The 72,089-nt window shown below is 46.5% G+C and overlaps 1 protein-coding gene across 1 annotated transcript; it reads right to left on the bottom strand.

Moving 5' to 3' along the window:
- Positions 1-14,320: 14,320 nt before the first annotated feature.
- Positions 14,321-69,635, bottom strand: RYK (receptor like tyrosine kinase). Its single transcript, XM_053951429.1, has 15 exons — positions 69,341-69,635; positions 51,697-51,818; positions 49,902-50,001; positions 49,451-49,585; positions 47,187-47,243; positions 46,385-46,529; positions 42,411-42,511; positions 39,460-39,585; positions 36,873-36,959; positions 24,382-24,451; positions 22,813-22,945; positions 21,917-22,026; positions 19,818-19,977; positions 16,275-16,411; positions 14,321-15,353 (listed from the first exon to the last, which is right to left on the bottom strand). Exons 1-15 carry the CDS (start codon positions 69,618-69,620, stop codon positions 15,242-15,244), a joined length of 1,875 nt encoding a protein of 624 aa, XP_053807404.1. The 5' UTR covers positions 69,621-69,635; the 3' UTR covers positions 14,321-15,241.
- Positions 69,636-72,089: the final 2,454 nt, after the last annotated feature.

Genomic DNA, 72,089 nt, shown 5'->3' with positions numbered 1-72,089 from the left:
ACAGAAACATCCTTGTGAGCAGAGCAGAACCTGAGCCGCCGGCAGGGCACCAGCCTCCCTCCCAACCTTCACTCCTCACCAAACAAGCAGAGCCAGGAGGGCACCTGAGGCCAGAGAAACATCATCTACAACACCCAGAGATAGGAACCCCAAGGATGTGACAGCTCCAGCACAAGCTACAAACCCTGTGGAGCTCGTGCCCTGCTTCCTGGGAAGATCTCCAGCTTGGTGTGTCTCCTGCTCCAACTGCAGGATCCCGCTGGCAGACTGGGTCTCGCCAGGTGCAGGAGGGAAGCGCGTGGCTCGCCCAGGTGGGACAGACAGCGCTGCCTGGGGACAAGGGCACAGCACAGCCACGGACATGGACAGTGTCCAGGCCCTGCCCACTCCCTCCACACCAGGCTGGGAACGCCAGACCCCAGGCGCCAACAGGAGAGCCTGGCCTTGGCATCTCCTTGTGCAAGGGCTCCTGTAACTCACCCTCACCCAGGGAATACCTGTTGGTGAGGTCCTGCCTCTAACCAGGCCATCAGGAGATGCTCCCTCTCCCGGGCTTCCCTTCTCCAGCTCCAAAGACCAGGTCAGGCCCAATCCAAGCTGTGTTTGCTGGAGTCCCTGCTCTACAGCCCAGCCAGGGTTCAGAGCAGAAGACAGAGGTGCCCAGGGGAAGAGCTGCTCCAGCTGCAGCAGGCTGGCAGGGACAGCACTTTCTCATGAGCTCTGTTGACTTCTCCTCCCGAGTGGTCCCTGCTGCGGTGGGATTCAAGGGCCCCTGTGTGCTGCCCCCTCTCAGGCCCTTCACACCAACCCTCCTGGCAAACCTCACCTTTCATCCACCCTTATCAGGGGCCTGGCGTGCCCGGATGGGAGGGGAGCAGATATCCCGTTTGAGTCCTTCCCATTTGTTCTCCCTCAGGACACTCTCAAAGGAAAACCCTGGAAGTCATTGTTCTATTTTGGTCCAAGGAGGGCATCCAGCACGGCTCCCGTCAGGAGGGGCTGTGCTGGAGGAAACGGCTCCAGGAGAACGGTCTGACCGGAGCGGCCCAGGGGCAACATCCAACACGAAGTCCACACAACCACAACCACATCGTGCCCACCCTCCTGGAGCACCTGCCCAGGGCTGACAAGTCACTTTAAACATTTCACATCACCCCCACAAACAAGGTTCCCCCCCGGAGCTGGGATGGCAAGAGGGATGAACAGTGTCATGACTCAACGTGAGCCAGGCCTCCTCCTCTCTGCAGGAACATCACCAGCACTGCTGGACACCAACGCCTGGAGGGGACAAGAGCAGAGGAACGGAGCACTGGGAAGAGCAGCAGCTGCCACCAACAGGCTGAGAGAGCCAGGGGTGTTTACCTGGAGAAGAAAAAGTTTGGGGAGACCTTTTTGCAGCCTTTTGATTCTTATAGGGGTTTATAAAAGAGAGAGAATGAATTTCTACACAAGAAAACAGTGATAGGATAAGGGAAAAGGGTTTTAAACTAAAAGAGAAGAGATTTAGATTTCATAGTGGGAAAAAACTGCTCCCTGTGAGGGAGGTGAGGCCCTGGCACAGGGTACCCAAAGAAGCTGTGGCTGTCCCTGGATCCCTGGAAGTGTCCAAGGCCAAGCTGGACAGGGCTTGGAGCAACCTGGGCTAGTGGAAGGTGCCCCTGCCCCTGGCAGAGGGTGGAATGAGATGGGACTTCAAGCTCTCTTTCAAAGCAAACCATTCTGTGATTCTACAAAAAGCCCAGGGTGAGATTTTTCACAGAAAGCTGCACTGAACACCCCACCCAACCAAGGCACCCTCCAAGTAACACCCACTGTGCCCACAGAGCCACAGTGTGACAGCCAGCTCTGCCCTTCTGGCTGGGCTCTGGGGCACTGCAAGATCCTCACAGCCCAGGAGGCCCTTTTCCAGCACCTCCTCTGCTGCTGAGGCCCTTTTCCTGCTCCCATGGCTCCCTGGATGGAGATCCCTCACTGTAAGGACACAGTCCAGGGCAGGACACGCTGACCCATCCTGACACAGCAGCTCAGCAAACACCTGACTCCATCCTGGGGCGTGGTGGGGACAGGTGACAGGCAGCCACCCCACCCTGGCCCTGTGTCACTCAGCTCTGACATTTGCTGCTCCTCAGCTCTCCCTGCATATCCTCAGTGGTATCTGAGTTTCTCCCAGGTCCAACTCCCCACTCACGCCAGGAGGATTGGTCTGGATGACCCTTAAAGGTCCCTTACAACCCAAACCATTCCACGATTCCCTCGTGTGTTCCCCACTGGGTTTGTGATCTTCAAAATATTCAAGTGTTTTGGTCTCATCCAAGTTTTCCTCCATCTTCCAGGCTGAAGTTTTCCTGCTGGCCCCAGGAGATGGCCCCGTTTCAGCCCTGCTCAGTATCTCCCCTGAAGCACCTGCACAGAGCCCCAAGTCTTCTCTGGGCACTCCTCTTCCATGGCAGAGCTTTCCAGGAAAAAGCCTAACCAAAAATCTCTGGCAACATGGACTTCAGACAGAAAGAAAACAACAAGCAAACATAAAAATACCAATCAGGCCCATCAGCATTTCCACTAAATGCCAGGGTGAAGGAAAGAGGAAGGACTAGGGTTTGTTTTCCTTCTCACGGGGTTGCGCAAGAGCCGCAGCCCCACGTGCGGCCGAGCCCTCGCCAGCCTTTATCTCCCTCAGCAAACAAAGCACGGAGCCACTGCACGGGGAGGATGCTCCACAGCTCGGCCTTATCCTGGAACCCATCACACGGAACCGCCCCGCCGAGCCACCCCGCCTGGAGCCAGGGATGCCAGCAGGCCACGGCCTCGCGAGGCTCTGCGGCACCAGGGAGCTCCCCAGGGACGGCCCGGCCGTGCCGGTGACACCTGCCTGCTCTTCCCAGCCCAGGTGTGACTGTCCTTGGTGCTGCTGGGCTGGAGGATCCCTCTGCCAGAGGCAAGCTCTGCGTGGTGGGGGAGCATCCTTACTGCCCTGCTCCAAACAGTCATGGAATCCTCAGGGCTGGGAAAGTCCCTTGAGGTCATCAAGTCCAACCATCAACCAGCACCAGAGAGTTCACCACTAACCCGTGGCCTCAAGTGCCACATCCACATGTTTTGGGAACACTTCCAGGGATGGTGACTCCACCATTTCCCTGGGCAGGAAGAATTTTTTTCCTATTACCTAGTCTACTATCTTCTTTTGGAACAGCCCTGGACACAGCAGCAGGGACAGGTGACCCAGTGCTGTGCTGGAATCCTGGGGGACATTCAGGAAGCAAAGCCAGCTCGTTCCTGGGGATTCCACAGCTTGCTGGGGTCAGAGGGTAATGCAGACATGTTTTGCTCCGGGTTCTGACATTCCTGAGAGCTTAGAAAGGGTGCCTTAGAAGCCTGCGAGCCCTCCTGACCCCTTGCTGCCTCCTGCCAGTGTTGGCTCAGGTGCTGCCATGCAGGTGCTGCTTTGTTTGCCCAGGGCACGTGAAGGAGCTGCCCCGCGGTTGTTGGAGCTGTGCCAGCTGCTCCCACCTCTCTCCAGGCCCTGCCCAGGTCCCTGCCCTGCCCAACAACTTTGTTCTTTCTGGAGGCCTCCCCACGAAGGGTACAGCTCCCTCCCGTTTGTTTCCTTCAGGCTGAGCTCAGAGCATCGCTCCCGCTTCCCTCTCCGAGCACATCAGCCACCTGCCTTTGTTTGGACAAGCCAAGGAATGAGGCTCTCAGGGCTGCAGCATGCCAGGCTGGAACGTGCCACCCACAGGGACAGCTTGGCACAAAGCTGCAACGGGGAAGCACATTTTGAACGTGTCAAGCAAGTTCATGAGCCTTTGGTGGCATCAAACCCTCTGCAGTGGAACACTACGTAAGGACTTGAGCATTCCCTCCCCGAAGTGCGGCCAAAGGGCCTGGGGAATTTTGGATCTCTTTGGAGCAGGGGGGCCCACACACAGATATTGGGCTTACAGCTCATTTGACAGCTTTGCATGGCTCAGTTACAGAGGAATTTACCTTAAAGATCGTTGATGAAGGAAGTCCTGGGGTGGGTGGGATGGCCACAGCCACGTTTTGCAGAGGATTCACGGGGCAGGGAGAAGAGAGGCCACTTTGCACCACATCCCACCAGGGTTCACCCATGGGGGCTGCACATTCCAGGTCTTCCTGTGCCAGGAGAAAGGGGTTCTCTGCCAGCCTTTTCACCCTCATTTACCTTTAAGGACCACCTGGAGCAGCCCCTGCCAGCAGTCCCAGGGCATGTGGGTTTTATTCTCCAAAAGCATCCCTTTTCCATGGCATGTGCTCACCTCACTGCTGGTGGAGGCAGAACAAGCCTGAAGCATCCAGGGATGGAATTCCCAAAGAAGGAACTCATGGTAGCCCCAAATATGTCCTGACAGCAGAGTTCACTTGAAGGGAGAGCTCAGGACAAGCAGCCCCTCACAGGACACATTCCCCTTATCCTTACAAGTACCATCTGCTCCAAGCAAAGAGACTTGGGCCAGCTTCTCCTGTGATTTCTGAGTTCCCTTTGCAGCTCCTGGGAAGGTTGTGGAGGCCTGCAACAAGAGACACAGCAGCTGAGCAAAGTGAGTGACTTGACTTCATGCAGTCATGGAATGGTTCGGGTGGGAAGGGACCTTAACGCTCATCCAGTCCCACCCCTGCCATGGGCAGGGACACCTTCCACTATCCCAGGGTGCTCCAAGCTCTGTCCAACCTTGGCCTTGAATATTCCAGGGATGGGGCTGCCACAGCTCCTCTGGGCAACCTGTGCCAGGGCCCCACCTCCCTCATGGGGAAGAATTGCTTTCTGACATTTGATCTAAACCCACTTTCTTTCAGTTTGAAGCCATTTTCCATTGCCCTGTCACTCCAACCCTTGTCCAAAGGCCTTCTCTGGCTTTCAGATACTGAAAGACCACAATCACCTTCTCTCCTCCAGGTGAACAATCCCAGCTCTCCCAGCCTTTCCTCCCAGCAGAGCTGCTCCATCCCTCTGCTCACCCTGGTGCCTCCTCTGGACTCTCTCCAGCAGCTCCAGCTCCTTCCTGTGCTGGGCCCAGGGCTGGGGCAGCTCTGCAGGTGGGGTCTCACCTGAGCAGGGCAGAGGGGCAGAATCCCAATCCCCTTCCTGCTGCCCACGCTGGGATCAGCCCAGCACAGAGGGGTTTCTGGGTTGCACAGGGAAAGAATGAAAACTTGAGATTGGGAAATTAAAAACAAACCCTCAGTAATTAATCGACACTTAGAGCTGCTTCCTCCACCATATGGCCTCCCAGATTACCGTAGTTTTGCAGTCAAACACAAACAATTTCCTTCTTTCCTGTGCTGGGGGTGCCCAAGCTCCGGGTGATGCTCAAGGATTGACGCGTTACCGGCATCTGCACCATGCACGAAGGAAAACAATTTTCCTCCAACATGAAAAAAACCCCAAAACTAATTAAGTCTTTTTTTATAGAATGACATTAATGAAGACATTTTCCCTGTTAGAGGCCATTTGTTTTCCAGGTTTTGGTTCTTCAGCGCTGGGAACTTGCTGCAGTACCTTGATGAGGTGTTCATATAAGGACAGGATTCCAGACTGACATTTTTAAGGGAGTAAATTAAAGCAATGCCAAAAAAGCCCCATTTGGCAGTTTTATGCGGCTCTGACATCCAATCTGTGGTGGCTGCCACAGGCAGCAACATCAGCTCACCAACATCAGCTCTGGCCCTGCAGCCACCTGGGACAGGAAAACCAAGAAATCGTCAGGTTTTGGAACCCCAAGGACCTCCCCAGCACCAAAGTCAGGTGAAAGAAGCCCAAATGAACTTTGGAAGTGGTACAAGATGTTATTCCTGGAAGAGGAATGTATATGGGAGGGGCAACAAGCTCCACACAGGGGTCTGACCACCAAGGCCCTTGGAAACAAGACTTTGCCACCAGCAGCCAAGGGAACTGGAGGAAAACAAACCTGTCACCAATTACTGTCAGATGAACTCTGCCAGGACACAGGAAGGAGATAAAAAGAAGTGGCAGCACTCAAGCTTCCTGAGCATCTCATCAAGGACTCGCTAGGAGGAAATATATTCGTGGGAGTGGTGGCTGCTTAATGTGCTCTCCCACCCACCTCTCCTTCCTATGGCTCCCAATTTCCCCCCTGGGATTCGGCATCTATTGAGCACACATGTTGAGAAATAGGATATTAATTCCCTAAACACCAGAGTTTCAAACTGCTCTGGTCCAAATTAGGCAGATTTTGGGAGGGGATAATGGTAAGAGATTCCTGTGTTTCAGTGATCGTGGATCCAGGCAGTCTGGTCCCACACTCAGAAGCACCACCTGACAATACATGTAAAAACTGTTTTAATTAACTTAATTTTTTCCTTAAAGCTCATAGATTTCAAGATTAGAGACACACACCCAGAATGGCTCGGGCTACCCAAAGGAACAAAGGAGCTTTAAGAGAATTATGTTTTTCTATAGACTCAGAGACAATATCCACAAGTCCCTTCTTGCAGCAAAACCCTGTGTGTACAACTTAGGGCATTAAGCTTTTCGTTATTAAAGTCTTTTTTTCCTTGTTTGGGAGTCATGCTGAACTTTTCCAGTATGGATAATTGTCCACAGTGTGGGGCACTCCTCATTACACCAGTGTTACACAAAGGAAAAGGACAAATCTAACACCTGGGTTAGGAGCTGCATTAATTTTAATTTATCCCTAAAGACTTACTGTAATTCCAATGCTCCATGACCACATCACTCGTTCCTCAGCAAGGAACTGAATGTGAGAGGTGTTGTGTGGAATGCATCAGAGAGGGGAAAAGAGGACAAATTTCATGGCAGTGATAGGTAAATCCAGAGTTTACCCACACCAGGAGTTGTTTGGGTGTTTATGGTCCCCTGGCCCTTTCTGTGAAGAAATGTTTTCCTAATATCTGACCTTAACATCCCTCAGTGCAACCTGAGGCCATTTCCACTTGTTCCCTGGGAGCAGAGACCAAACTCCCCCAGCCCCACCCTCCTGTCAGGGAGTTGGACAGAGTGAGAAGGACCCCCCTGAACCTTCTTTTCTCCAGGCTGAGCCGCCTCCAGCTGCTCTTCATCAGACTTTTGCTCCAAAAATTACTTGGACACTAATTTTTAACATCCAAGGGAACGGGGTTGTATCTGGTAAGTAAAGTTAGAACAAGGAGCACAAGAGCAGCATCTCCTCTGCGGGTCCAGGAACCACACCAGGGTTAGGGAGGAGAAGCCACTCCAGAGGTGGCTCCAGCCTGGGTGACCACACATCTTCAGACCTGCGGCAGCAGCGCAAGGGTGGCTGGTTCTGTCCCAGGAGGACCTCCTGTTTCTTGGAAGCAGCATTCCTGTTGCTGCCAGGTACAGCTTTCTGGCTGAGAGTCTTTGGAGGACGAATTCCAAAAGCCAAGACACTGACGTTCCGCAGCGCTGGCACCACGGCGGGACTGGGGAGCAGCCAACACCATCCCAGGGCACCGGCACCGAGGATCCAGCACGGATCCCCCAGGGCACAACAACTCCCTGCAGACACCCAAACCTCGCTCTGACGTGCGATCCTGTTTTCCCAAAAGTTGAGTAGAGCTGAAACTCACAGCTCTTCCCAGAATCCACGTTCTTTGTTACATCCCAGCGGTGCCAAAACAAAGCTAGGAATGGCCTCTGCAGGTAGGACCAAGATATCCTGAGGTAATGTGACATCGGAGAAGGAAGGACTGACAAGACATCACCTGAAGCTTCACTTGTCTTCCAAGAGCAACAGCTGGGGTTTCTGCTGGATGCTGGCAGTGAGAACACCTTTTTTATGCAGATAGCCCTGGTTCCCACACGAGCTGCTGGCATCACCCAGACTACAAAGGGCATTTGTAGACCAGCTGGGCCCACAACTCAGCTGCCAGCACCATCCTGCTGGAGAAAGGCTCAAAGCAGCAAACCTTTCAGTGGATTTTCACCATCCCTTCATGGTTTTGTAAGAGCTCAAGGCCAATGGTCTCCTCAGCCCCCAGCAAACCACTCCTTTGCTTCAGAAGTAAGATTTGGTAGTTAATCTACAATGGCACCCTACAGAAGGGTCCCTTGGAGATGCAGCACAAGTTTCCCACTCCCATGAATCCCACAGAAGCTGCCAGCAACTCCCTCTTCCCATGTTTAATTTCCCCTGTGCTATTTCCAGTTAACTGACAACTAACATGATGGAAAAGCCCTCCAGGATCATCGAGTCCAACCCCACCCAAACACTGCCATGCCCACCTCTAACAGCGTTGTCCCCAAGTGCCACATCCACACAGCTTTTAAATCCCTCCAGGGACAGGAATTCCACTACTACCCTGGGTAGCCTGTTCCAATGTCTCACCATCCTTTTGGCCAAGAAATTTTCCCTACTACCCAATCTAAGTCTCCCCTGGCCTTGCTTCCCCCACCATTTCTTGATGCTCCTAGAAATCCTTCAGCAAGGCAGCCTCAGCCACCATTTCTTTCAAGATTAAAAACAAATTTAGTTGTGGGATTTGTGTGGTTTTTTTTTTTTTTTTTTTCCCTGTTTCTCACCCACCTTGCTCTTTTTCTTTCTCTACCCAGCAGGACTACAGATCCAACCCCAGTTTGGTCACTGGTACAGAGCAGCTCTCCACTAATTCCACACCTGGTCCTGTGCATCAGCCAGAACAAAAGCTGGGTTCTTCCTGAGGGGTGTCCTGTCCAGCTGCTCCATGAAACACTGTTTATACATAAAAAGAGATGCTCCAAACACGACATTTACCCAATACAGAGCCTGAAGCCTCCTGTCAGGCCAACACAGCTGTTCTTCCCTGGTATTTGACATCTCCCTGCTTGGCTCATCCTTTCATCATACCCATGGTATCAATATCCTCTTTCCACAGCAGCTTCCTGTCTCCTCACCTCCTAAGACTTCGACATGTCTGCAAAGACAAGTTTAGTCATTCCACTTCCCTATTCCTTCAAGCCTTTTTCGTCAAACGCTACTTTCACTGTCCTTCAGAATTTCCTAGAGAGCTGTTCCCAACCTCTGTCCCATTTTCATCACTGCAGACAGACAATGCATTTGTTTTTCCTTGTAGAGCATGAATCACCCCCAGCATGGCACTTCCCCTGCATGGAATCCCAGAATGTTGAGTTGGATGGGACCTTAAAGCTCATCCCATTCCAGCCTCTGCCATGGGCAGGGACACCTTCCACTAGCCCAGGTTGCTCCAAGCCCTGTCCAACCTGGCCTGGAACACTTCCAGGGATCCAGGGGCAGCCACAGCTTCTCTGGGCACCCTCTGCCAGGGCCTCACCTCCCTCACAGGGAGTAATTCCTTCCCAAGATTCCATCTAAACCTACTCTCAGCTTGAATCAATTCCCTCTTATCCTGTCACTCCAGTTCCTGACAAAGAGTCCCTCTCCAGCTTCCCTGTAGCCCCCTCAGATCCTGGAAGGTTGTTCTAAGATCTCCACACAACCTTCTTTTCTCCAGGCTGAAGCCCGAATCTCCTCAGCCTGATCTCAGAGGAGAGGTTTCCACAGAGGTTTATCCACCCCTGGGTTTCTCCTAGCTCAGAGACAAGGCTTGGAGGGCAGCTCTATTTACAAGTCCCACCAGCTCTGCTCCATTTGGAAAGGAAAGATTGAGAACAGCTGGATTCTCTGTGGGCAAAGGGGCTTCAAGAACCAAGACGTGCTCGCAGCAGTGTTGACCCAAGGCTGCCTGGAATGAGGTGGGACACAGAGGGTGTGGGCTGAGCAGTAACAGGACCAGATAAGCTGGGAAACAGCTTTTACATGTTGGCTGCAGCACTTGATTTGCATCCTGCACAGGCTGTCACATCTCAGGCACATCCAAAGGAGATTCTGATTGGATTTCATCCAAGTTTTGCAGCAGAAATGCACACAGCACTCACAGTTTCAGCTTCCAGTCTTCTCCAGGTCTATTCCAGAGGCTGAAGCATCACAAATATATTGGAGCCACCTCCCCTAACTTCCACCCTTAGAACAACTGGCTTTTACAGTGCAGGCAAGCCTGGGATCTGCACAGAACTGGGATTTCAAATCCATCCCAACAGTGAAAATGCCTCGTTTGAAGGTGTTGGACAGCTCCAAGAGCAAGCCTCAAGTGCCAGCCTCTGCTCTGCATCTCTCCCACATCAGGACAGGCCCCAGACATCTTGTCATCTCCAGGGTGATGTGAGCAGAACCACACAGATCTTTCTCTTACCAGCTGGTTCCAGTCTGATCCCATGAGCCAAATTCCTTGGGCTGGGGGACTCCTTGCAGCCCAGCCAGTGCCAGGGTTTCTGGTTGCTTGCTCTGTGTTTTGGCTCCACAATGGATGCAAGGCAAGAGTTCTTGGATCCTGGAGGGTTTCTCCCACACATAACCCAGCTCACCAGGTCCAAAACTATGGGATGTTCCTTAAACACCCTGTTTAAGAAACCCAGGTGGAAGCTGGGAGTATGGAGCTACAGAAGGGGCTGGGGGCAGAAAGGAGAGGAGGAGACAGGATGATGACTGAGCCTCTCCCACTCTAGGAATGCACAGAAGCTGGCATATGAATAAAAAACACACTTGGGGATGTTCTTTTGTTTAACTTTGTCTAATTCTTGGATTTTTTAGTGGAAGAATGTTTTCATTGGAAGCTTCTGCAAAGCCACCATGTCTGGCAGCAGGACATCAAGCTCAGCCATGTGAGAACACGCCAAGCTCTGCTGAGTATAACACTCAGCACCAAATCAGGCCAAAAACTGACCCAAAACACCCCCCCCCAAATCTTCCAGCCAAACCTTGCCTCCTGCTCAGAGCTCCTGCACAGCAACAGAAACCCTTCTCAGCAGCACTTAGATGTTGCTCCAAGCAAGACCCAGCCTAAGGTTGGGACAGGCACAGCACACTTCCTTGCAGGAACGAGGTGAGCCATCAAGAATAAAGCACATTCCCTCCACCCCAAAGCACTCCCTCTCTGCAATGCCACTTCCATCTGGTATTTGCAAGGCACTCCCAAGAGGTAGGTTCTACACATGCTCACCCGTGAGGAAGCAGCAATTACCAGGAGCATCGCTGTGTGAAACCCATGGATGGCTGCAGGAGTGTCCTTGTCTGGTTGGAAGAACCTGGATGTGCCAGGGCATTACGTGCCTGACACCTCCAGCAGCAGCTCCCCAGATTCCAGCTGCCAGGCTGACTCCTTATCAGGCATTCTGTGGTGCCAGTGGAGCTACTTGGATCCCTCACATCAGTTCTCAGAGCTCTTTTGTTTTAAACACATTTCTTTTAAACACATTTCTTTAATTTCTTCCAATGGCTCCTCACTGAAATTCCTGTGCTGAGATCAAACAGCATCCTGTGATAATCCACTGGCACCAGCAGGAATTCAACTGACAGGCATTTCTCAAGCTGAGTTGCCACAGCCTCAAGCACTCAAAATCCATGGGTCTTTTGCACATGTGTTGTGCTGAAAAAATATGTGAGGCACAAAACACTCCAAAGGCGCTGCTTCCCAATGGGATTGCATGGACACCCTTCACATGCCACACTGGCATTTGGATTGGTGACTTCTCCTTATTGATTTTCATCTTCCTTTTCTTCAAAATGATTCCCATCCATCAGCTACCACAAAAAAATGCTTAAACTCAATGCCCTGAGAGGAATTCCACCGTTTTGGCAGTATTTCCACCTGCCTCTGACAAGCACCAGCTGACTTTTCCACGCTGTAGTTTAGAGCACACAACACATGAGTCTTTCCAGGCAGAAGAGCTGGAAGCCTTCTCAGATCCCAGCGCAAAGGTTGTTGAACACGCTGGGGTGCTGATTGCAAGTGTCAAACTCCAGGGAAAAAAATAAATTAAATAAAGTCACCTCCTCATTCCCATCTTCTTTTGCCATGTCAGCCTTGCCCTTTGCTGCCAATCTAGACACAGCTACAGTGGGAAACAAAGGACTTGAGGCTGAACAAGGAAAGTGTTTTGATCCTCCAAGGTGTCTTGAGATACATGGAGAAACCACAGAGAAGCCGTTCTCGAGTGTTGTTTTCCAGGTGCCCTTCATCTCCCTGAACACCTCCACAGCTCTCAACCCATCACTTAGGAAGCCCTGTCTGCTCTCAGCCTTCTCCTCTCCCCATGATCCTTCTCTTCACTCCAGAGTGATCACTCCTCCGTCTGAGTCCACCCAAGAACTCTGCCCTTGGTCCTCAAAGAGAAACCAGCTGTCCTTCAGCTGGCTTCCCACCTAAGCCACCAACTTAATGCTCATCACTTCTTGCCTTTTACTCCTTCTTGCCTCATTTTGACTTCTGGCATTACCCTCCCAAGGAAAAAAAAAACCTGGGAGCCACAATCTTCCTCATTTCTTCTTTTGTGTAACTACAGATTTATGTTCTTCATCTTCACCATCATTTCTGTTCTCCTTGCCTCACCTCCCAGCCATGCTCCATCCAGCTCTCCCCAGGGTCACACTGAGACTCTTACACATAATTTAAGACTAGAAGTTACCAACAATGTTCTCCTTCCAGGAAGTTTGTCTTTTCAATCTTCTACCGAAGTGATCTGCTCCTCAAGAGTTTCCCCCAAAGCCCATGGAGCTAGGGTACAGCACATGCAGCAAAATCCCTGCAGTAAAGCTATTTGCAGTCTCAGGTACAACAAATTCCTGCAAGGAATCTACTCGAGGTAGCTCTGCTATCAGCAGAATGCCTGTGGTTGAAGCATTGAATCATTAAGGTTGAACAAGACCTCCAGGATCACCGAGTCCGACCTTTGACCAAAGCCCACCATGCCCAAGAAACTGCACCATCAAGTGCCACATCCACCTGCTTTCTGAACACTTCCAGGGATGGGAACTCCACCACTGCCTGGGGTGGAGCAGCTGGCAGCCTCATCCTGTAGATGAACCCTGATTAAATGAAAGCAAATTTCCAAAATGAAGAGTTGTATCTGTAGCCTAACCCATGGTGAACCACTTCCCAGCCTCTGTGGATGAAGGCTGGGGAGAAGCAGCCTAGGGAAGGGAAAGCTGACGTGCTTCCCGCTCCCACAGCTCCGAGTCGAGCAGGTTCAGGTGCAGCACATCCCTGAGCCATGTCCAGCCCACCGTGGTCAGATGTCACCTGTGACAGCCCTGGGGTGTGAGCAGAACTTGCACAATGCACATCCTGTGGGCATGTGACTCTGCCCTGGGCACACAGAAGAGGTGGATCATTTTCACCCTGGGCTGTTCTCCAACCTCACTTTCAGAGCTGTGATCTCTGCAGATCCTGTTGGAACACCGACCTGGATGTCAGGAACTGCCACTGCTGACTTCAACACCCACGTCACCACCAAGTCCTGCCACTGGTACCAGTTCCCCAGGTCAGAATGGAGAGACCACACACCCAAGGCCCTGCTGCTATCCCCAGACTCAGCCACTCCAAACTCAACCAAACAAAACCAGTTCCAATTCTGTCAGGCAAGCACAGCCCATCACAACATGCCCAAACTTGAGCCAGCAGGAGAATTTCCTTCCAGGATAAAGCAAGACTTGGGTCAGTGGCCACAGGTAACAAACCCTGGAGTACAGACAGGAAAGCTCTGGCGTTTTGAGGGGCACAGACCACACAAGGCTCTGCCTCATGTGACACTAATTAGAGAAGATTAATCTTCTTCAGCAAGGCTCACAACTCTGGAAAGAACAGAAGCTGCACATCTGCATGACCCAGCCAAATCCAGCTGCTCGTACTTGCACAGCAGTCTCCTAAAATGCTCCGATGGCTCTGGAGCCTGTCAGGGCAGTATCCCACCCCTGCAGCTGCACAAACACTCAAGGCAGCGGGTGCTCAGCTGTAGATGGTGAGAGACAGAAGGCAACTTTTCATGTCCCACACTGTGCTGAAGCACAACTTTCCTTGGGGTACCACCAGGCAGAGGATGCAGCCTACAGTTCACCACGAGAACCAGGAGCTACCCTGCAAGTAACTTTGTTACATATAGAGAAAGCCTGAATCTGTCGCCCTGGTTATCAAGAGTTTTCTAAAGCCTTCTGAGTTTACATTCTTGTAGAGAACTTTCTCACACAACTTTCTGTAAACTCAGAAGGCTTTAGAAAACTCTTGATAACCAGGGCGACATGAATCTATCACACATTTTGCTGAAAAAACACGTTCAGTCCTCTTAAGCAATGTTCAACTCAAAACAGCCCGGGGTTGGAATGGATCTCTGGGTTAAGGAAGGCAGCAGGATAATACTTGGAGTCTCAGGGACCAGTTCCACTGGAAGGCAGGTAATCCCCCTTCTCTTCCTGCCAATTCCAACCTAACCACCACCAACCTGCACAATCCACACACAGGGCAAGGTGAGGGACCAAGCTTTCACGTTAGGTGTAATAGAAAAACATTCTTTACTCTGCAAGTGTCTTTACAAATATATATTTATATATTTAAGCCCATTTCAGGCCATAAAAGCCCATAAAAAACAACTAGTACCTTTTTGAACAAGAGAAACTGTGGGGCAGAAGCCTGAGGTGACAGACTCCCACACAAGGACTGCTCTGGCGCTTCTCTGAAGGCCTTTAGTTAGCACATAAAACCATCTCAAAAATCCTTTGATGTGAAAGGAGGGGCACCATTCTTACCCCACTTTCACCACTCTGTATGAGGTAAACTGGGATCACTTTTACATCATCGCTTTAGAAAGGAGATGTTGTATCCTGAAGACCAGCTTTTCCAAAGAATATTTGTGAATGGGTTAAAAAGGTAAGATGTGTGGATCCAACCATAATGTGCTGTTGTCTCAAAATAGAAGAAGTTGATACTAAAAAGCTATTCCAGATACATACAAGTACAAACACTAGAGCTGGTCAGAAAGATTCAGTTTCAACATTTTGTTAAAAGCAGGGAAAATTTTCTGCAGTGCGTTTTTTTCATTTCCCCTCTCCTCACTTTTCTACCAGTTCCATAAACCCTTCTGAAAAAAATCATGTGTCTGCTGTCAGAGTGCAAAGTCCATCCAAATCTCATGTTTCAGTTCACTATCTCTACACTTTACAAATCCTGATGGCAAACCAAAAAGTCTCAATTTAACTTAGCAAAAGTGATATCTAGAAAATATTCAACACCAAGAGGTCTTACAAAAAAACTTGAGACTACTAAGGCATTCTAAGGCACAGTGTTTTGGAAGAAGTGCTTTCTCCCTGTAGTGTTGCTTTATACACATCACGTGTGCGAGTCCGAGGGATGCGTGGAGCTGCAGATGGATGCCATGGCTTCTCCCAAGCAGGGAATTCCATCTTCTGCTGCTGTTTCAGACGTAGGCTCCCAACGCTGCATGAAATTCAGTGAGACATTGCACCAGCTGCTGAAACTTGGGTCTCTCCTCAGGATCTAGGGCCCAACAGCAGGCCATCACAGCAAACCTGCAACACAGAGGCACATGGAGCACAGGGAAGCCCCGTCAGGCAGGCAAACACAGCCCCAGCCTGAAAAGCAAAACAGCATCTGGCACTGGGAAACTGCCTGAGCAACCAGAGAGAGACAAGGAGCTCTGGACCTTATGGTTCATAATGCTGAACAGCTCCTTCCAAGGATGGACACCTGGAATGATGAGCAAAGGGGCTGTCACCAGAGGTCCTGGCTCAATTTAGGACATAACCCATGGCAATCCAGGAAGGAGCAATACACAGCTCACTGGAAATTGCTCAACTGCTATAAAAGCATGGAATGGTTTGGGATGGAAGGGACCTTGAAGATTATCCAGTCCCACCCCCTGCCAGGGGCAGGGACACTATCTCAGGGTGCTCCAAGCCTGTCTAACCTGGCCTGGAACACTTCCAGGGATCCAGGGGCAGCCACAGCCTCTCTGGGCAACCTGTGCCAGGGCCTGACCTCCCTCACAGGGAGGAATTCCTTCCCAATATCCCATCTAACCCTGCCCCCTGGCAGTGGGGATTCCCCCTTGTCCTGTCACTCTACCCCTTGTCCCAAGTCCCTCTCCAGCTCTCCTGGAGCCTGTTTAGGCACTGGAAGTGGCTCTAAGGTCTCCCTGGAGCCTTCTCTGGTCCAGGCTGAACACGCCCAGACTGTCTCCAGAGCAGAGGGGGCTCCAGTCATCAGAGTATCTCCATGGCCTCCTCTGGACTCGCTCCATCAGCTCCACTTCCTTCTGATGCTGGGGACCCCAGAGCCAGAGTTCCATGAGCAATGTTTACCCCAGGGTTTGTCTGACAGGCAGAACAAACAGGCAAGGAAAGGCAGCCCTGGCTCTCTCTTTGGGCAGCCTGGCTTAACACCCCAAGCACAAAGCAGCACCTTTCTCCTTCCCCAGCAGAGGCACTCACAGTTCATCGGGGCAGTTGATGGGCTGAGCTATTCGATAGCCATCCTTTAAATAAGCTGCCATCTCAAAGGGGTCGATGTCCACGTAGGGGGTCTGTCCCAGGGTCATCAGCTCCCACAGCGTCACCCCAAAGGCCCACTGCAAAGGAACAGTGCAGGCATTAACACAACATCCTGAACCCCCAGAGCTCCTCCAGCCAGGGCACAACATCAGCTGTAAGGAAGATCACACACAGTAAGGAAGCTTTACATAAACGCTCTTATATAACCAAATTCAACATGTCTTGAATTGGGCTAATGAAAAATCACAGAACTGGTGATAAATTGTCCAGAGAAGCTGTGGCTGCCCCTGGATCCCTGGAAGTGTCCAAGGCCAGGCTGGACAGGGCTTGGAGCAACCTGGGATAATGGAAGGTGTCCCTGCCCATGGCTGGGAGTAGGATCCAGATGGTCTTAAGGTTCCTCCCAACACAAACCAACATGTGATTCTACAAAGTCGAACTAAACTTAAAATCTTACTGCACTAAGATATCAGTGCTTAAAAATCATGCATTTTTAAACATGAAATTACAGAACACCTACATCTAAACAATCCTGAACACTGAATGATTGTCTCATAGAAAACTGTCATTTACTTTTTTACATTTTTTTACTTCTTTAAAATGCCTCAAAATCCTCAAAAAAGTCTGCAAAATTCAAAGGATCAGAAATGAAATTATAATTTTTTTTTATTCCAAATCCTCTGCATATTTGGAGAGTATGCTCAGGAATAGGACTCAGGAAAAAAAAAAGAGATTTCATCTCAGTAAACCTGACAGCTTGATCAGCATTCAACACATTCAGCTGGCAACCCTTGCCAGAAGGAGCTTAAAGTGATGAAAAATCCATCTATGAATCCAAACACAAGCTGAGTACAAGGAAAATTATTTATTATCTGGTATCCAGAGACCCAGGAGACCAGAGATGGGGCTGATACTGCACGCTCGTGAATCACTACTCAAGTTACACATCATCATTCCTTAAAAAGGGGCAGAATCATGCAAGACTCACAGGATTCTTGTTTTAATTAAGAGAAATCCCACCACTGCCTTAGGGAAGGGGTATTTTCAGGTGGGAAGGGCAGAGAAGGGCAGGGGCACAGATGTGGCCCCGCTCCAAACAGCCACCGAAGGAAAATAAAGTCCCTTTTTAGCTGCAGTGGAGAAGAGTGCTGAGGCACAAGGGTGGTCAGGAAGATGAGCTAGAGAGTGATTCAAGCAAAACCACTCTGGGAATACAGCTGTTCTAATTCCATAGGTAGCTGCATAAAAATGGCATGAAGAGATGCAGAGTTTCATGTCCAACAGCACGAAAAGCACGGAATTAAGATTCAGCAGGAATCGTGGTTTGTTTTCCTACACTCTGGCTGACTGATAGAGCTGTTGGCAGGGGAGCAACATATTATTGGGAAAGTTTCAAACCAGCGAACACATTTGAAAGAAAGTCATCCAAAAAGCAAGCCTGGAACACATCCCATGGCATCTCTGCACACACAGGCACTGTTTGTACCAGACCTCATCACCAGTTCCCTGTTACACGCAATGGATCACTGGGTTTGTTCCCACCAAACCCACAAAAACATCTGACATCAGCTTTTTGTGAAAGGAGTCCAGGTAGATGCAAAGCTGATATTTAGGGCACATGGTGTTTTCTACACCCAGAAAAACTGTTCACTTTTGAACTCTACAAAACTCAGATGGCCACGTGTCTGCAGTTAGGATTGTGTGTTAAAAGGTGGGTGGCGTTTGTCCCTAAGCAATGAAAAAAGGACTTCTAGTTGAAATGGGCTGGCAGAGATGCTGAATTGCACTGGAGTTTTCAAAAATGGTTACAATAATGAGATTTATTCATCCTAATAAAAATCCACATCTCATTGCTGCTGTTACATAAGCTTTGATTTCTCAGTTCTTATGAACAGTAATTGCTTTCATGTCCCAGATTTTTTTTTTAAAGTAAAAATAAAAAAAACCACCATTTGATTAAGTTCATTTAGCTCTCTAAAAACATGCTTTTATAGGCAACTTCCATTTCCTCTTCTGTCTTCAAGTTTGGTATAACACAAACCCCCATGTGTTTTCCAATGAATACACATGTGGAGCACAACTGGTACCTTCCCTTCCTTCCTTCTTTTTCTTGTTCACATGGCTGCAGCACTAGTACAGAGACCACGGAGGAAAATAACCAACCAGAACTTCTCTAAAGTTTCCCAAAGTGGCACCAGACCACTATCCTGGATGGGATGCATCTGAGGGAACAGGCTGAGGTCACTGCAACAGTGTGCTTATCTCTGAAAGGTCACCTCAGCTGGGAGAGGTTCCTGGCCACTGGAACGAGGGCATCCTCTGGAACAGCTGGGATTTGGGGGACTATGGGCCACACAGTCAAACACCAGCTCCTGCTAATGTTAGGGAGCTCATTATCCTGGAGCTCACTCCCATGTCAGTGAAGCACAGGGATGTCTGGGAACAGCCAATGTGGATTTATCATTTATCTGTGCCTGACCAGATCTGTGCTGAGCAGACAGAGCACAAGGTGAATAATGGTTGTCCACCTTGACTTCTAGAGGGTGCTGGGGCACTGAACAGGATCCCCAAGGAATGGGTACGGCCCCAAGGCTGCCAGAGCTCCAGGAGCATTTGGGATTGTTCAGGTGTCCTGCGCAGGGCCAGGAGCTGGATTGGATGATCCTGTGGGTCCCTTCCAAGTTGGGATATTTTATGAAAAGCAGACTCGTCCCAGTGCAGCTGCCTGAACTTGACTATGTTCCCTGCCAGTGCTCCCAAGGGAACAGGGAGCAAGGGACACTTCTGCTGTGCACGAAGGGCCTGACTGACCCCTGAACCATTTACCACGAGCAGCTGATGCAGGAGTGGGAGTAGAGATGCTGCTCTGAACAAGCCACTGTTATCTATCCAGTGCCATGATCCCCTGCCTCCAGCTCTGGGGTCCCCAACACCAGAAGGATGTTGGAGCTGCTGGAGCGAGTCCAGAGGAGGCCACAGAAATGCTCCAAGGGCTGAAGCATCTCTGCTCTGGAGCCAGGCTGGGAGAACTCAGGGGTTTACCTGCAGAAGAGAAGGCTCCAGGGAGACATCACAGCACCTTCTGATGCATAAAGGGGCTCCAGGAGAGCTGGAGAGGAACTGTGAACAAGGGATGGAAGGACAAGACAAGGGGGAATGGCTGCACACTGACAGAGGGCAGCATTAGATGGGATATTTGGAAGAAACTCTTCCCTGTGAGGGTAGTGAGGGCCTGGCACAGGTTGCCCAGAGAAGCTGTGGCTGCCCCTGGATGTGTTCCAGGCCAGGCTGGACAGGTCTTGGAGCAAGCTGGGACAGTGGAAAGTGTCCCTGTCCATGGCAGGGGGTGGAATTAAATGGGCTTTAAAGGTCCCTTTCAATCCAAATTATTCTGGGATTCTGTGATTCTCCAACAGCTGAGAAAAGAGAAAAATGTCAACAAAACACATTTCTAAAATGTAAGAGGGGGGAAAAAAACCTCACCACATCACTAGCACTGGAAAATTCGTTGTTCACCAGGCTTTCCAGAGCCATCCAGCGGACTGGTCTGTTCTCGTTGTCCCCCAGGCAGTGGTAGTCCATGGGGAACAGGTCCCGCGACAGCGCGTTGTCAGTGATCTTCACCTGCAGGCCGTCGTCGATGCTGGGGCACAGAGAACAGCAGGTTCAGCAAGCCCACAGCAAACAGCTCTGCCCAGCCCTAAGGTCCACACTCAGCATCTAACTGGGCACTGCTACTCCACATCTCAAGCACTGGCACTCTCCTGCATCAAGACACACTTGTTCTGTGATTAGCAAATATTATCACAGCACCAATTTATTCTGTGCCAACTGATAAGTGCTAGAAAAATCAGCAGGCTTGATTAAACAAAACCAAACACAAGTGCAAAAAAAATACTGTTAAAGCAAACAAGTAACTGCCTCAAGTTACTCCTGCTCTTTTGGAGATCCACTACCAGAGCAAATAAGCACTTTGTAGCTCTAGTACCTGTGTGGCAATAATGAGGCAAAGATCTAAGCAAAGAGCCAGTAATTCCTTTAAAGCAACCAGTACCCTTTGTGGTCCAGAAGCATGTCTCTAATTGAGCCATCTGAAAAACTGTTTATTCCCTCCACAACAGATACTGATGCTTGTCAGAAGTAGGGTACTAAGGGAAACTTCCTTTAATCAAGAAAAGATGACTCCAAACACCACAGAGAATTTGCTCCCTCTGGGATGTGATTCAAACTCTTGAACGTAAAACTGTGTGTAATAAAGTTCAGTGTTCTCATAAACAGCTGATTTCAGACTATGGCAAAGATGTTGGCTTCAACATTGTATGACAAAAATACAGAAGGAACACTGGGGTGGGGGTGTTGCAACAAACTGGTTTTTGTTGTCTTCTCATCTTGCCAATTATTTACTCAATTGGTTTTTGTTGTCTTCTCATCTTGCCAATTATTTACTCATTTTGATGAGAAAAATGAAATATAAATGCTCTGTTTCCCTCTTTACTATCTCAGATACCTATTTATTTATTTTATTTCTATGCACTTTCAGGCCAGTTCATTATCCTCAAAATTTACACAACAGGAAATTTCCTATCTAGTAATTTTAAGAGTTCAGAGAAATTCCTAGAAAACATCTTTGAAAACAAATTCAATGCAAAGCACAATTCCCCAGCAATTTGACAGTCCTGACTTGTGTAATTCTCATGTCCACTGTAATTGGACTGGCTGTGCCATGAGCACATGAGACCACAAGCATTTCCTCCCTTAAACCTGCCAAGATCACTGGAATCTTGGCTCCCTTCCCAAAATTAGGACATGGGTCTGATGCACTTCCCAGCTTTTCACCACCCAGAGCAAACCTGGGGAACAAAGAGGGGCTGGTGGAACAAGGTCCTTCAGGGGACCTTGGTTACTGGCACCTCTTTCTCTTTCCAGACATAAAGCTCCAGGTGATGTCCCTGATGTTTGTGATCTCTGTCTCCTGTGGTCCCACTTCCTCCTCAGTGTGCTCAGCAGTGAGGAAAAGCAATAGAAATTAGGAACAGGATCTGTCAGGAACCCCATCACACTGAGCATCCTTACGGGGCACAAGAGCAGAGATGGCGGTCACTGAGTGATTGGGCTCCTAGAAGGCCACCAAACACCTCCACCTCTACATTTTGGAGTGTGTTCCAGCCTGAAGATGGTCTCAACCCCCACTCTGGCATTCCTGCCATTCCATTTGTATCTATCCATCATTTGGCAACTAAGAAATCTACCAATGAACAAAGTCTTTAACTCCGTTTTTAAGGAGAAAAAATGAAGAAAACCAACTTCAAACAGAAATCTGTCTATAGATAAACTGTCCAAGATATTCCAAGTTTTTATTAAAGTTGAAGGGAAGTTTTAATTCTTTTCAAGCCTTTGAAAAAGTGACAGAGAAACCCAGCTGAAGCATTCACAGAGAGGATGTTCTGCATTCTTTAGAACCGTGATTCCTGGTTCCCCTTGCTTTGCAGAAAAACAACTTCACTGACTAAACCAGTGACCCCAACCCTGCATTCTGAAGGAGAGCTCAGGCTGAGTGCAGCTGCAGAGGGGACAGTACTTACACACAGTTCCTCGCAGCCAGGTCTTTGTGGATGACCTCCCTCCTGGCCAGGTAGCTCATCCCACAGGCGATCTGGATGGCCATATGTACCAGATCCTGCTGGGAAATCGCCTGCAAGAGCCCAGAGCAGCAGCCATCAGCCCCTTCAGCCCAGTACCTGCAGGGTTACTGGGTTTGCTGTATCCCAGTGCCCCCTCCCCTTCCAGTCCCCACAGACACAACCACCTATGGGCACTCATCATGGTGCCCTACTCTAAATTTTAACTTCTTTTTTTGACGTGTCAAGGGAAAATACTTACATCTTGCAAGTGCCTCACTCTTTGTACCTACTTTTCCTTTGACTGGAAGTGGACATAGGCAAAAATGGTCCATTTTGCCCCTTCCCATACCTTTTTCACTTTGTTTCCCTGGAATCCAGCTAAATTCCAGGCAGCAGCACAGTCAAAATCCTTGTTGCTTTCCAAAACCAGTATCAAAGGCTGTTGCTTCAGCTCCTTTTGCAACTTCACAGTCCCATCATAATTAAAATCTTGCCTGTATTTATAGCTTGGCATACCAAAAGTAATATTAGTAAATCTGAAATTCCTCCATACAAGATTTCCCTTAATTTCATCCACAATTTTCTCTATTTGTGGATATAATTTTAGGATGCATTGATTGAGCTCGTGCCATAATGAGAGGTGACAGCTTCCTGCCCTCTGAACACCCAGAATAAACAGCCAGGAATGCTTTCCTAGTGGGAAACAAGGCAAACACTTGCTGGGCAGGCACCTCTGCAGCTCTCCTGCCATCACACTGAACAGGAGAGTGCCACAACCATTCCTCTGGTGGCACAGACTCAGGTGCCAGAGCAAAAGGAGGTTTAATGGGCACAAAGTCCCACATGCCCGAGGGTACCTGAGGATTGTTGGCCTCCACCAATTTGCACTGTCGCAGGAAGAGTTTAAGGTTCCCCCAGTTCATGTAGGGCAGCAGCACCATTGGTTTCTCTCCCTCCTCTATACAGACATGAGTGATAGGCAGCAGATTCCTGGAAGACAGAGAAATTCCTAATGTTATGGAACTGAAATTTGATAAAAATACTTTTGATTCCTAAACACAGCAATAAAATTAATTCATCATGGAAGAAAAGCATTTGATCTTGTGTTAGGAGTTGCAGAGGATGAGGTGTCCAAATAACTGAAGCCCTAGACAGTACTACTTTTAATGAATGAAATATTTGACTATTTTCCTGTTATGAAGAACCCTCCAAATGTTTTCACTTGGTCCAAGAAGGCTGACATAAATTGTTGTGAATACAAGTGATACACAGAAGTGCTACATCCTAAACTGGGAGGTGCAGCATTCTAAATCAACTACAGCTATAAAATACATACTTCCATTACAGCAGTTTAAAAAAAAAAAAAAAAAAAAGTCAGAACAACATGTTTGATCTGCTGCAAAGTGACAGAACAGAAAATTTTAGCTCTGAATCAGCCTCTTTAAGGGTCTTTCCAAGCCTTTTGTGGCTCAGGTAACCCCCATGCTGCAGTGTCTCTGCACATCTTCCTTAGAAGAAATATAATATATAATATTATATATATCAATATGTAAATTCACAGAAACTTAAAACCAAACTGGACACAGCTTCATTAGTCTTTCCATTAGCCACTTTTTAAAATATCTGTATTTTCCATTGAAAACCATTAGCAAAGTCACCAAAGACTTACAATTGTTTTTAATTTTGAATTTTCTTACTCTTTCCTGAAAATTTCTCCCAGTCAGATTTCACATCCATGAGCTCTGGAGACCCATGAAGGTCCCAGCCTCAGAAGCAGTGTAGGGAAAAAAAGCATTTTGGACTTTTTAAAAAAAGTTTGACTTATAATAGGGAGGACAACAGCTCATTTGGAATGATGAGAGCAGGGCAGGCTCATTTTGTTTCTATTTTACGTATGTTTCACCAAAAACCTGCTACTCCTGTATTTTAAGGTCTTTATTATATAAGGCTGGGAACATCCTGGAGAAGGCTCCAGGGAGACCTCAGAGCCTTTTCCAGCGCCTAAAGTGCTCCAGGAGAGCTGGAGAGGGACTTGGGACAAGGGCCTGGAGTGACAGCACAAGGGGGAATGGCTTCCCACTGCCGGAGGACAGAGATGGATGGGATATTGGGAAGGAATTGTTCACTGTGAGCGTGGTGAGGCCCTGGCACAGGGTGCCCAGAGAAGCTGTGGCTGCCCCATTGCTACAAGTGCTCCAGGCCAGGTTGGATGGGGCTTGGAGCAGCCTGGGATAGTGGAAGGTGTTCCTGCCCCTGGCAGAGATGAGCTTTAAGGTCCCTTCCCACCCAAACCACCCTGGCATTCCGTGATTCTACAGAAGTGTTGCTGAATTCCCAACAAAGAGCTCCCTCTCCGCTGGGAGCTTTAGCTCAGGTACTTCCACCTCACAGTGACATGGATTTGTCACCAGCCCTGTGTGCCCTACCTGTGGTGAAGCCCTCTGAGTTTACAGCTTTCCGTCAGCATCATTGTCACCTGCACCTCTGAGGCTTGATCTGAGGGAAAAAGGAACCACAGATAAACTTTGGAAACAAACCAACATATTAATTAAAATTCAGTCCAGATCTGCAAGTTATTTAAGGTCACTTGAGCACGAAAAGAACTTGGTTGCCTCCTTTCTTAAAATGGCACTTACAAAAAGCCCTGAAATTCAAGGCCAAGTTCTGAGGCTCATTTCTGCTTAAAGGAGTGGGGTGAAGCCCAGAAAGGAAATCAAGCACATTCCAGGGGCTGACAGACTGTGGTTCTGCACTTCCTGACAGCTTCTGGGCAGGCACAAGCCAGCTGCACTGGGCAGTGTGGTCCCATCCTACACAGGACTGGTGCCCACGGAAGAAGTGGGATGTGCCAAATGCTTCCCAAGCACGAATGTGCTCCAAGGACACCGCTTTGCTGCTGAGTTACCACTCCAGGTACAGTGGTGTTTACTGCCACATGGCTGAAGGCTGTTTATGTCTAGCTTTACTTATTTCCTTACTCTCTGCTTGACACACTTGACTCTTGGTAACCTTAGAACTGTTTGCTGTTCTCTCCCCCGCTTTTCAAAATAAATAAATAAATAAATACAACCACTGCTGCCAGCTAAAATTCAGGCACCTGAAGTCCAACCATTCCAGTAACCCAAAGCAATCAGAGTGTCCACTGGGCAGAAGCACAGGTGGTGCCTGGAACCCCTTTCCCACCACTCTTTGTGTATTTGGGGGTTTCCCCCCCCCCCTTGGTGGCAAGAACCTCCAGGGAATTTTAAGGAGACATCAACGAGAGCACTCCCAATCCCACCCTCCTCGCACCTGGGAGCATTTTCTGTGTCTCCCTCGTGCTGGGACTAGTTCTGGCAGGGAGCTGGCACAGGAGAGCTGAGCACAGCCCAAGGAGCTCTCCTTGCTGCACTAGAGGGAATTTACACGTCATGGATGAGTCAAGTCAAGGTTTTACTGCCCTGGGAGGAAGAATGGGCAAGAAATCCTCTGCTCTCTTCCCTCCTCCAAGGTCTGATCCTGCTCCTGTACAGCCCTGACACCCTTTCCTAACTGAGTCTGAGCCCTGCAAAAGAAAACGTGACTCTGGCTGAGTGAAGAGTGATGGGAGCACTCTGGAGAAGATCAGAGGTGCCACTAAATTAGTGACAATTATGGCTGTGGTATATTACAGGATATATATATATATATATATAAAAATAAAATAAGTCAGTGCTTTTGGGCCCATCACTACAAGGACATCGAGGGGCTGGAGCGTGTCCAGGGAAGGGAATGGAGCTGGATTAGGGGCTGGAGCACCAGGAGAGGCTGAGGAAGCTGGGAAAGGGGCTCAGCCTGGAGAAAAGGAGGCTCAGGGGGAACCTTCTGGCTCTGCACAACTCCCTGAGAGGAGGGAGCAGCTGGGGGAATCGGGCTCTGCTCCCAGGGAACAGGGACGGGATGAGAGGGAACAGCTTTAAATAGCACCAGAGGAGGTTCAAACTGGATATTGGGGAATATTTATTGATAGAAAGGATGGGCAGACATTGGAACAGGCTGCCTGGGGCAGTGGTTGAAGATTTAAATCTGGAGGGGTTTAAATCTGTGTGGGTGAGGCACTTTGAGTGGTGGTCTTGACAGCACTGGGGGAATGGTTGGACTCGATGGTCTTGGAGGGTTTTTCCAACAAAATCAAATCTATGATTCCCTTCTATTTGATAACAACTCTGTATGTGGGGATGGTAGGAACAGGTTCTTGCAGTGCAGGAGACACTGAAGCCATGGCCAGCTGAAGTCTCTGGTCTGCACTCCAACAGAAGCATGAGAAAGAGAAGGTCCTACCCCTGTGGGCTGGACACTTGATAAATTTGCTTGTGTACAACACAGATGAAAAAGGCTTGGAAAGAGGAAAGAAAAACCAAGATCCTACATTAAAACAAAGTTACACAGCCTTGAATGACTGAATCAGGCAGTTCTAAAAGCCAGCATTAAAAAGGGAGGTGGAAAAGCAGATTCTGAGAAGTCAGAGGAGCAGGTTACCTGTACAGAGCTTCAGGTGTAACAGCAGTAATTACAGGGCCCAAAGACCTCAACCTCTTCACCCAGCACATGATGAAGGGAGGAAAGAAATTCCTGGGTGTGAGTTTAAGCTGATTAACTCCTCACACACTCTCTGGCCCTGTGCTTGCTGAACTGGTTTGCTTTTAATTATAAGAGCCACCAAGCAATAATTTGAAGCTTTAAATCAGAGACTGTTTAAGAGTGGATTTCAGATCTACAGAACGAGTCAGGCTGGTTTGGACAATGCACCCATTCATCTCCTCATGGTGACTCTTCTGCCAAAGCCTTTCCCTTTCCAGCACTCAGGGAAGTTTCCAGCAGGTCACTGTGACGTTCTGTTGTTTTCTCTCCACGTTATAGTGGTTGATCCAAAAGGATGATTGACTCCCAGGCAAGTATATACGGAAACTGAAATCTTATCTTGTGAAACAGTCCCACCATCCATATTGTGTTTGCTTATCAATATTATTTCCTTGTTTTCTGCATGGCAAAAAACTTACCCAACACCAACAAATTCAACAGACTCAGAACAAACAATAGTGTTCATGGCTAATCCTCCCCTAAGTTGAGACCAGTGCCAATTTAGAACCACCACACAATTTGATTATTGTGGGTTTGTACTAGATATAATTCAAAACACAATATTAATCACCACTTCTTGGAGTGATTCTTGTCAAAAGGGAGAAAAGAACACCAAAATACTGCTACTGCAACAGTCCCCACTGGAATCAAGCTTCCTTTTAAGGCCATTTTCATCAGTTACAAAGGAAAAAGTTCAGTTAAACAAACTCTGTCACATTTAGTAGACTATAACCACTTTTGAGCAAGCAACACACACATCTTCACAGACCAGGACGAAGGTGATTTTGGCATTATTACATTTTTTTTGTTGTGAGGGCTCGGTGAATCTGAGCATCCTGTACTAAAAACCCTTGAAACCAATCCAGCAAACCCACCATTTCTAGTTTTGATAAGAGAAACAAATCTTGCTGAGATCTTTTCCAAGCACATAGTGAGATGAATTCTACAGATTTCATCTTCCTGCGTGGGCCAGTGTGTAATCCCAAATTCCCCAAACTGTGTCAATCCCCGAGTGCTACACGTAAGCACACACACCTTGTTTTCTTCTCAGAGCTGTTTGTGCAGCCACTCAAACGAAACAGGGGGAGGATCCTGTCAAACCCACGGGATGCCCACGGGCTTTTGTGGCTCCTTTTGTCTGCCCCGGATCCGTGAAGTTGTCGGATAGGAGCACAGCCACACACACAGCTACAGAGGGGAGAGGGGGACAAAGCCTCCCACAGAGCCAGAAACCTCTGAAATTACAACACCTACTTGGAGACACAACTGAGGAGGTCACAGTCTCCCATTTATTAAATCTGGGCACCAGGAACAGCCCTGAATTTAAGTTGAGTGCTCCAGGGCAAGGCAACAAGGGCTCATTGCAAACTTCCTTAAAGCCCTGAAAAAAGCTGAACTGAGGAATTACCATTATTTGTGATTAAGAACATGTCAGTGCTCAGCCATGAATGGAGTTGCAGTTGGATAGTCATGAGGAGCAGCCAGATTTCCATAAGGTGATCATGCACCAACAGCTGAGAAACCAAAGAGCAGCAACTTCAGGGAAGTTCAGAGGAAGATTTAACACCCAGAAATATTCCAGATGCTCAGTTAGGACCAAAAATGTCCAACTTTCAAAAGGTGCTTAAAACCAAGACTGAGATAGATGTAAATGCATTCCAGAGAGGAAGATGCTCTCCAAGCCCTGGTTCTATCCAGAAGCCTGGCTGTGAAAGCCTGCCCCGAGGCCCAGGGCAAGAACAAGGCAGGATTCCAAGCTCTGATGGAGCTGCAGGTTTACCTCCTGATATCACAGGATTTGTATGCACCCAAGCACAATGGGGCTCTTGGCATTGCTGGTTTTACAGAAGAGGCTGATCCCTCTGTGCTGGGATGTGCTGGGGCCCTGCCTAGTTCACGGGGAGAAAAAACACCTATTCCACTTTTACCAACTTCTTAAAATCCAGCTGCAAAAATGTATTTTAAAATCTTTGTTCATTATCATTCGTCGATCACATGAATCATCAGGTGAAAAGAACTTGGGGAAGTTCTGTGATGACACTAAACTGAAGGGGATTGCCTGCTCTGAGACCAGGCACTCATCAGCTCCGGGGCACCAGGCTCTGCCTCACCAGGATAAGTCTCTCCACACCCCAAAGGACACAGCAGAGATGAGAAGCAGCAATTACCTGGATATTGCAGTGGGGAACTGATTAGCTGGATGTTTTCATGAGTCACTTTGTAAGGCAGACCTCCCAGAACCTCAAAATTGCACAGTAGAGCTTAAGTAGGACCACAGAATCCTTTAGGTTGGAAAAGCCCTCCAAGATCAAGTCCACTCATTCCTCCAGCACTGCCAAAGCCACTCCTAACCCACGTCCCCAAGTGCCACATTCACACATCTGTTAAATCCCTTCAGGAATGGGGACTCCACCACTGCTCTGGGCAGCTGTGCCAGGGCTGGACAGCCCTTTCTGGGAAGAATTTTTCCCTAATATCCAACCTAAACTTCCCCTGGGGCAACTTGAGGCAATTTCTTCTTGTCCTGTACCCTATTCCCTGGGAGAACAGATTGACACCCACCTCACCACAACCCCCTCTCAGGCAGCATAACAATTTGAGAGACTTCTGAATGTAGAATGGTCACTGAAATCTGTTTCTTCAGAAGACAAAGCAGAAAACCCATGTAACCACAGGCTTCAAAACTGAACTGAGTCACATTTGAACTCTCTCACAGCCTGCCACAGGCAGTAACAGCAGATTCTCTCAAGATTCCTTCTCAGAAGCAGCTCTGCAAATGCTACAGCCAGGAGCTCCAAGGCTCCTGATGAATGTTTCCAACCTCAGTATTTAAGAATATGTTTTACCTGCAGCTTTTCTCATCTTTGGACCATTTGTAACGGCTTGTTCCCGTCTGGACTTCCTCCTGCTTCATATTGCAAGGTAATGCTCCCCCACATCACAACACTTACACAGCCCATTTTCTACACACCTGCCTGTTTTCACAAGCTTCTATTGCCATTATTTTTCAACCTTGTAGACTTTGCCCAATATCCCATGACAAAGTGCACAAGCTCCAGTTATTGAAGGCTGACAGCCACACAGGCAGGCACAGCCGTCACAGGAATTGAGAGTGCAGGACTAGAGCAGCTCCAGGGGATAAATGCTCCCCATATCAACACATTCTTGTTAATTACTGCTGTTTCTGCATGGCAATTAGTTAGGTAAAACTGCTCCCAAGGCAGAATTCCACCTGAGTTCAAAGAAAATGCATGCCTGAGTATTGCTTTAACCCCTCTACATGAGTCTTTGGAAGTAATTCAACGCCTGTGCTCACATCTGTTGTACAGGACAATTTTAATGCTCCTAGCAGGTAACCTTCACAACTTTCCTTCACCAGAAGGATGCTAAAGGAATGCAGTAAGTCATGATCCAACCTGCTTTTTCATAGGCAGAAAGGATATAGAAAGGAAATATAAAAAATATTTCAGCTTTAAAATTTCGAGGCCCCAGGAGCCAGACAGAGCCAAGTGGAGCATCTGATGCTTCCTCCTGCCACAGACTGAGCTCAGCACTCTCTGCTCCTGTTTGCAGCTCGGAGCTGCAGGAGGTGTTCAGGTCATCACTTCCACAAATCAACATCCCCCTGCTTTCCAAGGCAGCCCTGCATCCTACAGAATTCCAGTCTCCTGTAAAGGTAAGACATGCACTCCAAACCACAGCAGGAGGAGGTTACAGCACGGGACACCACACTTAGTCCTGATAAAATTTCCAGAGAGCAGGATTTCTCTTCCAATCCTGGTATCCAAGCATCAAGTATCAACCACATGAGTCTATTCTGCAAAGCAAGGCAGCTCACACTGACAAATCCAAGCCTAATTTTAATAGATCTTGGGATTGAGTCAACATGACACTGCTAAAATAAGGGAATGCTATTCTGGTTTTCCTACATTACAAATGCACATGCAGTTTTAAACCACAGAAAAGGGCAGAGAAAATCAGGATTTAGGGACAGTCTTAGTTCCCCGTGTAACAGTAACACCAGAATCCAGGAAGCAGCAGCAAAGAGAAGGAATTAAAAAGCTCTTTGCTCAATAATCCATTTAACTCAAAGTGAATCTGAAAGTGTTAAGTAAGTTGAAAGTGAAACTGGGAAAGAGAGACATGACTGATGTCCTGGTCCAAAGGTGAAGGGACAGCACATAATAAAACTGATGTACAAGTAGAGATTTTAACTGTATGTAAATTTAAGTGTCCTGCAGGTGAGTATCTTTTAGCACATGGAATAACAAATCTTTAAATGATGCAGTACAATACTTTGGAAATCATCGCCTCAGTATTTTCTTAAGCATATTGTACTGCTTTAGATGTCTCAGGGTATTTTCCTAAAGAACTAGGATTAAATTAAAAATGAAGTGCATTTTTTAGGCTGATATTCAAAAATTTGCTACTTATCCCAAATTCTTTAAATTCAAGTATCTTCCTTTATAGAGACACTCAAGAATTTAGCTCAGATGAGCAGTTAACTCTTGATTTATTTTTTTTGGCATAAGCTATATTCTTCAGAAACAGGATCCTGCACTCTGGTTTTGGAAGATTAAATACTTTTGAACAATTAATTAAAATACTGTATGTTTAAGGTACAACCTTAAATTTAGAACTATTTTCACAAGGCTGTGCTTTTTAAGAACAAACTGCCCAGAATAGCAAATTCCATCAATTGAAACATGACGCCTTGAGAACAACTGTGGATGCTCCAAGTTCTGGTACCTATTTCGTGTGAATAAGAAACCTTCACCCTGGTTAACACAGAGCTGCTTGTCCACATTTAAATCCCCTAAACATGCCCATTGCTTTCTCCTGCTTGGCACAGCCTGAATTCTCAGGATTTCTATTTCAACACTTCCCAACTGCATGAAGTCCTAAAAGGTCATCAATCTTGCAATCATTGAATGGTTTAGGTTGGAAGGGACCACAAAGCTCATCTCACTCCACTTCCTGCCTTGGGCAGGGACACCTTCTACTAGATCATGACGCTCCAAGCCCTGTCCAGCCTGGCCTGAGCACTCTCAGGAATGGGGCATCTCCTCTTAACTAGACTAGCAATAAATTTAAAAAATCTAAATAGTAAAATGTCAGAGGTAGCCAAGAATGCTGAAAGTCTTTTAGTGACCTGAGATGACAGAACTAAAGCATTATTAAAAGTTGGTAGAACAATAAAGTTTAAAGAGCTGACCTTTGTCAACACTGACTTTGTTTCCAGTGCTTTCCATGGATGGTTTGTTTCCAAACACTCCTTCCTCGTACATCAGAAAAATGTTAAGTGGTTAGAACACAAAATGGGAGCAGCCGGGTTATCTTGAACTGCACACTGCGTTGTTTTTACCAAAAGTGTACCTTGGCCAGAACATCCTAAATGAGTCAGGCCTCTGCACAGCTCACACTCACTTCATATGTTCCTGGAATAACACAATTCCATTTGTTTTGCTAAGAATTTTCTCCTTCACAGGAAAAGCACCATTAAACAAAGTGTTCTTTAAATCAAAGGTGAAACCTGTGTGTTTTCTTCCTCCTCTGACATCAGATGATTTAGAAGATTCCCCAGAAAGGCTGGAAGGATCTGTTAAACCCTGGCAAGAGATGTAATGCCAGCTTGGAGAAACATGCCATCAGAGACACTTCCCAAAACTGAGAGGGATTGGAAACCTCTGATTGGAAAGCGAAGCATTCCACCCTCGTAACACAATTTTTCTGTAAAACAAAAAAACACAACGAAGAAAGCAAATGCCAGCTAAGTCTCTCATCTTTCTAACGAAGAACGTGTTCAGGTTGTGTTGATCCAAAGACTCCAAAATCCCAGATATTCTAGATAACATATCCTTGCTCTTGCTGGCAATGACACACATCCTCAATCTTCATCAGTGTCTGAAGACAGAATGAAGGCGAATTTTCCACTGAAACGTCTAAGGGTGAAAGTAACTATGACTTTGAGCACCTTGCCTAGCAAATGAACACAGTGGAAGTTTAAAGTGCAAAGACAACACAACAACTATATGGCCAATATGAAGGATGTAGGACAGCCTGAACAAGTCACACCTTTTCCCCAGAGCTTGGGATCTTGGCAGTCTGAAGTTACTAGAGTTTCCAGAAAGCCAAGAGATCCATTTTCCTTTTAAGCTCTCCTTGGCACAAGGCACTGCTCATATCAGAAGGCTCAGGCACCCAGATACAGATGATACAGCATCAAAAAAACCCTTATAAACTCATCTATTTCATGAACCTGCATGTAGAAACTTTGTCACTGCCATGGGCATGTTACAACTTTCTCCCTGGAGTGAACTAAAGCTCCATGAAAGAAAAAACTCTTTTAAGGATCTGGAGTAAAACCCAGGGACGAATCCTTTAATCAGTCTTTATAAGAGATGTGGTGTTGAGGCTTCAAGAGAAGCATCTCCAATTTTTACACCTCATCAATTTAAGAGCTACAGAACAAGTAATCACTGAATCGCTTCAAAAGTACTTCAATAACTTCATGAAGTGTTCAAATGAAAGACCCCAAATTCTGTGGCGGATGAGAAACCAGTCAGATCATGCTGAACAAGCACACTCAACCTATTCAACCCCTGCACTGATACTGCCTAATCAGGCTCAAACTTGCTATTTGAGAGTCTGACCTAATAGTTCTACCCCAGCTTGAGACAACAGGGAATACAGAATATTTCAGGAAACTCTCTGGATGGGCTCTTCCACCTCTCAGGCAGGTCCAGGCTCTCTCAGTTTTTGTGTATTACTGACTCCTTTAAGAGCAGATCACTTCAGAAGGGGAACAAACACAAAGTTCAGAGAAATCAGGGATCCAGTTTTCACTCTCCTGGTTAATAGCAATGCTCTACATCTCACTAGAGCTCTGGGAAACATCAGGGAAGGAAAGTGGGAAGTTACTGCAGTCAACTGATCCTTTGGGAGCAACAATTAACCACAGGGAAAGAATATGGGGAAGAGACAAAGTGACAAGGCTGCAATCACTCTCCCTCCAGAGCAGGAAATACCCACAGATATAACTATTGCCTGATGAGGACAACAGCCACAACATTCACCTTCCCCGGCACAGGAAATGGGAAAACTGACAGCACATTCCCTCTGTCCACACTATTGGAAATAACCCCTCTTAAAAGGGTATGGATGCTGTAGTACACTGACAGCTGAAGGAGGGACACATGAAAAGAGATTCATTGTGGCAGGCACTTAGGGCAAGATTTTTCTTCGTGGATTTTCATTCAGAAACCACTCCTGGAACAGCACAACCTTGACACCCGCCCGCGTGGCACAGAGCTCTTCTCCTAACAGCCAACAAACCCAAGCTCTTAGCCCATCTGTAACACTTGCTGGGCTGGGCAGGTTCGGCCTGGAGAAGAAAATTTTCCAAGGACACCTTTCTGTGGCTTTTGGATTGTAAGAAAGACTGAAACAGACTTTTGATCACGACTTGCAGGGACAGGACAAGGGGCAACGTTTTAAACAGGAAAAGGGTAGATTTACATTTGACATAAGGAAGACAATTTTTTAAAAATTTATTTATTCTTCCCTGTGAGGTCAGACACTGGCACAGGGTGCCCAGAGAAGCTACCCCTGGATCCTTGGAAGTGTCCAAGGCCAGGTTGAACAAGGCTTGGAGCAACTTGGCCCAGTGGAAGGTGTCCCTGCCCATGGCAGGGGTGGGATGAGATGGGCTTTAAGGTCCCTTCCAACCCAAACCATTCTGGGATTCTAGGATTCTCTTGAAATTCTAGGTTTAAAGCTATAACAACTCCCCTAATGTCAGAACAGTGTCTTCAGTTTCTCAAGCTCTGATCCTGGTGAGATAAAAGAGGTGTTTTTTCTCTCAAGGAGGTTATTCTTCCTCACGGTACCTACTCGAAGAACCTCAGTTCACATTTTCTAAAGATCTGGGATACCCCCACTCCCCATTGTTTCCTGACATTTGGGCCACCACTGGACTTCATTTTATCACTTTCAGAATGCACCTCTGGGTTAAACAAGGCAGTTCTGGAGCAGCTCATACTTTTGGGAAGGGATAATTTAACTCCACAGACAAAGCCTTTATTCCTTGTCTATTTTCCATGACCCTCAGGCTTTACTGCCTTCAGCAAAGAGATACTTAAGTCAGTTTAATGGTTCTCATACCCATCAAGCTTTTATGGTCCTGCCCTGCTTCTGCTTGTGCCAGAACAGCAGTGTGTGTGTGGCCACAGAATGACTGAGATCAAGGAAAAACTCTGCTTACAAGAGATTTTTTGCAGGTTTTTTTCTTCCAACCAGATCAAATTCCCAACTTATTACAAATGTGAAAATGAAACTGTGTAACATCAGCACTGCAAATGAGCTGCTGTGAGGAGAGGGGATGTTACAGGTTCTTCTCCTTGCAAAATTCTGCTGCCCAAGCCCAAGTATCAGCAAAACCTACCCTACACTTTTTACACACAGATCTTTTTTAATGCTGGGAAATTCTCTACAGTGACCCTATGAATGCCATCACTGCCTGAGGACCATGCTCCAGTTCACTGCAGTGAATCCCTCCCTGCAAAGGGAAGAGCTTTTTCCTATAGGACGAATGTGTCACAGACACAAGCCACTGTAAGGGAGAATTATGGATTTAGGAGTGCATTGGAAGTCCCATTTTGGGAAAACAATTCAATAACAGGTCATGGGAGGCAGCTAAATAAAGATCACTTTTGATAAATGTTATGTTGTTTAATTCAATGCTATAAAAAGTAGCTCGCGTGCCAAGGGCTAAGTTTTTCAGAGCTATTATTAAATAAGAGCCAAGAAAATAAAAAAAGACAGAACTGTTTGGCAGGGAAAGGGAACAGAAGAAGGCAGAATTCAGAAAACGTTCCCAAAATACTGAAAATAAGCAAATTTCTTGGTTTTTAAATAAGAGAAGCCAGGCTGGGAGAGCCAGGGGTGTTCACGTGGAGAAGAGAAGGCTCCAGGGAGAACTTAAGAGCCCCCAAAAGGGGCTCCAGGAGAGCAGGAGAGGGACTTGGGACAAGAGATGGAGGGACAGGACATGATTTAAGCTGCCAGACAGCAGGATTAGATGGGATATTGGGAAGAAATTCTTCCCTAGGAGGGTGGGCAGGCCCTGGCACAGGTTGCCCAGAGAAGCTGTGGCTGTCCCTGGATCCCTGGCAGTGTCCAAGGCCAGGCTGGATGGGGCTTGGAGCAGCCTGGGATAGTGGAAGGTGTCCCTGCCCATGGCAGGGGGTAGAGCTCTGAGGTCCCCCCCAACCCAAACCATTCCATGATTCTATATCATGTGAGAGAAGAGCACCACACACATCTGATTGTGTCAGAAACAGACCACGGTGGCTGCTTCCTTTAAGCAAAATATTTCTTTTAAAGGTGGCAGAGAATAAATGGGTAGCAGAAAGATTCAACAACAAAATTCAGCAGCTTCCCCACCTCCCAATCAGTATCTTCAAAAATTAATAGCTAGGCAAAAAAAAAAAAAAAAAAAAAAAAAAAAAAAAAAAAAAAAAGAGTTGAAATTCTTATAGATGCTTTTTTTTTTTGCAAAAAATAATTAAAGAAGTTGTCAAATGAAAAAACAAAGGCAATGAGACACCCAACTGAAATGACAAAAATAAGTGGTAAAACAACCCCTGTACTGGGAATTTGACAAAAAAGAGAACTTGTGATGATTGCAGAGGAAGGGAGAGATGTAGGATACATTAAACATAGGGATACATGTAGGATACTTGTAATATACACATGGGATACATGTGACAGACATTTGCAATTTTTTCATCTACGCCCACCTTGCTCCTTAAGTCTGCCTATCCCCATTTCAAGGTATTTCCTGAACACAGGTGCTGCATTTGGATAAATTCAGTTCTAAATGCCAATTCTCACGCTTCAGTTGCAAAGCTTAAGGAAGGCAGAAATTATGCCCTGTTTTTTGAACAGCCATGCATTTGTAAAAGATTTTTAAGATACATTTCAGGTGTCTTTCAGGAATTTGCAGGGGACAAGGCTGTGACTGGGAAGACAATGACATGCTGGGGAAAAAAAAACAATATAATTTTTTACTTAGAAGAATAATAAACAAAAGTATTCAAGGGTGATGACTGAAGGCACTGGTGGAGAACACATGCATTTTTCTTCCATATAAGATTGCTGTTCTCTGTGGCTGAAGGAAGCATCCCAACTGCTTTTGCTTTTCATTATTTGTGTATTTTGGGGAGAAGGGGGTTGTTGTAAAGCCAGGTTTGGCACCCTCAGCCTGCAGCACAGTTCAGACACCTGCACACAAACCCGCTCCTTCATGCAAACATACCTTTAACAGTTTTGACAAAAACTTGTTTCTCTTTACTGGGGTCTTTTTCTTCTATTAGAATTCCATGGAAAATGCGCCCAAATGTGCCTAGGAACAGAACATCCAATCAGTAAAGTGTGGTTAAGAACCACTGATAACATTAGGAGTATCTTAAGCAAACAGTACCTTTCACAGCTGAAAGTGAGGAACGCCTGCAGTTAAGGTGTCTCCAAACCCTATAAAGTCACCAAGAGAGAACCCAACTGCTCTCCAGCACGAGGAGGATTCATAACTACAGGCAGCAAATGCTGAAATTTTACATAAATAAAACTTAAGGGGAAAAGCATGAGAGTGAACTAGTGATAGCAGCAGAGCCCAGTGAAATTAAATATCAAATTGATGATGGTTTATTTGTGGCACTTCAGTCAACTCCCTGCACTAAGAACTCCAGCTCCCTTTTCTCACCCACCCAGCCTGCAATTCTAAGCCAAGGCACTTCTCACAAGGACCAAGTTGTTTTGGAAACATTCACAAGGAAACAGCAATTCTGGCCAGCCAGCACACAGGGAACACTTGGAAACAGCCAGCATCACATTATTCACAAGTTTCACCTCAGCTGAAAGGTGCTGGGTTTGTTTGGGGGTCATTCAGACTCTCCAGCATTTTTCCATTCACAAGCTGTTACTGATGCTATTGCAGGAAGAGGAGCTGCTCTGAGAAGCTGGGCTGAGAACAACTGGCAACACGCAGAGAATTAATTGGCTTTTACTGCTCAGCTCGGCAACACTTTTCTGCACCAAGGTGTGCATCATCTCCAGATAGTCTATTCCAGCATAACAGCCCCTTCCCAAGGATTCCTCCTGCCTGACTAGGTTGAAAGATCTTTGACAGTATGAAATAGAGGTCTTATTTGTTTCTAAATACCTTTAACAGGGGCAGTGCAACACTTCTGTCACCTACCCTGGGGCTGCAAGGAAGCCCTGCATGAGAGGGGTCTTCAAATTGCAATTTCACTAAGCAGCAGCTGAACTCAGGAGACTCTCAGGCAACCACAACACCCTGAATTACTTAACAGCAACTAAATTCCTCCTGCCTCGGTTCTTGAAGACTTCGAGAAAGTGCCTAAATGCATATTTCCAAAATGTAAAAGCAGGTGAAGCTTATAATGAATCTATGTGAAGTTTATAATGAATCTAAGTGATGTTTATAATGAATCTGTGGCCAAGATCTGTAAAAAAGTTCCATGCATGCATTTACTTTATCAGCTTCTTCCCCTCTGAAGCTCTTTTGTTCTTCAGTGGCAGAGACTCAACACCACTATGATCCTGAACTAAAATTGGTCAGCTCTTCTATGTCCTCTGACATGTGGATGTGGCACTTGGGGACGTGGGTGAAATTGGCATTGCTGGGCGAGTGTTTGGACTCGATGACCTCAAAGGGCTTTTCTAACCTTAATGACTCTGTGCTTAACTTTTGAAGGTTCTGACTCAAAGTAACAGCTGGAGGCTAAGAAACAAGATCCCAGGATTAACTGGGTCCAAACTGCATTCAACAGCTCCTTCTGCCTCATCTGGCAGAACAGGGCAGCTCTGCCACCAAACATCTGAGGCGTTGCTGGGGCACTGAGTCACTTCTAGTCATGGGTGACTCCCAACATCCCAGCCCCAGGCAGCCCCGAGGAGCACAAAGCACATCCCACATGCCAAGGAATGTTTTTGCAGAGCTCACACTGGAAGTGAGCACGGAGCTGCCACCCCAGAGGTTCAGAGGCACACACTGAACAAGAATGGAAACATCCTCCACTGCTGCTTAGACTAATATAAAGCACTCTGCCTCCAAAGGATGATTATCTCCAATCTCCAGCTTCAGGAAGTTTGATTTCTCACGGAACAGAGACTTGAAATTGCAGCAGTAAAGGTGAATGACAAAGAAAACTAAATATTTAAGCCTATTTTTCAAATTCAGTATCAACAAGAATCAATTAATGTTGTGCATGAACACTTTCAAAGTGCACAGTAAACAAAGAGTGAACAATTCAGGAACTGGATGATCCTTGTGGTCCTTCCAACTCAGGATATTCCATGAAAACAACCAGGTAGTCTCTGAATCTTTTATATCAGCACTGTAAATGTTGCATCTGCCAATTGGATTTCCAAAGCAAAGTTATCAAACTGAGACACCAAATTTGGACAACTGAAGTTTTTTTGGGCTTTGGGTTGGTTTTGCTTTGATTTTTCTGCTGTTAAGAGCAGCTCTCCTGTAGGAACTCCCAAAAGTGAGTTACCTTGGTACTGAGAGCCTGGAGTGATTACCCTTCCCCTCAGTCACCCATCATTTCAGGGAGCAGGTTATTAAGACAGACAAGCTCAATGACTTACTGAGCACACCTGGGCACTCCCCCAGCCCAATTAATTCTGGAAGCTGCTTTCCCCACCCCCACGCCCTAAATGCAAACATAACTCATCATTCCTCCCATCCACCAAAGCTACAAAGAACAGAAACGTCATCTGTGAATGATTTCAGAAAGTCTGTAAATAAATATCCATCTATTTGTATTTATATATCTACAGCATGTTGTAGGAATGAAGTGTCTGAGTGCTGCAAATACCTTCTTGGAGCACGTCTTTGAGGGTGATCCTCTCCCTGGAGATGGCTATGTCCTTCACTTTGGCTTTGGCCTCCATAAGAGTGACACTTCTCAGATCATTCTTCTCTATCCGTAATGTGGGATAACCTGAGGAGCCAGCAGAGCCAAACAATCCAACATAAATACCCTTGGAATGAGAACAGGCATAGGGCTTCACCTCTGACCACCTATGGCTCCACACACAAGGGAGCAGCTCCATCTTAAATAGATGATATATCCATTTTAAAAAGATGACTGTATTTAGCAATGAAAAACACAAGAATAATCATCTGCAGGGAAAGAAATGACACAGGAATTCTCTGTAGTGTCATGCATTTATTATTAACTCCGGGTGAAGCAAACTCCTGTACTGAAGGCGATCAACACTGCACTGCCCTCAGGAGGAGGAAATCGACTGTTGGAAAACTCGGAGCTGGGAAGATGCCTTACCCCAGCAGGACATTAACAAACTACCAGTGCCCTCTTCTGGCACTTCCAGACATCTGGATACAACAGGAGAGTCAGAAAGCCTGGAATATTTTTGTACATGTGTATGAATTATTAAAGAAATCTAGAGAATTACTCTGATAATACTTTCTTCAAAATTTAAATGTTACTGAAAGCAAAATTATGCGACTGTGAAATGACCAAGAATGTCAATCCTGATTTTTTCCCACATCCAACCTTTTCTCTTCTTCTCCTAATTTTCACCATTTCCAGTGCTACTGGGGGTGTCCCAAAGCAGGTAAGAGACACTGTGAGGCAAGGGCTGCCCCCAGCAAACAGGTGCCACCACACTGGGCAGGGTGAGGAGGGTTGAAGCACCACCCTGGGCTTGGTCCCCTGCCTGTGGCCAGAGGATTCTGGGGGACAACATTCCAACAACTGGAACTCAGCCAAATTCACCTGAGTCACTTGGAAAGCCAAACAAAAAAACTGAGGTTGACAGGACATCAGCAGCTCAGCCTGAGGTGGGATAAGACACTGAGGGGCTGGAGCATGTCCAGGGAAGGGAATGGAGCTGGATTTGGGGCTGGAGCACCAGGAGAGGCTGGGGGAGCTGGGAAAGGGGCTCAGCCTGGAGAAAAGGAGGCTCAGGGGGGACCTTGTGGCTCTGCACAACTCCCTGACAGGAGGGGGAGCTGGGGATGGTTGGGCTCTGCTCCCAGGGAACAGGGACAGGATTAGAGGGAATGGACTCAAGTTGCACCAGGGGAGGTTCAGATTGGGCATGAGGGAAAATTCCATTTCCCAAAGCCTTGTCCAGCCCTGGCCCAGCTGCCCAGCTGGTGGAGACCCCACCCCTGGAGAGAGTTAAAAGCCATGTGGCACTTGGGGACATGGGGGGCCTCGGCAGTGCTGAGGGAACAGTTGAATTTGATTATCTGGGAGGGCTTTTCCAACCCAAATGATTCTGTGATTCTAAAAGATGGAAAATAAAAAGGCTGGGGAGGGACTCAGGTGACAAGAGGGAAACCAGCTCTAGGATAATTTGCAGGATAAGGTCTCTTCCAAACACTGTGAAAAGGATTTTTTTTAACATTTCATATATTACATTTTTACAAGCCTGTTTTTTAAATGAATGCTTATACCAAATACATTTTGAAGGCAGCTTTTAGCAAGGGAAAGGTGAACTCAGATGACAAATAAGATTTTGGGGTTTTTTTTGGTGGTTTTTTTTTTTTTTTTTTTGGGACAACCCAGGACAGGGAGATACAGTACAATTTAGAAGTGAGCCCCAAATCTCTCCCAGAGGTGCAGTTCAGCCTCAGGTAAACAGCTGCTTCCACACATGGGGAGGGGAAAAGGAGGGCTCAGAGTAAAGATGACCTTTGAGGACAATGGGAGAGACTTTGGGGTCTTATTAGTGCGTTTAAAAAGAAAACCCCATGGGTGTCCCTATACTGGCCACCTTCCCTCCAGCTGCAACAGCCCCTTCCCTGGAGCAGGGCTGGCTGGGATAGCCCTCCACCAGACAATAATTTGAGGAGTAAAATTTTCACAGGTAACAAATACGCCATTAACTACAGAATTAACTCGGAACACATCTGAGAGCACTTGGTTTGCTCAACCTGGAGGAAACTGAGAGACTTGATCCCAGTCTCCAGCTCCTCACAAGGGACAGCTCTGGGCTCTTCCCTCTGTGACCAGGGACAGGAGGACCCCAGGGAACAGCTGGAGCTGTGCCAGGGAGGTTTAGGTTGGATATCAGGAAAGGTTCTTCCCCCAGAGGGTGCTGGGCACTGCCCAGGCTCCCCAGGGAATGGGCACAGCCCCGAGGCTGCCAGAGCTCCAGGAGAGTTTGGAAAACGTTCTCAGGGATGCCCAGGGTGGGATTGTTGGGGTGTCTGTGCAGGGCCAGGAGCTGGATTGATGATCCCTGTGGGTCCCTTCCAGCTGGGATATTCTGTGATTCTGTGGTATCAGTTATCAGGTCAGTATCTAAACTGCTGCCACCCCTCTTTTCCTCTCACTGCTCTCTTCAGCTATTTTGTATCACTTCAAGCAAAGCTGTAAGCAACAGGAGATGACAAGAATAACAAAACCATCGGGATTCGTGCACATGGCATCACCTGCTTTAGTAACTGATCCCAGGGCTGCGTGGATACATCCTGTTCTCTCTCCTCTGCTTGGGCTGCACGAGGCAGGCTCTTCCCAGTGTAAAACACAGATACCTCACAGCTACTGGTGAAGTCTGGCTGGCTGACTGCTCTGGGAGCAGGGAGAACAACCCCCGGGACAAACACAGTCTCATGCTCATACCACTCACATCCCCCCCAAACTCACTCCTGACTATGGCGTGGCTGGATCAAACACACACTGTGTGAATTCAAGAAGCAAAGTGACAGAGTCAGAGAATGATTGATGTTCTTCTCTTGCACTTGCCACCAAAGCAGCGTGGCAGGAGGCTCTGTGCTTAGATTAACACTTACTGGTTACTGGCGTGGCGTTGTTGGGCGTGTCAGCCCGCAGGTACTGCGTCGTCTGCGTGGAGGGCTGCGACAGCCCCTGCGAGCTGCTGCTGTCACTGATGCTGTGGGGAAGCAAAAATGCAGATCAACATCGCTGCTTGCCACTCCAACACATTCCAAATTAACTTGTCGAGGTCAGAACCAGGAGATTTTCCAGGCAAGACTTGAAAAGAGCAGAGTTTTGAAGTCCCTCACACATGAGAATGTATTTCAGGTGGCTCAAAATCTTGGCACTAAGCATGAATGGCTTCCTCCTATTTGCTTTCCAGAACTTGCTCTATCTTCTGGGACTTCTCCCCACTTCGGAATAATCAAAGTGACAAAACATTCCTTGCCAGAACCATCCTGTCATACCAAGAACGACTCTTGTATTCCAGGAAAGATTTGCACACATTTCTCTCATGGCACTGATGTCCCACTCAGACGAGGGCTCTATTTTACAGCCCAAACTGCCCTACCCTACTTTGTCACTCCCCTCCCTAGGGGTGCCTGTTGCCCCTTCCAGTACCTCCTAAAATGTGCTTTTTGAGATGCTTTCTTTGGGCAGAAGGACTAGGGGTCCACAGAGTATCCCTGAAACAGGTAAACCACAGCCTAAACCACAGCAGGCTGACTTCTGTCTTATTTTCACAGTCAAAATCCTACAAAAAGGGCTTTTGCAGCTGTAGTGGACCAAAACCCCTGTTAGCAGGTCAGATGGCAGGGCCAGAAGATTTTTTTGTAGTTCTTCCCCTCCAAACACATACAAACGTCCCCCTTTTGATCCAACTTCAAGTTTTCCACTGCTAACTGTATTGGGAGGACAAAGAGGATATTAGTTTGGGATACAACCTCTGCTTTGCCAAATAATCAACATTTAAGGTTTCTTGGGCAGGACCAGTCACCCCTGTAGGATTGTCAGACATGGCTGGTGATGCCCTCCAGGCCCACTGCTACCTTTGAAGCCAGGCTTCCTTTAAAAACCAGAAATCCAAGTCCACTCTTCCACATTATAGCACAATCATGGATGAACACACTGAATTTTTTATTTGGAATGGAATTTACTGAATCTCACAACACAAACTTACTCATTTATAGCTGGCCTCAATCACTCCCTGGAACTTTTTTTTTTTTTTTTTAAGTTATTCCCACATTCCCTGTCTTCCAGGTGCAGGGCTCCAGCACAGCATTTAGCAGGAGCCTAAAAGCCACAGATGCTGGTCTAGCTCCTCCCCTTTAACTCCCTTCAGATTTTCTGAATGACTATTCTTTGGTGCTGGCAATTACTGCTTATTTGAACTGCTCCCACTATTGCATCCACGAGCTGCCTCAGTATGATCCACTCTGCAGCGAGCTCCCCAGGAAGGAGAGTCTTGGCATGGTCACCACATCAAACACCAAAGCACAACTTGCATTTCCTTTTCTTGCTCTGGCTGGAAACTCCTTTTGTAACCTGATCACCCACTAGCCCTGCGGATTCCTTTGGCTGGAGGCAAGTGTGAGGAAGGAATTATTCTTTGAATGCCTGTTGCAAGATTGAAAAACTCTTTTGGGTTGGCTTCATTCTGGTTTTTAGGTTTAACTCACTTCCCGAGCTTCCTCACTTGCATATTCTGTCAGCTATTTGAACGATGCCTTCTTGCTTTAATGACTCCCATTATCCTGCTGTTAAACCATGCCAGCTTTCCTTGGCACTTTTCCAGTGCCTTTGCTGGGAGGTTTGCAGCATTTGCTGTGGACTTCCAATACAATGTTCCTAAATAATCCATGTGCAGCCTGTAAACTCGACTTGAGCTTCCAGTTAACAACCCTCCTCGGTTTTATTTAGTTCTGGGGGTTGAAATTAAGAGCACCAGTGGGTTTTCCAGACTCTGTTGTTCCTGGGAGGTCGTAAAGCCTAATGACATTGTCATATTCCATTCAGGAACCTTTTACAAAAACAGTTTGAGATTATTATTCACAACCAAATCAGGAATTCTTGCTTCCCTCGGTGAGTTTGTTCAAAACAAACCCCACACCTCCTGATTTTCAGGAACATTTTGCTTCTGTTACACCTTTACTCTGGCACTGCCTGAGCAACAGCTTTTACACAGCAGCACATCCACAGTTCTGCCAGGTCAGGCACCTTCAGGCTCAAAAAATAAGTCATCACATGGTTCTTGAAGAGCTAAACCCCAGGAGCTGCACAAACTTCCTAAAATCATTCAATGGTCTGGGTTGAAAGAGACCTCAAAGATCATCTCATTCCAAACTCTTTCCACAAACAGGGAAAGCCCCCTGAATTTATCAGAATTTGTCAGTAGGATATACAGTGATTCAGAGCAAATTATTTACACCTGCAAACCACAAAGGACTAACATTAGATGGATTTTTAGCTTTATCTCCACAGAAAGTAAATTGTTTTTTTAGGATTTTTACCTTGTATCTCCACAGAAACCCAGTGCAATGGAGTACAGGGGAGGACATCTGATCACACTCCTGGGCTGGACACCTCAAAACCTCACACAGACAACACTATCCCATACTAAAAATAGAATGTTCTTCCTTTCTGAATTAAAGCAAGCTGCACATCCTTTAACACCTTCAGCTGATTAAAACCCCTCCATCAGACAACCAGGCACAAAGGAACTGAGGAAGGCTGACAAGTTCATTTGGTTACAACTGAGAAACCACAACTGCTCAGTGCAGTGGCACTGCCAAAGCCACATGGGCTGGGGACACCAGGGGAGGGAACGGCAGGGAGAAAACTGAAAGGAACAGATGAATGGATAAAGAGGAGGATGAAAAAGATAAAGCTACTCCATGAGGCTGCAGGCAGCACAGAAGCAGTTCAAGACATCCTTTAGTTCAAGATATCCTTTCACAGCGGTGACCACCCACAGGCTGTTTTCCAAAGGATCCAGTTTCACACTGCCTGCTCCTGAACAGTTGCATCTGATGCAGGCTGTTCACACAGCCTCAGTCCACCTGCTTTTCCAGCCTCCCTTCTCCTCAGTGTTTAATCCCCACTCCAGTGCCCTTGGACTCGTGTTACAACTCCATTTTCCATGCATGTGCTACATTTCTTCTGGATTGGAAATATATTTGAGAGAACCCAACATTGCCAGTTTTATAACCAAGCAGTTGTAATGTTCAGACTGTACCCTAAGGCTGAACTGAATACTGGAAAATCGATCAAAGTAGGGAAAACTGAAATTCACTCTCCTGCAGGTGCCAGTAAAACCCAAATGTTTTCATCCAATCACATAAAAGCATTCAATGGTTTGGGTGGGAAGGGACCTTAAAGCCCATCCAGTCCCACCCCCTGCCAGGGGCAGGGACACCTTCCACTAGCCCAGACTGCTCCAAGCCCTGTCCAACCTGGCCTTGGACACTTCCAGGCATCCAGGGGCAGCCACAGCTGCTCTGGGCAACCTCTGCCAGGGCCTCCCCACCCTCCCAGGGAAGAATTTCTTCCCAATATCCCATCTAAGGTAAAATAAAGGTAAAAACTCTCTGGCAGTGGAAAGCCATTCTGCCTTGTCTTGGCATTCCAGGCCCCTTTCCAGGAGCCCCTTTAGGCACTGAAAAGGGCTCTAAGGTCTCTCTGGAACCTTCTCTTCTCCAGTATGAACACCCTCAGCTCTCCCAGCCTGCCTTTCCAGTATGCCCAAGTCAATTTTTCCTTCAACCCTGACCATCCTTGCAGATCTGATTCTGTCTGAATCTTTCCACTCTTCACAAATATTCTGGCAAAACCTGAACAATCCTTCCACCTCATAAACAGCAGAGCACCTGCAACTGCTGCCTTTCTGCAGCACAGCTCTCACCTCAACCCCACACAGGCAGTATCTGCTACAGCTTGCCACTGAGAGCAGAAGTTGCAAACTACCACAGAGTGCTCATTTTGAGACTGAACTCCCACTAATCTGCGTAAATATGTCCCAAAACCACACTGGGAAAGCTTGAACACATACCTGTCATCCAACTCTATCCTTTTCATGCTGTGGAGGTGCAAGACAGCCAGGATTATTGCCACCAGGAATATCACAGCACAGCACACACCCACACTGATATAGAACACCCGGGTCGAAGTGGTGGGAGCTGCATTTACAGGATCAACTGCAACAGATGTGGAAAGTTACTGAACCCTTCTCAAAAAGGAGAAAAACCAACAAAAAAACCCAAACAAAACCCCCAAGAAACAACATTTTGTTAGTTTGTTATGGCAACACAAGCAGAGGGGCTGGAGGCAGGGAGAGGCAGCAGCCTCAGCCATCCCAAATGTTCTATAAGGTATCCTGGAGAACAACTACCCTGGAAGAGACAGTAGGAGGTAAAGAGAGCACTGAGCACTCTTTCCCACTGCTTTCCAACAGCATTTTGGCAAAAAACACTCCCATTCTGTGTATCATGGAGCCACAGTCAGCCAGTGATATTTCCAGCTAGACGAGGAGGAAAGGAAACTACCTCATTCTATTCCTTCAATAGTGATAAATTGAAACAGCAAATCAGACAGGTCCTAAGGTCAGGAAAATAGATCAGAGTCATGTACAGAAACCAGAGCCCCTAAGATGTGATACAAAAGTTGTTACAAGATTTGGAATAGGGTTTTTTCCTCTTCACCAGTTAAAACAATTAATTACCAACAACCCACTGCAATACTGGGTATAGTACAGACAACCTGGGGACTGTTTTCATAGGGAAAGCTGTGGAATCAAAGCACATTAAAAGTTTTTCAGTTTTTAAACCCCAAGTTGTACATTCAGGATTACTTACAGATAGCCTTGCTGCTGTTTTTATCAGCTGTTGGAGATTTGACTTCTGGTTCAAGCTCTAAAGAGATGAGAGAAAGCCATTAAGTTTGGAGTACATTTATTATTGCAGCCCTTCACATTGCCTCAGGTATGGAAAAACAGATCTGCTTTTCCAAAGAGAAGAGCTGATTCAAGGACTACACTAATCCCTAGATTTCCATTCAAATACCTAACCAGAATTAAAATCACACTGAAACACACAGGTCAGGTATTTCACCACTGACACACATGTCCAGGGAGGCAAAGCTTGAATCCACTGAATCCATGTAAAACCCTGCAGCTTGTCCAAGGTCCAAAGCAGCAGAAAGAAAAGGTGCAGAGAATGTGTTTGCTAAGGCACTAAATAAAGACCTCACAGAATCACTTCCTACAGGAGAGAAAATCATTGCTGGGATGTTCAGTCAAGACTACCCTGATCTTTTGGAGGAAATCCTGGCTCCAGTCTAATGTTGCTCATCCTAGGAAGGGGTCAGAGATGCAACCACCACAGGCACTGTGACTTCTCAGCTGATGCCAGTCAGGAGTCACAGAGTTAAAACAGAAGGATGGAAGAGGTGATGCCATTTAAATACTCATAAATATGCAAGTGAAGGCAGGAGGACAACACAGCTCATGAGAGTACCAGTCCTTTAGAAAGTGGGTAAATCTTCATTAAGCTTACTCTGAGTCTGGTTACCAAGAGGAGCAGCACAAAATTGGGGAATGCAGGAGATGTCTCCAGATGAAACCTCCCCCACCTCGAGGATCTGCAGGCAGCTGAGGGAATCCCATGGATTTCTGCAGCTGCACAAGCACAGTCCCACTTGCACACCCCCCTTCCTCCTCTCAGCCCCTTCCCACTCCTTGTTAAACTAGTGCAGTTTAGGAAAAAGTAATCCAAGGGAGGAAAAACAGAGTGTTTTTCTTTTTTTATCCCTTTTTTGAACTTGAGGAGGAACTATCAGGAATGCCCTGAGCAAAACCACTAGCAAGTTCCTGCATATTCCTAATTTATGCATTGAATTCAGCCAGAAATCCCCATATGCTCTACACCCATCAACACACACCAAGCAAAGCCTTTTTTTTGTTTGTTTTTATGAACCTGCAGAAACGAGATCTCTGTAAGGACCACTTCTGATGGTTCAGGCAGTGGCTCTATCTCACCCAACTGTGTGGTGCTTCTGGAAAGCTCCATCACACATCCACAGCTCAGCAAGCTGTGAATGGCTCAGCAGGGCTGACCTCCCCCACTTGGGAATATTTGAAAAAATTCCCAGGAAAACATGAAATAAAGAATTATCGGCCAGACCTCCATTTTACTAGAAGGAGATACAAACTTGGAATTAAGAATGGTCTTCCTGAAGCCTGATGCAAGGAACATGAGTATCCCAATGTTATGTGCTACAAGGCATGGCTGGCTCTTCCATCCACACCTTCCCTGAGCTCATCCTTTGATATTTATACTCAAGAAAAGTAATAAACCCCTCTTTGGAAAGACAGCTACTGTCCTCAAAGGCTCCAGGTGAGCTGAACAGAGGCAGGAGGAGCATGCAAAGAGGTAGGTAGGTGGCAATCCCCAAATACTGCCCAGGAGTGGAACACCACAGGCGTTTTTAAGGAACACACAGCTCTTGGGATTCTCCAAAATAATCTTCTTCTGATGCCTATGAAAATACTAGAAAATCCTAGGAAAATTCTAGGAAGCCACAACAGTAAACAGGAACAATCCAAGAATAAATTACGCTTGCAGATTCCCAAGTGGAAACACAGAAGAGTCAACTTAGGATTTCCAAAATTTGGATTATCTCCGAAGATCATTTTGTACTTCACATCTAACAGACTAACACCTCCTACACTCACTAAACAGCCAATTTTATCACAGTTTATAAACTAAGTATATTTTATTGCTAATTTTTAGAACAATTTGAATTCTCAGAATGTGGCAGTTTTGAAGGAACTGATTTCTTCTTTCCAAACAGAGAGAAAATGGTTTTTGTTACATATCTATTAAAAGGTCAGTCAGTGGAACTCTTGGGGAACTCTTGGGGAAAGTTGTTCATTCACCAGTTTCTGCTTTAACCAGAAGTCCTCACTCCTCTCTGAAAGGCAGAATTTTACCTGGTTTCTTCCAATCCTCCCCAAAATTCACTCTGTTACTCCTGTCCTGGATCATACACCATCCCACTCCCTTTTGTTAGCATACTTAAACAGTAAAAACTTTAAAATATCTGAAATTTGATCTCTTACTTTTGTAGCACATTTTCCTTCGTTTGAAATTTAAAACTGTGATGTTTTTTGAGGAATTTATTGTTAAGTTGAGCTGCATCAGTATTGTGACATCGGAGTCGAGTCTGCCGGTGCAGGAGAGATCGACACGGAACACTGTGAACACAACACAGGGGTTACAGGGGAGTGGGGCATTCTCAGACTCTGAGAGAACATTTAAATAAGAGCCTTTTTTGAGATGTTTATGAAGTACATTGTAAACATCATAAATTATCACATTATAAAGAACTCGATACTAAGAAATGCTATTTTAGTCTTCACACCTCATCACTTCAGCCGTTAGAGCATTAAAGGACATGGATTTTCAATTAATTTTTGTCAATTTTAATAAGTGTTCACAGATCACTAAAACTGCATTTGTGGCTAAATGACCATTATTCATCCATGAGCTGGATGGGGGTGGGGAGTTTACCTGAGAGGGTGCGAGGAACTTCTCCTTGTAGAGAAATGTTGGCCTGAGGCAGGGCCATAGCCATGGGATCATGGACCTGAAATCCCAGTTTATACTCAACCTGTAACAACAGTTGGGAGACAGAGAACACATGAGAAATCTGTCTAGGAGTATAAAGAAATAAAACATCCCTTTTCATAATTCTTGAAAATAAAAACCCATACCTTATTTTCAAGGAGTGCTAGTAATTTTAGGCATCCATATTCCAATTTTTTAATGTGACATTTTAGTTTCAAGACTTTTGTGACAGTTCAAATTAAGAAAGCCAAAACAGAAGCTACTCTTGAAATCATTCCTTAAAATCTGTGGCAGAATTCAGAGTGCTTATACTAAAAAAAAATCCTTCACAAACCTCACTCAATGACACTTTTAAACTTACTTGTTCAAAAGTCAGTTTGTTAAAGCTGCTAAAATTTAAAAAATTCTCCCCCACAGTCAGTTTTACAAACAAAATTGCTTAGAAATAATTTATTCAACTGTAGTCAAGATTTTGTTTCCATTTAAGAAGCTGACTCTGCAAACATTCATTCAAAAAAAAGTATACAATCTACTCTAAGTCATAAGCTCCTCTTGGAAATTCATCCTACCCCTCCACCCTCCACTCTCAGCTGAATTCATTTGTTTGACTTTGTCCCAATAGTTAGTTTTTCCCCCTTTCTAAAACATAATATGGTTCATTCTTGTTATCAATTTATTTTTCAGTCAGGATGCCAGGGGAAGAGACACAACCCCCATTTCTGAGCTCCTCCAAGTCGCACTACACCAACTTAGAGTGGAACCCCAAGTGGAACCCTTAGGAGGAACCCCAGGAATGGGAAGCAGGGCTACACAAGCTCCAAAATTCCTCCTCAAAATTCACAGCCAGGCCCAAGGAAACACAGGGCAGGGCCAATGATGCAGGGAGCCTCAGCTGAAGCTGTGACAAGGGAACAAATGACAAGTGACTGAACTGTCACTGTGCATGTGGAATATGGGATCAGGGCTGGCTGGCACTCGACCCAACTCCACTGCAGGCCAAAAGTCACTGCTCTTAACAAGTTACACCTCAAAGGGAAGAACAATGGCAGGAGGAATCCTCAGGTCCTGCACTGGTGGAGCTGTTTAATACTACTGCTCCTGCTGCAGCCTTTCCTACATAAGGGGAGAAGAACAACCACCACTCAAGAACAGAATGAACATCTGGCAGAGACTAAACAGATCATTTCATATATGAAAATAAATTGTTAAGTAACTGGAAATGCTTCAGAATGTAAGAGCATACGCAATCTCTCTGACAGCTGCTGCTGCATGCTCCAGGCACAGTGATTAAGTGACATAAAAAGCCTTTCCATTTAATCAGGGCTCAGCAATAACATGCTGGATGCTGCTTTTATAGGCTCTCCTTGTCTCCAAGCATATGTTTCTAGAAATCTCTACAACAATTGCTCTACGTATGATTTCCAGAGGCTTCAGTTCATGGCTGCCCTTCTGTGTGTCCAAAGCACCAAGGGAAGAGATTCCACAGCCAGTGGCTTGTATGCATACATGGACCTTGCCAGGAGCAAGAAGTAGAAAATACTTTGAAATAAGTGCTTCAACTTTCTAAAACAAGGAACAGCTTGGATGTATGCCATCTTAACTTATTGCCTGCAGTCATATAAATAAGTACTTTGCACCTTGCGTATGCTATTTTTTGCAAAGAAAAAAGCCTTTAAATTATAGCAGTGGGTATTCACCAAGCAGAACAGCTCATGTCTCAGAATTCACGCCTGCTCACCTTGGATTTGGCATGCCAGGTGAAGTGGAGATTGTTGGTCTCGCTGGGTATTAGGAGATTGAAGGACAAGGCATAGTGATTAACCACATCATTCCTCACGTAAGACAACTCTGCATCCAGACCTGTAAGAAGAAAGAGAAGAGTAAGACAGAAGAACAGGACCAAACACATTGGAACAAACAACTTTCAGGATCACCAGCTCCACTTATATCTGCATGTTTAAGCAAGGCAGGTTTGTTTTCCAAGGCAGGTTTGGAGACCAAGGCTCTCATGGAGGACTCCAAAGCCTTACAGAGCAATCACTTCAGAGAGGTGCCACAGCCTAAGGAACAGGTAAAAGCTGGAATGTAATGGAAGGAAACACAACTTTTCATACAAACATTCAGGAGAGTTATTACAGGCTCTCCTGAACATCCCCTGTTCTGCTTCTGGGAACCACGTCCCGTTTTATTTACAACTGTGTTCACTCAAACCAAACTGCTCTGGATTATCAATCAGTTAATCACAGGTAAATCCTTCTGGAATAGCTCATTTCTTGAACCCAAAACAACTAGGCAGTATGGAATTAGCTTCGAGGTAATTAGATCACAGAACCACAGAATGGTTTGGATTTAAAGCCCCTGCCAAGGACAGAGACACCTTCCACTGTCCCAGGTTCCTCCAAGCCCTGTCCAACCTGGCCTTGGACACTTCCTGGGATCCAGGGGCAGCCACAGCTTCTCTGGGCAACCTGTGCCAGGCCTAACCACTCTCACAGGGAACATTTTCTTGCTAATATCTAATCTAAATCTCTCTTTTATAGTTTAAAGCAATTCCCCCTTGTCCTATCACTGTCTGCTTGTGTAAAAAGCTGGTCCTCCTCATACAGAGTGAGAGGTGACATTTGTACACCCAGCAACACCAACACTTTGTGTCAACCCTTTGGTCTCTGAACACTTAAGTACACCTAGAGACCTGAAAGCCCCACAAAACTATTCATGTCAAGGCACTAAGGTGCATTTCCCCCTGTAAGACACAGCCTGTGATATTATAAACACTGCAGCTGCTGTTACTTTTTGTGGCACATGATCCAGGGGCACGCTGAAAACAGGGCAGGACCTGCAGCTTGCCCTGGGTGTCAATAGCAATTAGTGGCAGGGTAAGCATTGCTTCCCTGCAGGGGTAAAATTAATCCCAGCTCCATATCCCCAGACAAAACCACAGTGGATTTGCAGTCAGTATCATTTGGCCTTGTCTCATACAGCTCATCCTCCAGTGCTCCCAGTTAAATGCTGTCAAGGCTCTTGGACATGCCAGAACAATGGGGTAAATCAGACATTGATTATTCCACACTGAGAGAACAGAGCTCAAATCAAACAGTCACAGTACAAATGGGAATGGAGGTCGCAGATTCCGGGATGCCTCCTCATGGCCTGCCAGGACCTAAAGGGGGCTTTTAAAAAACAGGAAGACATTTTTCAAAGTGAGACAGTGACAGGACAAGGGGGAATGGTTTAAAACCAGAGGAGGAGAGTTTTAGATGGGATATTAGGAAGAAACTCTTCCCTGTGAGTGCTGAGGCCCTGGCACAGGGTGCCCAGAGAAGCTGTGGCTACCCCAACTCTGGAAGTGTTCCAGGCCAGGTTGGATGGGGTTTGGAGGAACCTGGGATAGTGGAAGATGTCCTTACCCATGGCAGGAGGTGGAACTGGATGAGCCTTTTCCAACCTAAACCATTCTGTGATTCCATGAATTATTATTTTTATGGCTAGAAAGTCAAAAATATTGGAGAGGCTGTGACTTTGAGATGATAGCATTTAAGGCATCCTGAAATAATTTCAAGAATCCAGGGAATGATGAAAGGCTGGGTTTTCTTAAGAAATTAACGAAAATAAATCCAAGCTAACCATTGAACTGTGTAGAGAAGCTGCATTTGAAGAAAGGGAGCATCAGCTCAAGAGAAGTCATTCCTCCTGTTTAGTGCAAAAGCTACGTACAGATCAGTACAAAGTGACATTTTCTCTTACTTCAGAGCTTGATTTAATCCATCTTGTTTCCACAAGGTTCTAAAGAGCAGACAAGATGTTCCTCTTCATTCTTGTTGCTGTTAACCACCTTTATCCCCTGCTGGCTCATCAGGGTCCCAAAACTCATCCAAAACCCCACAGTTTAATCACAGGTACTGGGAGTGGCAATGGGGAGAACCCCAAAGACTGGATGCACGAAAGGAATCAAAATAATGGAGTAATCCCAGGGAGAAATTATCTGACGTGAGATGTTGAGCAGAAAAGGATGCAGGTGCTGCTCTAAGTGCTTAATGTAAACAGCCTGAGACAGTCCTTGTACACATAGTCTCTATTTCCACATAAAAATAAATGGGAAATGCAAAGACATATCCACCAGCAAAAGAGGGAGGAGGGGGAAGTCCACACAACCCCAGAAACAGAACTAAATTTTGAAAACACATAAAAGCAACAGCAAACTTCAAAAATCCCTGCCTGGATCGTTCTTACATGCCTACGTGTTTATACATGAAACCCAACTCAGTGAGCAAACACAGAAGGAGCGTGGAGAAGAGCTCACAACTATCAGACATTTGGCATTAGATCCAATCAACATGTGAAGGTTTAAAGGCAGAACCTTCATTCAAATGAACAACATTAAGTACAAATAATTTAAAACATTAAGGAAACAATGTGAAACAATGCAGTTGGAACAAGGAAGCTGCCTCTCAAATAAAGAAAAGCTTCTCTTGTTGATAAATGGTCCCAGCAACCAGAGATTCACACAAACATTTCAGAATTTCAGGATGATAATCCTTGATTTAATAGAAACTTTGTAGAGAAACTGGTCATTGTAATCAAATGGGTACACAGCAATAAAATTACCCATTGCAAAAACCCAGCTTCATAAGAGTAATATAAAATGCAATCCTAACCATGCTATCCTGATGTACAATAGCATCCAAAGGCGTACAAAACCAGAAAATCAAACCTCTAAACTTTAATAGTGGTACAACACTGAGTAATCTCATTTTATAGGACACTAATGCTTTGTGCCTGTACTGCCAGAAAAAACTCCACACTAATAGGAGACACTAATTATATGAACTTCACAAGCAAAATGTAAGAGCTGCATGAGAATCCATGTTGTGTTGTGTTTAAAATATTATGCTTCAAGACTTTAATACAAAAATAATTCCAGAGATTTTCTACTACAGCTCTGAATTCCTAAAAAAAGGCAGAAGATTGTCTGGCTCAGAGTTCTGTTTCCTTCAGGAGCTAAAGAAATTGCCTAGGGAAGGATTCAAACCACAGTGACACTTTACCAGCAGATCCTCTGTGCTTCCAGTGTCCGTGGATCACAAACTTCAGGAAGTTCCTCAAAAAGGCTGGAGCAGGACCTTTTAAAAGGGGCTGGAGTGCCAGGATGAGGGGGAATGGCTTCACAGCGCCAGAGGGCAGGGTTAGATGGGATATTGGGAACGAATTCCCTGTGAGGGTGTTGGGGCCCTGGCATAGCGTCCCAAGGCCAGGCTGGATGAGGCTCAGAGCACCCTGGGTTAGTGGAATGTGTCTCTGCCTGTGGCAGGGGGTGGGATTGGATGGGCTGTAATTAAACACCCATTAAATCACCATGATTTCTGTGATTAAACTCACAGGCAGTATCTCCCAATTGCTTCTCACTAGATAGTTTTTCTCCCAGGAATCTGGGTCAATGTTTTCTCCAAGCCTGGAAAGTGATGGATACACCCTTGGGAAATGTCAGTGTTTCAATACTGTACAGTAATTTCCCCTTTTAAGCTTATCAACGATTAAAACATTTCCCCTCCAGAACATCTTTTCCCATCAGTGAACTCAGCCAAAATCCCTTTTCCCATGCACAGCTAAGAACCAGGGTCCTCCCCAGACAAGCAAGCTCCCATCTCCCCACCTCCAATCCACAACAGGACAGACCTGCTTCCAGACCATCCTTCCATTTCTAATTTTCATCCCCTCACTACCTCCCCAAGTCAATCCCGAATTCCCCAAGCACTCTGTCTGTATAATTTATCTCAATCAGGCAAGCAAAACACACAGAATTTTGCAGCTGAACCTGCCAGTGAGAAAAAGGCCCAGCCTGTGCTGCAGGCAGGCAGCCAGGCAGGCAAGTGTGTTCTGCAGCCACAGGGGAGCCCAGCACCGATCCCGGGAGCTGCAGCACATTCCAGCCGGAGGGGAAGGCACGGCCAGGTCAGGAATCACACAGGGCACTGCAGCGAAAGGCAGGGAGAGCCAGAGCCGTGGTTCTCTGATGGGGTGTGTGACCCGAGTCTCAGAATGACAGCTGAACTCAGAACTGCTTTAATTCTGCATTTCCCCCTTTTCCTTCAGACTTGCAAACTTACACATGCCTAGCAACATTCCTTGTTTAAGCCTTCAGCAAGCCAAGTGCAAGGAGTCAAGCTGGCACTATGTAAGGAGAGAAAAAGTGTGGGGGAACACTCCTCAGTGAGTTTAACTCCCTGGATTAGTGAGGATGCCCAGGAGCATCCCACATGGAACGTGAGACTGCAGCAGCACTTAGATGGAACTTACACTCAAACAGTCCTGATACTGTAAGGTTGTTCCAAAACATGCTTTGGACATAGGTAGCTTAGAAAAATGGCATCAAATGAAGCAGGTCACTGCCAATACACAGCCTAAAGCAGCAACCTCAACATTTCACTTTTTTAGTGTAAATCTTTTCCAAACTCAGCAGCAGCATAAGATGCACCAGCTGAAGTAGCAAGTTGCAAAGGAAAAGAGAAGCAAGTTCTAGTTTCTCAGTTGTTTCAGATTTCAAGAATGCTCAGTAAACTACTAAACCTAAATCTCGTTACTGGTGAGTGAGGGGAGGGAAAATGTCATTCTGCAAGATCCTGGGTTCCTCTGAAGGTGCTCAATTCTTCCTTTGCACTAAGTAGGGCAAATCCAAGATGGATTTAATGGTTTGTGTCCTAAATGGAATAATAAAAGGAGAAAACAGGTGACTCTAGGAGGAAAACACAGATGCAATACAAACAGCAACAGGAAATGGGCAGCTCCTCAATCATTTTCTAGGCAAAGTGGCAAAATATAAAGAAAGGGGTGGAAAGCCTTACAAAGAAGTATCACAAAATGCTGAGGAGGAAAAGCAGCTTCTGTTGGTTTAAGCAGAATATTGGTGATCAATGCTGACCAGTTTGAAAAGCTGGGCTGCAGCTTTGCTTTGGCAAAGCTCCCTAAACAAGTCCATATGCAGACAAGGCACAGCACGGAAGGATCTGGTTTCTCCTTACTTGGACTTGACTAACCTACACCAACAGACATGAAAATCAGTTCAGAGCAATACTCTGCTGGATTTCAAGGCAAAACCACCAACCTTTTACCCAGGCAACCTCTCAATCTCATTATTAACTTCCCCATCTTTGTACCTTGGGCACAGACTTGAAAGAATAAATTAAAGTTGAAGGCAAACAAAAAGGTAAATTTAAGCAGCAGCACAGAGAAAGTCTGTCATTCTTTGCACTGTTTAACATAACAAAGCATCTGAAGAAGCTCAGAAAGGAAGGGGAGAGGCCAACTTTCATTCCTAGATGCCAAGGATGCTGGGCAGCCCTTGTGTTCATGACAAAATTGAATCATGTCAGTCTAGCAGCCTAACAAAAAACTTCCTTTCAAATGTCCTTGTGCAAATGCAGTCTAGCTTGAACTCTTTTTTTTTTTTTTTTTTTTCATTTTAAGCACAATATACAAAAGAAACTTGCCTCTGCCACCATGGGAAAATTGGATTTTATTTTTATGAAGCAAATCTATCCTGCTACATGCACCCGTACTAACATGTTCTTCTTAGAGGTGACAGCAGTGTTTAAGAGTCTCTTACCTGGGGTTACACTTCATTACTAAATCACTTCATATATCCATAACATAATTCTAGCAGATTTTGTCTTAAATGGAGAGATCCAAAATTAGTGTGCGATGCAAGAGTTCCCTATTAGATTAGTGCTAGAATATTGCAAAAAGTAGCATTTTATTAAAAGCAGTCTGGAACAATAGCTTGACAATTATCTGTCCAGTGGCTCCCCAGCAGAGAAATTACTGAAATTGGGGGTTGTTTTCTTAATGCTCTAGTCTATAATTTAAGAGAGTTTCTTCATCAGCAGCTGAGAAATCTCTGCAGTGTGACATCAAACCACCACAGCCCACCCAGAGCAGAGCCACTCCTGATCCTGACTCACAGCCACTGAAACCAATTAAAGGGAAGATTTACCCAGTTCAGTGAGTTATGATCTTTATATAAATATTTTATTTGTTCTATTATGTACTCCAGAGAATGAGGCCTCTGCTCCTGAGCTGCTCATCTGGGTCAGTCCTCTGGCCACAGCAGAATTCTCCATGCCAGGATGATCACTCATGTGACAGAGTACAAACCCCAAGGTTCAACAGCCTTCTAACATCAACCCCCTCCCAAGCTTGCTCATCCCATAAACACACTGGATAAACACACTGGATTCTCCCAGCACTGGACAACTTAACCTTGCTGGAAAAGGCAGCTTCTTTTTACTTCAATTTTCCTTTCATTTGAAGTGCACCCTAAGTCTGAAACATTGATTTTAAATGCTAAACTTTGCTGGTTTTGCAGCAGGTTCTGCAAATGTCCACTGGAAAACACAGCCCAAACACAGAAAAATGAAATGTGACTGCAGAATTAAAAATCAGCTCTTGACTATTGAAACTTCCTTTTTTTTTTTTTCAGGGTAGAAAGAACACATTCCCAGAGCAAGTCTTATTAGTTTGAATGCACTTAATTAATTCTACAATCAGCTTTGCCCAGGGCTGAAACTACAGCTGGGAATTCAAAGATACAAGGATAAAAATGCAAACTGATCCACATGGATCGATTTAGTTTAGAAAATAGGAAACTACTGGGAACGCAATACTAAGCCTCTGAAAATACTGACACACAAAAAACTACTTACATCAAATTTGTGCATATCCAGTGTATACAACAAAGTGAACTTTGCTTTAATAAAACAAGTAACTGACACCTGCATTTTTACTTAAGCTTTCCACAGAGCTACAGTCTGTCAGAGTTGTTGGTCAGGATTTTGGGCTGAAATACTTGTTTTTAAACACCTTACACGTTGGCAGTCTGTGGAAAAGATGACTGATGAAAAATAAAACAGGGCAAAAGCAAGTTAAACCTTCAGCAATATGGAGATGATGAAGAAGCAGCTTTTCAGTCTCCTAACAGGGCACCAGGGACTGTCAAAGGATGGTGATCAGCGTCAAGCTAAAGACAAAGGAGCAGCACAAACTCAGCAATACTCACACCTCTGCAAGCTCACCCAATTCCAAGGAGCAGCAGCAGAGGGAACGTGGGCTGTGGTTATTTGCTACCTGGGCAGAGTTAATTTCTCATGAGCTGGAGGGGGAATACAACGGGTGCAAGGCATTCAATTTGAGGAAATACCCAACATAACTTCGAGGCAATTAATGCATCCTTGAAAACCAAGGCAGGACCAAGACTCCCTGGCAGGAAATCTTAGCAGGAAGCTTCCCAACATCCAGCAAACGGGAGAAAAACTCTTAGCTGAGAGCTCTCATTAAGTCCTTGTGAATCTTCACAGGCAGTTAACCCCCAATTCACCTCATTGATTCTGTTAAATACAATTTGCAAATTCAACACCCCAGGCAAATGGGATTTTTTCCACTGAAAGGCCTTTTGGAAAGTCAGAGGGAGGACTTCTTCACTTCCATAGGAAGAAGCTCCCCTAGGAGATGCCACCTGCTGAAGTACAATCAATATTTAACCAGATCAGACTAAATAGAAGATATTTATTGTTCTTATGACCCACCTGCTTACCCTTTATTTGTCTCTGAACAGCAACAACTACATTTCAACCACCTGCCTGTTCTTCTCACCTTCGCCTAAAGAAAAAAATATCTCCACTTTTCTGCTAGGTAGGATATAAAGATCACTGTAGAAATAGTTAAATGACCCTTCTTAAAAGGGCCAGGGAAAAAAAACCCAAACCAAAACCTTGTATCTCACCTCAGAGCAAAATGCAAGTGGACTCTACTCCTAAGAAGACCTTTCTAAATGAAATTTGGCCATTGCAAGAAAAAAAGAAAACCTAGAAAACTCACCAAAACAGCAGTCATGTTGCTGTTAATAGGCAGGATGGTGCACATGAGTTACCTGAAGCACTGATTCCAAAGGAAAAATGCAGCAGAGATGCACAAAATGGGTACTTGAAGGCAGAGGGAAATTAGTGGCAAGGGCTTATACAGAGGGCAAGGGGAAATGGGACAAGTGGGAATAGGAATGGCACAGGTTCGAAGAAACTGAACGGAAATTCAGTAATACAGAAAAATAAATCTAACTTCAGGGAAAAATACAAAAGAACTTTATTCTTAGGTGTACTTATGAAATAAAAATTTAACTTAGCAGCTATGGCAAATCCCATCATTACTGTAATATGAAGTTTGATGCTCCTTTTGAATTAGAATGAAAGCAAACTCTGAGAATGGAAAACCAAAAGGTTCCCTCCTCATGAACTGCAGTTGCCAGGAGCACAGCAGCCCTCAAAATAAAACCTCTGATCAAATGCTCAGTAGCACCCCAAAGCTTTGGAAGGGAGCTGCTGTCATCTTCCCAGCTAGAACACCATCACCTCACAGAGGTATGCCAGGTGTCATTTGGGCTCGTGAATAACATGTTTGTGGTGTTTCAGTGTCACCTACCCAGAGAAATTGTGCCATTTTACTTTTATTTCATTTAGTTATAGCAATGCACCCATGTTGATTTAGTTATCACTGTAGACAAGAACCTAAGTCACCTGCAGAACAGTGTCTGGGCCAGTGCCATGGCTATTCCAGTAATGAGTACCTGACAGAGTGCAAATAAATTTAATATTAATTAGGAAGAAAAGACACACCCCCTCCCTCAGTGCATCATGTGGGAAATGGATTTATAGAAAGTTTTTAAAGTTTGATAAAAGGTTCGTACAGTGTGTATTTGCATGTAAATTTTGAGATAAGAAATGTTGATTTAGAAATGTTATGGAATAGGATAGACATTGTTGAGAGAGAAATAGAATTAGAAATAAGTTTTAAAAGGTGGTTTTGTAAAAAAGATTAGATATTTTAGAGAAACAGAACTGTGAAAGATATTGTAGTAGGATTTATGAGAAGTAATTTTAGATTATTGATTTTAAGGTATTTATAGTGTGGTAACAGTTGATAGGTTAAGAAATGTTTATAGTGTATCGTAATTAAGAAATAGTTGGGTTTTGTTTGTAATGGTGTGAATTATAACATTTGTATTGTTTTATTTTTTGTATGACATTGAAGATGGAATAAAAGTTTCTCAGCCTTGAAGTCTGTACTCCTGGTTCTGTGCCCCACAGGATTGCTGAAGGGATGTTGGACTGTCCACATCTTTTGAGATGCTTTGAACACTTTCATCAGAGTGTCACAGATAGTTTAACACAAAACCAAGCTCTAAACAAACTAAGCCAGGTCTGCTCACTCCTGTGGCCATCTCTAAACCTACTGAGCTTAGTATTTTTTTCTTTTATTATAGGAATTCTTTATAGGAATTACTCTGCAAGGGCATCAACTTATTTCATAAAGGCCCAAATAGATTGGAGAGAGTAACCACCACTAGTTTATCAGCCTGCTCTAGCTTTCCAAGCCTCCCAAGCAGCAGCTCCCATGCCTGTGCTCCCGCTCTGCTCTTTCTTTCCCAAGCAGCGTGCTGAAATCAATATACTGCTTAATTTAATTACAGCTATTCAACACCCAGTAAGTGGCAGGGAAATTCTAAAGCATCACATTAGTTTCATGCTGCTGCTTCTGCTCCCAGCTCTCTGGAGCAGTCAGTGCAAATATGTGAGTTATCCGCTTGAAAGAAGGACAAAGGCAGCGATGGAAGAGGAATAATGCCTTTGAAGCCTCTGCCATCGCGCCCTTTGTGCCACCACAAGGCATTTGCAGAGAGTGTTAGCATTCATCATTCATCCCAACATGGGAGCTGCTGGTGCTGCTGCCATTCCGAGGGAAAAAGGGAAAAGAACTCAATTCACCAGGCACAACTCATTAAACACACTTCAGCTTGCACTCCCTGCTCTCACAGTTGAGACCTCGAGTACGATTGAATCCTGCACACTAAAGTACAGAGGAGTAACTCTGACTAAACACCCATCCACTGCAAGGAAAAGTAGGAGCCTCTGTGATATTCCAGTCTGGATAGTTTCAGGTAGGAATTAGTCATCAAGTCATTTCACTAGAGCTCAGCACAACCGTGAATCAACACATTTGGAATTAGTCTCATTAATTCAGCTTTTCCAGTATCCAAACAAAACTGTGAATAGCAGAAGGGGAGGAGAAAAACGCAAGGCTTCATCCTTTAAAATACCCAGAGTGTACAGTACAGCTGCCTCCACAGCTCCCACTCTCAGGAAAACACCACCCTGGGATTTTTGGTGCCTGTGAACACGATCCCTATCTCCTTTATTTGCCTCTGCGCAGGTGGTGTTTAGGAGCAGTTTCGGACCCTGCCTTCCTCTCAGTATCCTGAGCCTTTCTTGCTGGCTTTTCTCATGCATGCAGGGAGCTGTGCCTCCATTTCCTCTCTTTCGTTTCCATTCTGTCTGTGCACTGGAGGGAGAAAGAGACCAAACAATCAGCAGTGATAAATAGGATGCTGCCAAACAGAATGCAGGTGTAAAGTCATAGGGGTGAGGAATGCAGCTTCGGGAATTTTTCCCTCACCACCACCAGGACAGCTTTCAGAGGTCAGGTTTCTTCCAAGTCCCTGACAACAAATGTTACAAGAGCCACAAACATTTATCACTAGACAGACCTTGGCCTCTGGGGAGCTGAAATGGCTGTTTCCTCCCAGGCCTGAGCACAGACAGAGCTGCACAAGGCAGTCCAGCCACACTCTGCCCTTACAGTCCCACCTGAACACCAATTTCCAAAAGGAAAGAGCCTTCTCCAGGCAGGATTGAGACAGAGCTCCCAGCACCCAGGATTCAGAAATCAACCACCCACCTCAGCAATGCTGATCAGATCAACACATGCAAGGACTGAAGTTTATTTCACAGACTTCCACCTTAGTGGCATCACAGAATATGGTTTCAAAGCAATCCTAATCCAGGCCAGAAGCTGCCTCCTCTATGAGGAAGGTCTTCCACTGGCTATTTCAAGCTTTTACAAGCTTATTCTTCTGCAGGTTTGCAAGAATTACCAATATTGCAGTGGATTGTATGATTTCACACATCTCCAAAGAAATGACCATACACTGTTATTAGAACTGTGTAAGCTAAAGGGGAGGTAACAGAATGGAAAAGGACAGAGGAGCCCCAACTGCAGCTCGTTCTCAGAAGCCTCAGTATGGATGCGAACCATGGTACTGGGTCAACCAGACAGACAGACACCCAGGCACAATGGCAGACTCCAGAATGAACACAGGTAAATCAGACAGACAGACACCCAGGCACAATGGCAGACTCCAGAATGAACACAGGTAAATCAGACAGACACCCAGGCTCCAGAAGGAACACAGGCTGCTGCAGAGAACTTGTCATGACCTGCTGCTGCTGCTGCACAGCCCTGAACATCTGCCTGTCCCCAGCCCCACAGCTCTAGAGCAGGCTGGGTAACACCCACCCACAACCCCAAACCCACTGGCTACTGCACACCCATCACAGACTGTCAGTAGGCTGAAGGGCTTTAGAGAGTGAGGTAACAGATTTGTTATCCTAAAAAGAGCACTTGCACTTCGCTGGATGTATCAGAACATTTTCAGCTGTTCAGTTTTGTTTCAGTGTGTGGTGTCTGTCAGGATTAGAAGTACACCTTCCATCCAGGTGTGCACCTATGTCAATCTTCCCTTTCTACTGGTGCTATGAAGTGAGATGATGTACTCCTGCAAAGACAGGCATGTGAAACACTGCAAAAGTACAGCCTGCAAAAACCTTCTGTTCTTCAGAGCCAAGCACTTAAAAGCTATGAAACGAAGATTTCAGAATACATATACAAGAGAACCTGACCTTGAACTGTAACTCATGTACCACAAATGCATCTGCTTCTATACCTTGGGCTACTCAAGTGTCTGCTCCTTGGGGAACATCTCCTTCATCCTCCTGCAACCTCAGAGGCTCTTTGCTGCATTTTTTCGAGTACCTGTGAGTTTCCCAACTCCCATGGAAAATGGTCTTGGGTGCTGCTAACAACCCTCGCTCAGAGCACAGCACTGGCTGCCTGGTGGTGCTCCAGGCTGTGATACTGTTCAAGGCAGGCTGAGTGGGATTTTAACAAGGCCCTGAAGCTTTTCAAGAATCACAAAGAATAGATACTTTCAGCTCCCTTTCATAACAATCAGGCAAAAAAGGAACAAGAGGATTTCCAGCCACTATAGATGCTATGCAAGTACCATAAATCACTTTTGATGGGAACTCCTGTCTGTAACCAACTCCCCAAAACAATGACATCAACAAAGATGTTTCACAGTATAAAATGAAGACAATTAACATCATCTGGTGCAGTAAGATGATGCTTAGACTCCATTTCTAACATACAAAATTGCATTTGGCCTGTAATTTCCCAGGACTCTGCTCAGCCCTGGTGAAGGCACACCTGGAGCACTGGGCTTCCAAGAGAAGAGCCACAGAGCTACATGAGAGGGTTCAGTGAAGGACCTGAAAGAGAATTAAAGGAACTGTAATACCTTTTCCAGGAGAAGACACTGAGAAAGCTGGAGCTGTTCAGCCTGGAGGAGCGCTGGCTCAGGGGGATCTCATCAATGTATATAAATATTCAAAGGTGTGTGCAGAGAGGATGGTAGCAGGTTCTTCCCACCAGTGCCCAGTGAGAAGATCCAAAAATCAGGCACAAACTGAAACACAGGAGGGTCTGCCTGAACAGCAAGAAAAACTTATACAGTGAGGTTGCCTGAGCACTGGCACAGGCTGCCCGCAGAAGTGGTGAAGTCTCCATCCTCTGAGATGTTCAAAAGCTCCTGGATGTGTGCTGGACAAGCAGCTCTGGGTGGCCCAGCTTGAGCAAGGGGTGGGACCAGATGACCTCCAGAGGTCCCTGCCAACCTCAACCACCCTGTGAGTCACCATCTCAATTTAAAAACCAAACAAACAACCCTGGGCTGTAATAGATTTTGCATCAATGTTGCATCTTGCAGCCAGACAACTCATTTTAGTTAACTGCACAATGGCTTTTAATGAAATTCTAGAACACATAAGTGCAAGTCACATAAGTGAAATTAATTTAACTCTGTAATTGAGTGAGTGCAAATATAAAACAAACAACAGACAGCATTCAGTGATTGCTCAGAAGAAACTAGGCCAGAGAACACTAAATTTGGAAACTCAATGTAAACATTGTAGGACTTCTGACTTTAAAATTCCCCTGCAATTCTAATTTAGCCCCCCGTGTATATGCATTATGATAGCCCTTAGTTACACAATAATGTGGTGGTATTTTCCCCCCATGGGACTAAAGTCTCAGTTAACATCCAGACCAGACTTCTAAAAAGACCCAGAGCCATGTGACAGAAGGGCTATCCACAAGACAAATTTCACAGCTGAAAGGAACGTAGTCTCCAAAAAAAAACCCTGCAGGGACAGAAAGGGTTGTCCTCACTGCTTAAGTACCTTACTGCTGCCATGAATGCTGCAAAAGAACAGCATGCAATGCCAGGAGAGCTGCTTAAGCCAAGTTTTCACAGGCAGCTATTGATTCTGATCCTCAGAATCAGAGGGTAGAACCTGTGAAGCTGAGCTCTGAACTGCTGGGAACTCACAGTCTAAACCAGGAATGCACAAACTGCCAAATAACATCGTGTTCTGAAACAGACTAGATCCAATCCTTAATTACTAAAGCGAGCTATTGAATATTATAATAATGAGTATTTTCCACCTTATTCTCTAAACCTTAGATTGGTACCTGCAAAACAGGGATATGCCAGCCTTCATATCCCAGGATCCTTTGAAAAGCAGAACAATGGAGCATTTCAACAGGAGGCAAACACCACATTCTGACTTCATGGGAAAACTGGAATGAAAGTCACTAAATCAAGTAGAGACCTCCTACAGAGTAACTCATCACTAACTTCACACCACCTGCATGTTCAGCACCACTGGAAAAAGGCATAGGATCAGGTGGTGTTCCAACACCTGTTCAGTCACTATGTAAGACTAACGAAACTTTCTTCAGGTCTAAGCACAGGCCCAAGAAAGGTTCTCCAGATGAACCAGCTCTAAAAAGCTACAGATGATGGTGCCAAGAGAGTTCACAGACACCCCTAAAATGGTTGTGGTGCTCTGGATGTTTCTCCCCAAAAAGCAGCACTTCCTTTCCTCCTCCCCAGCTCCCCCTCCATCCTGTACCTCATCACTGCTCTCACTCTGACACCTCTGCCTCCTGCTGCCATCACTGGAGTCATCTCAGCCAAGTCCCCTCAGCTAACTCCTTCCTACTCCATCCCCTCTAGTGCCGAATCCTGCCTGGTGTAAATGGAATCTGACACATTCAGCTATGTGAAAACCACAGATTATTTTTCCCAAAGGCTTGTTGTCTGGATGGCTGGGAATATTTTCCATGGGAATGGCAAGAGATATTTCTGACAGAGACACCATATGCCTGCCATATAGCAAGTCCTACTTTCAGAGCCTGAGAACTCCACAGTGTTTCGAAATAAAAATCCACCTCACACAACAAGACGAGCCAGTTTCCTCTAGTTTTCTTCTACATAAAGTCCTGAAGACTACAAAACAATTCCTCCTAAGGCAGAATGGTCAGAATTCCACAGCCCGACAGTGGAAATCTGGCGTGAGCACACAGGAAAGAAGCAGGCAGTTTTCACTGTAAATCACCGTAGCTGTCCTTCCTCCATGCCACAAAGAACAGCAGCCACAAATAATCTGCAACAAGTTCCTATTTCACTTACAAGAGCCACAACCTGATTAAAACTCAACCATGGTTCTGCAAGACACAGAACTCCGAGTTTGGGGAAAGCAGCAGCACCAGACACTCCAGTGAACCGTGTCAGCCTGGCTGATGGAGAGACCACGTGGGGATATAGGCAGAGTTTCCACCAGACCCCGGGGATGCTCCAGCTCTGCATCGCTGTCTGTGACTGATTCAGCAACCACATGTGTGCTTACATTTATTCCTAATCAAATTTGTCACCTAAATATGTATAGGGGTGATATTTAGAAGCATGAAAGCAGCATGGGCTGTAGTAACTGTAGTAATCCCACATAACATTTGGGTTTATGAGCAGAAAATCAGAGAGTTTCTGTTCAGCCACAGCAAGACAAACACCACATAGCAGGGACGAGATTGTTTAGAGACAAAAGATGAAAGAATCCAGTTTCTATTAGCAGCTTCACTGAACTTAACACTTCACTTCACAAGCAACCTCATTTTCCTATCCCTCATGACTATCCCAGCATCAGCTGACCCACAGCTTTTCTCAGGGAAGTTCCAGAAGCCGAACCCCCTCACTGCTCTTTGCAAGTTCACACATCAGTTCGAGGCCTTAAACCATGAACTTGATTGTATAAACCCCAATCAGATACTACAAAATGGAACATATGAAAAGCTGGGTTTGTTTTCAGAATCATGAACACCTGCAACAAAACTGTCTGTCCCTCTGGATTTTCTTCTGCCAGAGGAATACTTGAAGTTATTGATAAATTGGCCTGTGTCTAAATGCCTCCCTAAACTACACCTCACCTACAGCCAAGAGCACATGCAGAGATACCCCTAAAATTAAATCTGCTCATGCCAACAGCACAATTTAGATCGTGGAAGTTTAGTTTGCAACAGATTTCCAGTGATCTGAACCCCACTAACTGAAGGAAGTCCCAGTTCACCTCCACATTAGATTCCAATTTATCCAAGTCTCTGGGGTCACAGAGGCAGAACAGATCATTCATGTCAGATACTAAAAGTGATATAAACCAGCTACAGACAGCTGAGTAGTAAGTGCCTTCAGCCATGTAGTAATAGACACACGTAAGGGAGGCTAGAGGACGAAATCTAGCTTAAAAATAGCAACAGCACATCTTGCCTCCTCAGTTGCTACTTCATGATGAATAATTATGCCAGTGGGCCATGGAAGCCTGAACAAATCCAACTAACAGAGACTTCAGGCACTAGACAGGGGAGAGCTCAAACCTTACCATTCAGTACTCCCAAGATTAACTACTCATTCAGAATCCCAGCTCACCAGAAAGCCAGACATTTTCACCCTCTATCTGTACCAGAGTATCTGTCAGCAAGCACGTGCCATGTACAAATGACAACAGCAGGACACTGATCACCAGGGCAAACCATGAGGGAAAAATGTTTACAGTGTTCTTCAGTCCTCAGATCCCCTGACTTGGGTCAGCTGTGTGCTCACAGAGCGCAAATTAACTGGAGATATTTTTATTTTGTCCATTTGATGCAAATAAAGTCTTGCACGGCCAGTTTTCCAGCTTGCAGAGATACAAGGCACTTGGGAAAAACAAATCACTGGGGACACCAACAGATTTGTTTTGAGACTCCAGCCACCAACTCTAAACAAGAGCCTATGCAAGCCAAAGCCTACAGAAAACAAATCTTTGTTTAAGTCAGACTCTCCAAGCACAGAGCTCCTGTGAAAGCCTTCCACAGCGAGCCAGATGGGGGACTTCAGGAACTGCCTCCAAGTCCTTGCACAGCAATTGTCAGCCTGCCTAGAAATTAAGATTCCTTTCACACAAACACCCAATTATTGCCAGGTCTCCTCTCTGCCCTCTGCATGTCGCTTGCCTGGCTAATTAAGTCATGGGCCTGAGCTCACCTCTTCCAGGGCTTACCCTGCTCCCACAGGACACCATCCCCAGTTGCTCCAGTCTGGGGAGCCCCTCGCCATAAGGGTGAAGCCTTTTCTTCCCCTAACCACACACACACAAAGCAGCAGAGAGACCCCTTTGACTCGTCTATTCTCACCATGACCCCAGCGCTACAAAACCCACAGATCCCTGGGATCACCCATCCCCACCCCAGTCCCATAGTTCTCCATCCTCTCCTGAGCGCCAGGTCCTTCATCCGCGCTCACGACCCTTTTCATCCTCCTCTGCACCCCCAATCTGTGTCCCTTGCAGGAGTCTCACAGACATCCCCCATCTCCTGGACCCCACAGCAAACCCCTGGTCCTGCTGACACCACCATCCCCACCCCAGTGCCTCAGCCCCCCACCCTCCCGAGCCCCAGGTCCTTCATCCCCGTTCGCAGCCACTCCCACAGAACCCACACAGATCTCTGGATTCACCCATTCCCATCCGAGACCCACAGACCCCCATCCTCTCAGGAGCTGGAGGTCCTTCATCCCCACTCACAGCCTCTCCACTCGTTCCAGCATCCGAGATCTGCTTCCCTCCCAACATTCCCATAGACACCCCAATTCCCTCCTGGATCCCCACAACCACCTCCGCTCCTGCTAACGCCCATCATTCCCAGTCCAGTCCCACAGCGCCCCATCCTTTTCCAGCCTCCAAACTTCCATCCCAGCCCAGAGAACTCCCCTCGGCCCCTCCTGAGCGCCCGGACACCCCCCACCTCAGCCCCGCACCGCCGCCGGGCCCCGGGTGGCCCCCGGGCGCACTCACCGATCAGCTGCCGCACCTCCTCCTCGCTCAGGTAGATGCTGAGGCTGGGCCCGGGGCCGCTGGGGGGCCAGTCCGGGGCATGCGGGCCGGGGCCGGGCTGGCCCTGGACGCCGCCGGGCAGCACCAACAGCAGCAGCAGCGGCGGCGGCAGGAGGCGGAGGAGATGGCGGCGCGGGCCCCGCACCCGCCGGCCCCGCCGCGGCCCCGCGCCCGCCTCCCCCGCCGCCTCACGGGGCCGGCCCCGCCGCCCCCCGCCGGGCTCCCGGCGCCGCGGCACCATCGCTCCGCGGGGACGGAGGGACGGACGCAGGGCCGGGGGGAAGCGGGCGGGACCCCCCGCCCCGCCGGACCCTCGCACGGCGCGGCCGCCGCCAGGCCCCGCCCCGCGCACGCGCCGCTCCCGCCGCCGCGGGCGGCCCCTCGGCGCGGGCGGGGGGGGGCGGGATCCCCCTCACGGCTCTTCCCGCCTCTTCCCGCCTCTTCCCGCATCCCGCCCGGCGCCGGGAGGAAGAGGAGGAGGGACAGCATCCCCGGTCCCTGCGCAGTGCCCGTCACAGAGTGACAAAATCCCTGAGATCGGAGAAGACTTCGAAGACCATGGGGTCCAACCTGTGACTGGTCCCCACCTTGTCACCCAGCCCAGAGCACTTGAGTCCCCCGTCCAGGCCTTCCTTGGACACCTCCAGTTACGGAGACTCCAAACCTCCTTGGGCAGCCCCTTCTAATGCCTGGCCGCCCTCTCCATGATGTCCGGTATGAACCTCCCCTGGCTCAGCCTGAGGCCGTTCCCTCTAATCCTGTCCCTGTTCCCTGGGAGCAGAGCCTGACCTCCCACGACTGTCCCCTCCTGTCAGGGAGTTGTGCAAAGCCAGAAGGTTCCCCCTGAGCCTCCTTTTCTCCAGGCTGAGCCCCTTTCCCAGCTCCCTCAGCCGCTCTTGGTGCTCTGTTCCCTTCCCTATCTCCATTTCTTTCTCTGCACAAGCTCCAACCCCTCAATGCCGTCCTCCTTGTTAGGGCCAGAACTGGACACAGCGCTTGAGGGGCCTCACAGTGCCCAGTCACTGCCCTGGTCCTGCTGGACCCATTGGCCTCTTGCCCACATGGGCACACCTGGGCTCATGTCCAGCCACTGTTGACCAGCATCTCCAAAGCCTTGGCCAGGTCCTTCATGGCATCTGACCCCATCCTGGAAGTCACCCACTGAATCGCCTCGTGCTCGCCCGAGACCCTGCACATCCCCACACTTCTGCTTAGCTGTGGTTGCCTCCATCCCCAAATCCTTCCAGCCAGCCATCCATCCAGGATGGGCCACGGGGTCACGGCCAAAACTGGAACTGCTCTGCCAAAATATCCCCAAAAAAGATGATCCCAGAGTGACAGACTGTGGGACACCTGGTGCCCACCAAAGCTGCTCCATCAGCTGGACAGGGGAGAGAAAATATAATGCTCCTAAGTTGAGATAAAAACAGGAAGAGACCACTCAGCAATTACTGTCACGGGCAAAACAAGAGGAAAGTCTGAGGAAATGTTTGGAATTTATAACCTGATTGGTAGGATAATGAGAAGTCTGTTTTGGAGCCGGCCGGCATCAGCTCCATCAGACACAGGGGAAGCTTCTGGCAGCTTCTCAAAGAAGCCAATCCTGTAGCTCCCCCACTACCCAAAACCCAACACACTGCTCAGAAGCTTTCCCAATTGGAAATACTGCTGGAATACCCGTGTTTTAGTTTAAGAGAATTTCCTTTTTTGGTAATTTTTTTAAAACAAAAAATTAAGGTTTTTTAAAATGCACTGTTTATAAATATATAAAACATACTGATGTTATATTTAATGTTTTAATCTGCTTTTTATCTTATGGTCCTTTCAGAGCTAATAAGCAGCAGCATTTCATTTCACTGTAACAAAGGGCCTTTGGCCCACAGAGGATGGGGATTTCAGCTCCAGCCAAGCCATTGCTGCCTGTAACGATCCTGAAGTAAAATCCAAACTGTAAACACATCTCCTGTTCTGTTACAGTATGGAATGCCAGCAGCAGGACTGCTTGACAGCTGATATATTTTAAAAGAATGCAATAATAATCAAGTCCAACGATGCAAACAACATTGAATTCCAGTGTGAGGCTTTGAATCTCCTATACAAACATTCCTGACCTTTTCCCAAAATCCTCTGCTGTGCAGTATTTCAAAAGTAAGGATTTCTGTGGCAGTTTGGTGCAAAACCCTTTTTCAAGGTGTCCACCTTTCCCCTGAAACACAAAGCCTTTGTTCCAATTGGCTTCGGAAGGGCATTTTGTTTTTCTGAGCTGGCTGCTGACCTAAATACACCTTGTTCCTGAGTCGTCCGGGCTGAAGAGCCACCTGCATTGTCACCTTCCTACCTGCTGTCACACCTGGCTGCTCTCCAGCTCCTCTGGAATCCCCAGAGCAGTGACAGCTTCGCTCTTAGCAAATCCATTGCTGAGAGCTGCCTGCTTGGTTGAGATTTTCAGCAGAAGCATGACAATATTCACTTTTAAATCCCTTAATGTCTTTAAGTTCTACGCTCCCTTCTGACCTGCCAGGAAGAATTTTCTCCTGTGGGACACTGTGACAGGAGGACACTGCAGGCTAATTGGCCACAGAGGGGTTTAATCACTGAGTCTTTCAGCTCATAATCATGAGTGGAAAGTCTGTAGGAAGCTCTGTTCTTCTAATCACTGAGGTGAAAAAGGAGAAATTGCCCGCACTCCTCCCCACAATATCCATCACTT

This window comes from Vidua chalybeata, chromosome 10 (genome assembly GCF_026979565.1).
Source record: "Vidua chalybeata isolate OUT-0048 chromosome 10, bVidCha1 merged haplotype, whole genome shotgun sequence".
Taxonomy (NCBI): Eukaryota; Metazoa; Chordata; class Aves; order Passeriformes; family Viduidae; genus Vidua; species Vidua chalybeata.
Note: the sequence above shows the minus strand (reverse complement) of the source record. Positions and strands in the feature narration are given on the sequence as shown.

Bases quoted from the DNA above. Each gene is read 5' to 3' on its own strand.
- RYK (XM_053951429.1), bottom strand. From the start codon at position 69,620: ATGGTGCCGCGGCGCCGGGAGCCCGGCGGGGGGCGGCGGGGCCGGCCC. The intron at 47,244-49,450 runs GTAAGAGATCAA...TCATCTCTTTAG, and splicing joins AAGGAAAATGTGCTACAAAA to AGCTTGAACCAGAAGTCAAA. The intron at 46,530-47,186 runs GTAAGTAATCCT...CATCTGTTGCAG, and splicing joins AAACAGCAGCAAGGCTATCT to TTGATCCTGTAAATGCAGCT.